This window comes from Arachis ipaensis, chromosome B5, assembly GCF_059453495.1.
Source record: "Arachis ipaensis isolate K30076 ecotype BB chromosome B5, ASM5945349v1, whole genome shotgun sequence".
Taxonomy (NCBI): domain Eukaryota; kingdom Viridiplantae; phylum Streptophyta; class Magnoliopsida; order Fabales; family Fabaceae; genus Arachis; species Arachis ipaensis.
In genome coordinates, this window is record NC_142440.1 from 149309361 (window position 1) to 149381449 (window position 72089).

At 32.7% G+C, this 72089-nt stretch overlaps 7 protein-coding genes across 9 annotated transcripts; 6 read left to right on the forward strand and 1 right to left on the reverse strand.

Annotated features, from left to right (window-relative positions):
• Window positions 1–7542: 7542 nt before the first annotated feature.
• Window positions 7543–8634, forward strand: LOC107641290 (uncharacterized). Its single transcript, XM_016344787.3, has one exon. The coding sequence runs from the start codon at window positions 7570–7572 to the stop codon at window positions 8632–8634; it is 1065 nt and encodes a 354-aa protein (XP_016200273.2). The 5' UTR covers window positions 7543–7569.
• Window positions 8635–15159: 6525 nt separating this feature from the next.
• Window positions 15160–20128, forward strand: LOC107644418 (protein unc-13 homolog). Of its 3 annotated transcripts, XM_088488000.1 has the most exons (6): window positions 15160–15715; window positions 16731–16968; window positions 17101–17582; window positions 17948–18403; window positions 18592–18781; window positions 18873–20128. In XM_088488000.1, exons 1-6 carry the CDS (start codon window positions 15296–15298, stop codon window positions 19799–19801), a joined length of 2715 nt encoding a protein of 904 aa, XP_088344126.1. In that variant the 5' UTR covers window positions 15160–15295; the 3' UTR covers window positions 19802–20128. The 3 variants fall into 3 exon arrangements, with proteins under 3 accessions (XP_088344126.1, XP_016203758.1, XP_016203760.1); XM_016348272.3 differs by having other exon boundaries at window positions 16731–17582; XM_016348274.3 differs by having other exon boundaries at window positions 15170–15715; window positions 16712–17582.
• Window positions 20129–21758: 1630 nt separating this feature from the next.
• Window positions 21759–26443, forward strand: LOC107644419 (SNW/SKI-interacting protein A). The gene is made up of 3 exons (XM_016348275.3): window positions 21759–22072; window positions 23598–23696; window positions 24295–26443. Exon 3 carries the CDS (start codon window positions 24299–24301, stop codon window positions 26123–26125), a length of 1827 nt encoding a protein of 608 aa, XP_016203761.1. The 5' UTR covers window positions 21759–22072; window positions 23598–23696; window positions 24295–24298; the 3' UTR covers window positions 26126–26443.
• Window positions 26444–27622: 1179 nt separating this feature from the next.
• Window positions 27623–28433, reverse strand: LOC107642136 (lachrymatory-factor synthase). Its single transcript, XM_016345445.3, has one exon. The coding sequence runs from the start codon at window positions 28330–28332 to the stop codon at window positions 27817–27819; it is 516 nt and encodes a 171-aa protein (XP_016200931.1). The 5' UTR covers window positions 28333–28433; the 3' UTR covers window positions 27623–27816.
• A 22896-nt stretch (window positions 28434–51329) lies between these two features.
• On the forward strand, window positions 51330–53916 carry LOC148566195 (uncharacterized). The gene is made up of 3 exons (XM_088487428.1): window positions 51330–52201; window positions 52296–52773; window positions 52873–53916. Exons 1-3 carry the CDS (start codon window positions 51330–51332, stop codon window positions 53914–53916), a joined length of 2394 nt encoding a protein of 797 aa, XP_088343554.1.
• A 137-nt stretch (window positions 53917–54053) lies between these two features.
• LOC107641291 (uncharacterized) lies at window positions 54054–54986 on the forward strand. The gene is made up of 3 exons (XM_016344788.1): window positions 54054–54321; window positions 54466–54599; window positions 54897–54986. The coding sequence occupies exons 1-3, from the start codon at window positions 54054–54056 to the stop codon at window positions 54984–54986; spliced, it is 492 nt and encodes a 163-aa protein (XP_016200274.1).
• A 13260-nt stretch (window positions 54987–68246) lies between these two features.
• LOC107642137 (uncharacterized) lies at window positions 68247–69612 on the forward strand. Its single transcript, XM_016345446.3, has one exon. It carries the CDS (start codon window positions 68408–68410, stop codon window positions 69029–69031), a length of 624 nt encoding a protein of 207 aa, XP_016200932.1. The 5' UTR covers window positions 68247–68407; the 3' UTR covers window positions 69032–69612.
• The last annotated feature ends 2477 nt before the right edge of the window (window positions 69613–72089 follow it).

A 72089-nucleotide genomic window follows, 5' to 3' on the forward strand; every position in this document is an offset into this window, starting at 1 on the left:
ATATCTGTCAAGCCGACCTTCTCTGGCCAGCTTTTCTATCACATTTTTAAGGTCGTAACAGTCGTTTGTGGAGTGTCCATATATCTTATGGTACTCACAGTAATCACCGCGGCTCCCCCTCTTTTATTTTTAATGGGCCTGGGAGGAGGCAGCCTTTCGGTATTACAAATTTCTCTGTATACATCCACTACAGGAACTTTCAGTGGAGTATAAGAGTGATATTTTCTTGGCCTATCGAGGCCGAGTTCTTCCTTCTTCTTAGCTTCCCTCTCCCTCTCTTTCGTTGAGGGAGGGTGACCAGGTCGCCAACTCGGGTCTCTTAGCCTAGCATTTTCTTCCATATTGATGTACTTTTCAGCTCTTTCCTGTACATCACTTAAAGAGGCGGGGTGTCTTTTTGATATGGACTGTGAGAAGGGACCTTCTCTAAGACCATTGACTAGCCCCATGATGACTGCCTTGGTAGGCAGGTCTTGAATCTCCAAACATGCTTTGTTGAACCTTTCCATATAGGCCCGTAAGGACTGCCCGACCTCCTGTTTTATTCCCAGGAGACTTGGTGCATGTTTTACTTTGTCTTTCTGGATGGAGAGCCTCATCAAGAACTTTCTTGAGAGGTCTTCAAAACTGGTAATCGACCTCGGAGGGAGGCTGTCGAACCACTTCATCGCTGCTTTTGACAAGGTTGTCGGAAAAGCTTTGCATCGCGTAGCGTCAGAAGCGTCAGCCAGATACATCCGACTTTTAAAGTTGCTCAGATGATGCTTTGGATCAGTGGTTCCGTCGTAGAGGTCCATATCGGGGCTTCTAAAGTTTCTCGGAACTTTTGCCCTCATTATGTCCTTGCTAAAAGGATCTTTCTCCCCTAAGGGCGAATCTTCTCTACCGTCGTGGGAGTTCTGACCTTTGAGGAAAGATTCTAACTTTAAGAGTTTTCTTTCTAACTCTTTTCGTCGCTCCATCTCCTCTTTTAGGTTCTTTTCGGTTTCCTTTTGTCGTTCCTGTTCCTGTTCTAACTGCTCGAGGCGACTGTGGACTAATCCCATGAGCTCAATTGCGTGGGATGGTCCTTCTTTTTCTGATTCGCGCCCCTCCGAGGAATTTACCTTCGGGTTTTTGATTCCGGAGGTGCCTTCCCTGTGTTGATCATTGGCTTCCTGGTGAAGGGTCTGGTCTGCCTCATTGTTTCCAGTGTTCAGATTCTCTTGTTCAGAATCTGTCTCGACATGACCCTCTTCAGGGGATCTATCCGCCATCACTGGTTGATCTCTCGGGTCCCCGGCAACGGCGCCAATGTTACGGTGGGTAACCGGAGATTAATGGGCTGGATGGCGTTGGTTGGCCCAAACGTATGAAGGAGGTGGCTTTCGAGTGGATCTGTTATTCGGTGTTCCTCCGTCCGACTTGTACGTGTGAAAAAATGGGGGGTGGTACCTGCAAAGACACTCCGATGCCTAAGTTAGCAAGGGTGTGAGCAGGTTAGAGAGTATTGGGACTTCGAGATACCTGAATGGTGTCAGTGTATTTATAGTGGTGAACCAATAACCACCGCTGAAGTAGTGCCACCTTTTTAGGTGGATAACTGTTCCCATATCTTAGGGAGGTTAAGATATGGCTCTATGAAGTGGTTAGAGGGTTTCTAGGGGCAGTTACTCATTCGAATGAGTGTTATCTGCCAGCTAACCCTCGTGTCCGACTTCTTTGGAGCAGGTCGTGTTAAGTACCGACTTCTTGGGATGAAGGCTGGTACTGGATGAAGGCCAACCCTTTGGGTTGGGCCTCTTTGCTTGGATCCTGGACCTTTATTATTGGGTCAGGGTATGAACAGTTGTTTTACTTAGGTTGTTATTTTTTTTAATTTCAAATTATTTTATTTAAGTTGTTATTTTTTAAATTTTATTTAGATTTTACTTAGGTTGTTCTTTTTTATATTTTAACACTATTTTTAAAAAATCTGTTAATTTTTTAGCATTATTTTTTAAAATTTTGTTGATTTTTTTTAAATTGCAGCTACATAAATTCTTTTAAAGAAATTTAGAGTTTTAAAAAAATTTACGTTAATTATTCTTCGGTTGTTACATACTAATATTACTATAAATAAAGATTTATGTTAGTTTATAATTTTTAAATAATTATTTGTTTAGGTTGTTATTTTCAAATTTTAAGTTTGGGTTGTTTTATTTTTTAAATTTTAAATTAAAGTCAACCAAATTTAAAAAAATTTAGTTATGATGCAACTATAAAAGGATAAGTTATGAGAGATGTAAAGCACCACAATTTAAAGTACATCAATCCCTTTCTTTACATATATCCAAAATCTCCCTACTTATTCCAATGGCTGGTATTCACAAAATTGCTGACATCAATCCTACAATCGACAATTTGTATGTACGTATATGAGTGATACGGTTATGGACACTATCAAGTTACGAAAATTATCCATTGCCATACTCAATTGAGATGGTTTGGCTCGATGAAGACGCGAGTTTTCTACTAATATCCTTTTATCCATGACTCCAAGGTTATTTATTTATTTTTTTAAATTAAAGTCTATGTACATTGGATTAGATATTGAATAAGTTTATATTTAACTTTTTTTTTATGTTATTTTCTTTTTTAAGTAGGTATCGAATAAAGTTTGGTGTCATTGAGGATTCTGACTGTGCATATTATGTAGTCTTTGACAAGGAGGCAAAACAAGTTTTGGAAAATAGCTGTGTAGAGATACTTGATCCACTCCTATTGGTAAGATCTAACCAATATTTATTTCTAAAAGCATTAGTGAAGATATTTTTATTGGTACTTTTATATTATTTATTATTAATATATTATGTAATACCCTGCAGAAAGGAGATCTATCGGATACACCTACACTTTTATTCAACCTGCAGAAAGGATATATTATGTAATTCATCGTTGAAGTTCAAATATCTGATGATCCACATTTTTCACCTTCTTATAAAGTTAAGAAGATGACTGATAATGTGGATCTCTTTAATTTTTAAATTAAAGTCTATGTATATTGGATTAGATATTGAATAAGTCTATATTTAATTTTTTTATGTTATTTTCTTTTTTAAGCAGGTATCGAATAAAGCTTGGTGTCATTGATGATTCTGACTGTGCATGTTATGTAGTCTTTGACAAGGAGGCAAAACAAGTTTTGGGAAAGAGCTGTGTAGAGATACTTGATCCATTCCTATTGGTAAGATCTAACCAATATTTATTTCTAAAAGCATTAGTGAAGATATTTTTATTGGTATTTTTTATATTTTTTATATTATTTATTAATGTGGATCTCATAAATAAATTCAAAGAGGCTCACTCTATTCAAATTGTGAGTATATATAAGTATACTTTCTATTAAAAATCAATTTATTTTTTACTTCCTTGGTCATTAGTAGTATCTAATTTATAAATAATAATTAATTATAATTTTAGGATGTTGACTACACCGATGGTTTACTTCCAATTTCAAAGACATCCTCAATCATTGAAGGGGAGAAAGTAGAAGGTGCTAAGGTATTTGTTCAAAAAATATTTTTTTTTGTTCTCTCAAAGTTAGATCTTAATTTTATTCAAAAAATATTAGTGAGATAAAATCAAAGGTTATAGAAAGAAGTCTTTAATTTAACGTGGTTTTTTGTACAGAATTTATTGCTTGAATTCCAATGAAGTTGCGGCTAATGATGAATCCGAATTGTTGGAAAATGCTATTACACCAACTAAGCGACTATCCTCGGAGTCGGAAGATTCGAAGGTGGAAGGAGATACCTCAACTTGCAAGAAGATCAAGATTGAGAAAGAAACTTGAAAATTTGGATGCACATGTTTTGGAATCCCTTTTAGAGTCTATCTAATAGAATAATGCCAAGCATATGTTTGTTTTGGTGGAAACATTATCTTTTCTTGAGTTGTTATTTTTCTTTTGGTTTTTTTCGATTTTTATGTTTGGAATTTAGAATTTTTTTAAATATAAATTGAAGTTATTTGGTTATTACTTGTGGTTTTATTTTTAATTTGATTCTCACCGTTGATATTCTGATAATTTTTAATTTGATATTTAATGTCATAAAGTTATAAATTTCTTCTTTAAATTATTGTTGATATAATTAAGTTAGTTATTAATCTTAATGTATACTTATTTAAAAAAAAAATTAATCATAATTTTTAATTAAAGTATTATGTTTAGAATTTTAAATTTAAATTCAAATATACTTTTTTTTTAAATTTTTATGTAAGCAATTGGATTTGAAAATATTTTTTAAAAATTTATATAATTTATAAGCTACTATGCTAATTACAAAGGATTATAATAAAGTAAATAGAATTATCAATCTTATTAAGATGTGAAGTTATTTATACTATTTAAAAAAAATATAATATTGTTTAAATTTTAGAAAAAGTATAATAAAGTTAATACTGTTTATGATGAAACTAAATTTTTTTTTTTAAATTAACAAATTTCTATATTCCTAATAGACAACGGACGTTTGATTAGAAAATTTTATTTAAAAATTTAAAATTTATACTAGCTAATTAGAAAATTCTATTTAAAAATTTTAAATTTGAATTTCTAATACTAATTTCTAATTAAGTTTTTAACCATTTTGATTTTTAAATTTAAATTTTTTTACTTGCCACATTTATAAATTTTTATTATTATCTTTTAGATTGTAGAAGTACTTTCATCTTTTTCTCTCTTTTTAAGTATTTTTTCTAAATTTACGTAATTTATAAGGTTATTAATTTTTATATTGTATTTAATTTTATTTATTTTTATCGATAAATAATAGGATTGATACTATTTATGACGAAACTAATAAAAATTATTTTTAAGTTAACAAATTTCTAGATTCTTAATGAATAACAAATGTTTAATTAAAAAAGTTTATTTAAAAATTTTAAATTTGCACTAGCTAATTAGGAACTCTATTTAAAATTTTGAAATTTAAAATTCTAATATAATTCCTAATTAAGTGGCTTCTTAACCGTTTTGATTTTTAAATTTAAATTTTTTTTTGTCACATTTATAATTTTTTTCTATTTACTTCGTTTACATTGTTATTTTTTAGATTATCTCAACACAACAATAGAGGTACTTTCATCTTTTTCTCTCTTTTTACTTATAAGTTATTCATTTTCAATCTCTTTATTTAAGGAAATTAAAAAAAAATTTAACTATAAGTTGAATTTTTTGATCATGAGATTAAACTTATATTTATTTTAAAAAAGATACGTTTGTAAAAAAATATATATTATTTTTCGTAAAATATGTTTACGTAACTAAATAAATGAGAATAAAAAAGAAATTAAAGTAGCCATTGAAAATAAAACATGTGCGATTTTACGTAGACATAAGAAGACACTAATTTCATATTCTATTTGGTAAGTTAGACATGAGAAAAAATTGTAAAAAAATTAGTGTCTCAAGTTAAAAATTAGTGTTTCAGCATTTTAGAGAGACACAAAATACATGTTTTTAATGGGTGTTTGTGTATGACTATGTCTTTCATCATTTTTGTCTCAGTAAGCAAATACTATACATGTACTCCTGTGTCTATATTTTGATGGACATGTATACCAAAAACAAACGCTGTCATATGTGTACTACTTTATTTTTTAATAATATAAAAAAATTGATAATAAAAATGTATTATGTATAATGTATATATATTTTTAATTGGTTAAAAAATTTATTTATTTAATATTTTTAGGTATATATTAAAAGATGCAAGAAGTCCAAAGAGAAGCAAGATTATATTGAAGAGAAAATTGATATTAAAAGACAAAGAAAATACAAAGCGAAGCACAATTCAAGGTAGATTTCATATAAAAAAATAAATTAATTATTTTATCATTTTTGTTTTTAGGTTAGAATAATATATTTTGGCAGTATGAAAGCCCATAAAATACAATATTTTTTATATATTATTTAGCTATTGACAAGTAATAAATTATTAATTTACATTGTCTTTGTAATATGTTACTAAATTTGTTTATGAAAAAATTACAAAAAATTCGAGTGATAGTTCCAATGGTGTGCATTTTCAATCGGTGTTGTCGAATATTACAAATAGCATTAATACAGATTTATTTTTGGATGAATTTTTTTTGGAACTTGCTTATGTGAATGTACATGCACTTTATGTATTTTGATTTTTCTACTATTTATTCAATTATAAACTTTAACAGAAAATATGTTCAAAACTAATATCTCGAGTTATCTTATTAGGTAATAACCCAACACCATATCGATCAAGGTCTCCAACTACTAATCTACACTCTGTAGATGAAAAAGAACGATATTCTAATATTAGTGATATTAGTAATTCGGGTATCACACGTGAAGTATATGATAGCCCATGTCATTAGAACAAGTCAGCAACATCTTCAACAAACATCAAACAATATCGACCAGTTACAAAACCAGCGTATGTTAATATGCTTTTATTACTTAAAGACCAAACATTTAACTTTTCAATTGGTCTATTAAAAATAATCTTTGGTATATGCTAAATAATTATTATAGATTCATTGGAGTACACAAATCAAATTAGATTGTAAAGTGATGCAAGACTGAATAGAAAGACTATGCTACTTCAAAAGAGACATGGTAAGATAAGCATGATAGATTGTAATTATCACAAAGCTAAAATTTTACTTCTTTTATCTTTAATACTATCTTCATAATATATATTCATAATTCAGCTGATTCAAACATTTAACATATATTCATTTTTCTTTTTTTATAATATAAAGTACTTGATGTATTATCTCTAATGATTACAGGAGCAAGTACATCTAATTCAAATTTAGATACTAAAGAATTAGAAGAAGTGTGCATAGCTGAAAAAGAAAGACACCTGATACAAAGAAAAACATTCTTGAAGGAATTGACTATAAATCTTTTAAAATTTTTTGAAGAAGTTGAGGATATTACTGAAAACACGACTATATTAGATGATTCTGTGCAAATTGAATACCTAGCCATATTCGATGTTGCTGAGAATGCAGGTAATTTAAGAAGTAGCAATATCAGCACTTTATTATTTACTATTGTTATGCTTTTTATAAACAAAAAATTATCGTTTAGTGTTCAAGTTTTAAAATTCGAACTAAAATATGGTTATATATTATAATTTTTGTATTTGAACATTGATTTATTGTAATTCTTATTGTTTGATTAACGTGCATGTAAAACTTAAATCTTGAGGTTGGCATAATGAAATTGTATTATATGATCTCATCTTTTTAATCCATAAATTGTATTCTTCGATAATCTTTTATAAATATTATTTTTATACTTAACATTGTGAAAGAAAGGTATATTTTTATATAAAGTATTTGTTGCAGATATAACTGAAATAATTTATTATCTTAGTAATTATTAGATGTGATAGATATTGGTGACCCAGAATTTTTTTCGGCATTGCGACGCCATGATGTGGTATGAGGAGAGATCAGAGAAGTCCAAAACAGGATCCAATTTTGAGTTCTCAATATGTTGTATGCGAGGAAAGGTACAACTGCCATTTTGAAGCACTTGATCGGACGCTCAGGGATCTTATGTCAGTTACTGATCAACATAAGACACATCAACCATTTGGTGGTAAGGTTGTTGTTCTAGGAGGTGATTTCAGACAGATACTTCCGGTGATTCTGAAAGGAAGTAGACACGATATATTGGCATCCGCTATTAACTCATCCCATCTGTGGTCATTTTGTAAGGTTCTGAAACTGCATACGAATATGAGGCTTCTAATGTCTTCTTCGGATCAAGATGAAGGTGAAATGAAGAGATTTGCTAATTGGATACTTGATGTTGGAAATGGAAATATTGGCTCTGTTGTTGGTGATGAATCAGAAGTTGAAATTCCAGATGATCTATTGATTACAACTACTGATGACCCTCTCTTTCATTTGGTAGACTTTTCATATCCAAATTTGTTGCAAAATATGTTAGATTACAGGTATTTTCAGAGTAGGGTAATTCTTGCACCCACGCTTGAGAGTGTCGAGAAGGTAAACGATTTTGTCTTGACAATCTTTCCAGGGATGGAAAAGGAGTATTTGAGCTCTGATACAACATGTCAAGCTGATGAGAATGAAGATGTACAACAAGAGTGGTTCACACTAGAGTTCCTAAATGACATCAAATGTTCGGGACTACCCAATCACAAGTTGACTTTGAAGCCAGGAGTCGCTGTAATGCTACTGCGAAACATAGACCAGACTTCAGGTTTATGCAACGGGACAAGATTAATAGTTAACGAACTTGGCAGCAACGTAATTGGAGCGACGGTAGTGACCAGTAGAAATATTGGAGATAAAGTGTACATTCCAAGAATGAACTTGATCCCTTCAGATTCAGGATTGCCATTTAAGTTCCAACGGAGACAATTTTCATTAACAGTATGCTTTGCAATAACCATTAACATGAGTCAGGCTCAATCATTATCACATGTACGGCTTTATTTGCCAAAATCAGTGTTCACCCATGGACAACTTTATGTTGCTTTGTCAAGAGTTAAGAGTCACAGTGGCCTCAGGGTTTTAATTCTAGACGAAGACGGCAATCCAAAGTCATCAACAAGAAATATCGTGTTCAAAGAGGTTTTTAATAATATTTAGGTAAGAATAATATTATTTTCATTTTAATAGCATGTTATGATTTACATTTTTGTACAAATATTTACTATAGATATAACTAATTTATCTATAACTCTTTTTTCAAATTTGAAATGAAATGTGTAACAAGGAGCACAACATCCTATGCCAATTGCTTTTCTAATGAAGTTAGTAAGATACTAGGTTATCGATAAATTTTTATTAACTTTTTTATATAAAATTTAGGGTAAAATTAATATGCTATTATTACAGTTATATATGTTCTTATTTTTTTATGTCTCCCTCCTTATGGTTCAAAAATATTATAAACTTCAAACTCTTCTATTTATATTTTACTTTGAATAAAGATAAAACAACATATTTAACACGTTTATTATATAACAACGATGATAGTGTTATACTAAATTTAAAAAAATATATGGTTATAAAATATTATTTTTAATTTAACTTATCAAATTTAAATATAAGCCCGTGCATCGCACGGATTTAACACTAATATATATATATATATATATATATATATATATATATATATATATATAGTTAAAAGATCTTGTGAGTAACTAACTTAACTTCATCAAGTGGTCAACTTACTTGTTCGCTTATACAAGTATTAGGGATGAGAATCTCTTTTTATGTATGTAACAATTTATTATTAGCTAACAACAAATTTTTAAATAAAATTCAGATTTACAACAGATTAATTCTTGACTTATCGAACTATGGTACATTGGGGAAAAAACTTGTGAGTTGTATAAAATTTTTATTTTTTTCGTATTAGAATTTAAAAGTAATATATATTATAAAAAAATATATATACGCAGTAGTGTATCAGCGAGTTGTGCAAATATATATAAAATTGTGCTCAGAGAAGAATCAACAAAATCAATTTTGAAGTCAAGCTTCCGAACCTCAAGCTACGGCTGCATTCGAAAACATAAATAGAGAGATAAAGGAATACAAACTTATTTAAATAGAGAGGTAAATAACTAAATATAGATATACAAAATGGTTTCTCACAGAATTGATTGTCTTCACGTGTCTTTAATTTTTTGGTGTCCAGCAAGAATTATCAAAACGTGGCCGGATGAGCTTTTGGTTAAAATGGGTATTGACATATATATATAGCAATTGCTAAATGCTAAATGAATAGCCCAATAAATGAGTCAGCAAGTTTTATTTAATTGTATAATCAAGAATTGAAGCTCATGACCAAAAGAGAAAAAATAATTGAAGCCCATGAGGAGACGAAAAAAAACAGAACAAAAAAAAAAAACAGCAGCCAAGACTTTAGTTTAGGGGCAAATCTTAGTGTTTTTTTTAGTATGTTTGTTTATAAACATAGAACACTAAAATATAAATATAGAGATATAAAATTATATTTAGCAAATAAGATATAAATAGAAAGATATTGTATTTTGAAATACTGAATTAATGTATTTTGTATTTTTTCTATCAGAAATAATACAGAAACATTAAGCGGAGACACATTTTTTTTATCGTCAATATTAATTTTTTATAATTATATTTTTTATTATTCTATTTTTTTAAATTATGGGAAGAAAAAAATAAAAAATAAGATTAATTGGATTTTTTATTGTTTATTTTATCTTGTATTTAATTTATCACTAAACAAAATACAAAAATACTAATTTTTGTATCTCTGTATTTTGTGTGTTGTTTTTGTTAATATTAAAAGTGTGAGGAATATATGAAATTAGTCTCATATTAAAAAAAAATAAGAAATAGTAAGAATTTATAACATGAAAAATTCCTTAATTTACTAATTTAAAATTTTGAGTTGAATGTAGTATTTTTTTTATTTTATATTCTCTCACTTGATTTTAAATTTGTGATAACTTCTAGCATGTGATAAGTTTTTAGAGTTAGGATTTTTATAGGTTATTATCAATCTTATCCTAAACTAGTTGTTGTTTAGCGTTTAAAAAAAATATCAATATTTAATCTTTTATAAAATACATAATTTTATAACAAAAAATATAATCGAAGGAAATTGAGAAAGAGAAACCACCATTTAAGTAAGATTGTAGTTTTTTATAGTCATTTTATTAATATAATATAATATAATATAAAATAAAATAAAATAAAATAAAATACAATTCCTATTTTAAATAAGGTTCGACCATTTTACTTTATTCTGATAAAATAATGAGTCTAAAATGAGTATAAAAGAAAAAATATTGTAATTAGGGCATCACTCAAACATATAACATTTTTATAATTATTAATTAATAAATGTGTATTAGCATAGGAAATAAATAAACGTTCCTTTATATCTCTAGCTATTCTTTTAGCCCAAAATAATCTAATCTAATAACTTTTAAGATTCTATGCAGCCAGCAACCATCCACCAGCGGATTTTTTATTTTAATATGAAAGAGTGAAGAGAGTTTTACATTAATGTTATAAAAAATAAAATTTTACAATGTTTTGGGAGTGTTGTTCTGTGCAAATACAATACGCAGAATACGTATTGTATTGACAATACGCAGTTTGTGTATTTACAAATTGTAATTTAATATTAAAATAATACAATACGCAGTCTGTGTATTGTCTTTATAAATTAAAAAAAAATAATCTGACAATTCGCACCCTGCGAATTCTATAGCCCCTAGAATTTTGTAAAACACCGTAACTTCTAATATTAAAGGATTACACCAATTTTTATCCAATATCCAAAGAAATTAACCTCCGCTAACTGCCCAAAATAGCAACCAAATTGAGAACAAGCAATTAAATTAAATTGGTGCAAAGAGATTCCATCAATAATCAAAATGATTCAATTGAAACAAAAGAACGAAGACAAACGATGAAATTGAAAGAACAAGAAAAGGGGGAGAAAACAAACCAAAAAGCAAAAAGAGGATGTGTTTGAGCGGCGCACAACAGAGCAAGGGAAGAAGGTTGAAGACGACGATACCGGGACGGTTGAGAAGCCACACGACGACATTGAAACTTGCACGGCAGAGGGACAAACAATGGATGTGCCTCTCCATCTTTCTTTTGCGCGCGGGAGCTATGCGGGAACTTGAGCAGATCCGTGACGAAGAAGGATGTAACGGCTGCAGCTGATGAACAGAAGGTATACGGCAGCAAAGAGTCTTGAAACTGGTGATTGGCACCTTTGTCCCCCTTTAGTTTTACGCAAAAACGAAGATTAATGGCCCTAACTTCACCCAATTTCAATTATGAAATAAATTTGAGCAACATATTATCTGCGTCGGTTGATACACAAAACCGCCCCTATCTTGAGCAGTCTTTGACGAAAACAAATAACATATCAAGAATCGCAACTACTCAATGAATTTGCGGCCATTTGAGAAAACACCGACAATTTTTTGCTGCAATTATCTGTTTCTCTTGTAGTGGAAGCATGCAAAATTTGGCTTTTTTCTACCTTCATGTTCATATCTCTAATTTTCTTTGTTATATATCCATGTTGTAGCTTGTTCTTTCCTTCCATGTGAAAAAGTTAGTGCAAATATTTTTGTTATAACGACAGTATAAAATATTTTATACAATCATGTAATTATATTTATTTTTTTAGATGATTATTTACGTGATTAATATAAAATATAATTATTTTTGCTGATGTAATATTATATAATTAAGTATACGTGTAAAATTATTTTATAATTATAGTATATTAAAATTAAATTTTATTTATTTTTGGATATTGAAGTTAGTGCAGATATATATACTTGGTAATTGGTTTATAATAATTGATAGGTTAGTTGGTTGCAAGGCTGGACATCATTATAATAATGAGAGAGATTAATCAATCAATAGCAACTTTATGATTAGGCACCCCACTCAACTATTTTGAAGTACCAATACTTTTCTTGACACAACCAACCTAGCTACCGCCTACCGGGAATATAATTTCTTGTATTTTTTTCTATTAAAAAATGATATTATATTTATATATTATTTGGAAGTAAGTTATCTTGTATTATTCATCATAATAAACTGTTCTTATCTATTTGCTGAATTTAATGATATCTATTTGTACTTAACTTTTGATTCTTTCTTTCTTCATCTTAGCTTAGCTGCTTGTATTTTATTAGAAGTTCCATTCTCAAATGAAAATTTCCTGTGTACTATAAAAGCAAATGAAAAGTCACCCAAAAAAAAAAAAAGGCAAATGAATGCTTTTATTCTGTATTTTATTTTATTAGTTTAAAGTCAATTTGTATTGTATTTTTAAAATAAAAATAATAATGAATTTATATAATATTGATTTGATACCCAATTAATTAATCAGATTATAGAGGAATTGATTTACTCTCAATATATTTAACAATTTATCAATTATATTAAATATATATTAAAATTAACTATTAAATAATATATATTTATATATAAATATATAATAAATAATTATTTTAGTGACTAATTTTAATATACATATAGTATTTTTGTTAATCATTTCTGTTATCAAATATATTTTAACTACAAAATCTACCAAGTAAACAACAAACTAAACAACACCATAACTGGAAAGAAGAAAACGCGTATATATATTAGTTAAGGGTTGAAGTGTTAAACATATAATAAAATATTTGAATATGTAAATGACAAAATTCTCCACAAAACTACAAGAAGAGAGAAAGTTGAATTATTGATGAGGACCTGGAATAAAAGACAAGGCAAAACCATATATTAAACTACTGTAGTTGAAATAAGCTAAAAATTATGCCATTGCCAATGCATATGCATGTCAGAGGAATTAAACCTCGTATAAGAATTATTATTGGGTTATTATGCTAGTAAGATTCACTGGCATCCAGTAGAGACAATATGGGCATATGGCTTTCTAATTTTTAGGAAGGAAAATTAAAATTTTAATAATATTTTTTTAAAAAAATATTTTTATTTAATTTTTTAAATTTTAAATTTATTTTTTAATTTTTATATTTATTTTAAATTAAATATGATCTGACTATATAATTTATTTTAGTACATTTTTTTTCAATACATTTTATATTAAATATAATATAAAAATTTAATTTAATTTGTATTTTTTAGTTTCTGTCAGTTTTAATCTTTTTTCTAAATGCAGCCTATAAAACATATAACACAAATGAAAAGGAAGACAAAATCATGTGCATACTATAAAAGAAAATTATAAATAAAATACTTAATGTTGAATGCATTAAAAAAGGAATTGTTGATGATACACAAATGTTTTATGCAGTTATGTGATATATATTTGTATCATTAAAAGTTTAATCTAACAACAAAGATGTAAATGTTCAACAAAATAAAGACACATATAAAGAAGTGTAAATCTAAGAACTCTATTATTTAACTCTATTATTTAGATGGTAAATTATATTTTCTTTGTTACATATATATAAGCTTTGTTTTGTATGCTATTAACAGTTTAATACATTAAATAATTACACATTTAATCAATTTAACACAGTTAAAAATTTGGATAAAATAAGTTTTTGGAACATTCATTAAATAAGATTATGCAAAGATTTATCAAGTTTTATAGTCCTGTGAGAATATATAAAAATGATGTAGTAAGTTATTTGTGTAGAGTTTAACTTAAATGTTATCCTAAAATTTTTTTTTTTTAAAGTTTAAATTGATATAAAGAATTATATAAATAGTCTTGTTATAAGAGAATATAATTTTTCAATTTTTTTTAATTATTTAGTAAAGTGTGATCTCTCACTTTACACTCTTTAAATATGATCAAGAGAATACATGTGAGAGAAAATATTAAATAATAAAAAATTACATTTTACCAAGTAATTGAAAAAAAATTAAAAGAATTCACTCTCTAATTTATAATAACATATTTTTTTAAGTAAAAATTTCTTTTGGATAAAATAAAACTCTAAATCTTTTAGTCATAAAAATTCTAATATTATGTTATAATTTTTTTTAGTTTAAATTAATAAAAAAACTGAAAAAGACACTAAATAATTATATTTTTTACAAATATAATACTTTATGTTCAAATAAAATATACAAAAAGTTTTATTTCGCATATTAAATACCAGCACAATTAACATTATTACACGATAATATACAATAATATAATTTATTCTCTAATTTAAAAAAATATCAAAATAATTTCCTCTAAGAATTTATTCTCAATGCTCGTTGTTCATTTTAATAAAATCTAATTATATCTTTATATTATTATTATTATGAGGAAAATATTCACATAATTTTTTTTATATAAAGATAATAAATTAAATATTAATATATTATGTTAAATAATTTAATTAATTAAATATATTAAATTATTTAATAATTATTATTTTTGATAAGAGTAACAATTTACCATCATTATTAGTACTGTCATAAGAAAAATAGTTAGTTAGAAGTTAGTAGCAATTTAGATTCCCTTTGTCCTCGCACCCCATTACACTACTGATTACTGAAGCTCTTGACACTTGAAACCTTGAAACCGAAGCAAGAATAATCCAACAGGGACCCAAAAACAAAAAGAGAAAGTAAATATAAATAAATAATAAATAAAGGTCGCACCTGCAACGACAAAGTCTCGCTCCCTTTATCGGTTTGTTATCCCAATCTTCATTCATTCTTTTCTTTCCATTAAGGAAGGGAGGGACTATTCACCAATTTCCACAACTTTCAGGGACGAAAAACAAAAACCTCCATGCCGGTGCACCCAATGGAGGATCTTCCATCACCGTTCGGAGACCCGCCTTCCAATTGGTCGGAATCAGAGCTCCGAGAAACGGCATACGAGGTACTCGTCTGCGCATGCCGAAGCTCCGGCCCCAAGCCTCTCACTTTCATATCCAGTTCCGACAGAGGAGGGGATCGGGATCGGGATCGGTCTTCTGCTGCGGCGACTCCCTCGCTGCACCGGTCGCTGACGTCGACGGCGGCTAGCAAGGTGAAGAAGGCGTTGGGACTTAAAACGAAGAGGAAAGATGGCGGCGGCGGCGGCGGCGGTGGGAGGAGTGCGAAGCGTGCGGTTACGACAGGGGAGTTGGTGAGAGTGCAGATGAAGATTTCGGAGCAGAGTGATTCAAGGATTAGACGTGCCTTGTTGAGAATTGCTGCAGGCCAGGTATTTCTGTAATTGTGATTTTTGTTATTTTTTTTAGGGATTAAAGAGATTGTTATGTGTGTGGTTTTTGTTTGATGATACTGTGATAGTTGTTCTTGTTTTTGCAGCTGAAAAGTTATGCTTAAACCGTTTAGACTTATTTTGACTAACTTGGGTTAGACTAAATGGTATTAAAATCCACGTCATTCATCACTAATTGTTTATTCTTTTCACTATCTGATGTATGGTGACACTGCTGAGTGATATTCACCAAATGGTGAATAGCACCTTTTGATAATATTGATACTGTTCATGAGAATGGCCCGAAGTAACGACTTGATTCTAACTCATTGGTTGAACTGGTGTGGCTTGCAAGTTGTCACATGTAATAAAAGAAGTTCGTTCATGCCTAACACTGTTAAGAGCAAGGATTACAGTCATAGGAAGCCCTATGTGACACTAAAAAAGATTGCAGGCCACTTGTCTTGAGGAACAATTGGTGTTGGATTATCTAGATTTTATTGCTAGTTTTAACATAAGATGCAAAAATTAACCATGGACAGTTGCTTATGCAAAATATATTTTCATAACTGAATCCTTTAGTCAAAAGTCGTCAACAGGCTAGAATGTAATTTTAACTGTAAACTGTGGTAGTAATTGCAGTGCAACCACAGTGGTAATTTTTCTTTCTCTATTACCACAACCCTAAATAAAGCAATGTGATTGATTACGGCAACAAGAACAGCCAAGCATTTTCCTGATGACGTATGATTAATGATTTCCGAAAAGATAAAAGAAAGAACAAAAACAAGAAGCTAATATACATCATGAGTTGCCTACATTTATGCACATTTCATTGGTTATGTGTATTGTCGATTTGACATGTGAAGATCCATTTCACTCTTTGTATTGCTTGCTTGTTTTTCATCAACTGATTCAGATGTGGACAAAAATTTAAAATATGAATATGTATTATGGATCCTTACAGTTATTTGATCACTAATGATAGCTTACTAGGTCTTTGTTCATGAAATAGCTTGGAAGACGCATGGAATCAGTGGTTCTTCCACTAGAACTAATTCAACAGTTCAAGTGTTCAGATTTTCCGAGTCAACAAGATTATGAGGCTTGGCTGAGGAGAAATTTGAAGGTTCTTGAAGCAGGACTCCTCTTGTATCCTCACTTTCCATTAGATAAGGCAGACACTTCTTCGCAGAGCCTTCGCCGTATAATCCGTGAAGCATTTGAGAAACCCATGGATCTTGGAAAGACAGGTGAATCAATGCAAAACTTCCGAAATGTTGTTCTATCTCTTGCTTTTAGATCATTTGATGGATCTGTTCCAGAGACATGCCATTGGGCTGACGGATTTCCGCTGAACCTCTGGATCTATCAAACTCTTTTAGGATCTTGTTTTGATATACATGAAGAAATTTCTGTGATAGAAGAGGTTGATGAGGTCTTAGAGCTCATTAAGAAGACCTGGGTTATGCTTGGAATTAACGAGATGCTGCATAATATTTGTTTCTCATGGGTCTTATTTCATCGGTATGTTGCCACTGGTCAACTGGAAAATGATCTGCTTTTTGCATCCAGTAACCTGTTAGCGGAAGTTGAAAATGATGCTAAGACTGTGAAAGATCCTTTTTATTCGAAGGTTGTGAGCAATGTAGTGAGTTTGATGTTAAATTGGGCAGAGAAAAGGCTCCTTGCATACCATGATACTTTCCATGATGGTAATATTGAACCAATGGAAAGCATTGTTTCTATTGCTGTATTGTCTGCAAAGATATTGTCAGAGTATAATCGGAAGAAGAGGGATCATGATGTAGCCTATACCAGAGTTGAAAATTATATAAGATCATCTTTGCGGGCTGCTTTCGCTCAGGTAATTTCCATCCTTGAAACTCCCTAAACATGACTACTCCATCGCAGTATTTACATGTGGTCAATTTTGAGTTTTTGACATATTTGTAACGTATTTGGTGTATTTTGAACCCGCTGAATGAAATAGGATAAAGTCATCTGTTATGCTCCATTATAGTGAAAATTTCTGAAAATTCTCTTTACCAAGTTTTCCATTATATTTCGAATGTTGCTATTTAATTATCTTTATACGGTATTGGAGCTCAAGAACCTTAGCAACCACTTCAGGTATCATGTTTTAATATACATACATCATTTGCAAAAAAGCTAATAGGTATTTTTGAGGCCATCAGCATATCCTAACTCTTTTCAATCTCTTTAATGCAGAAATTAGATAAACTGGATCCCAGCAAGCATTCATCGAGAAAACAGAATAGAGCTTTTCCCACTCTTTCTATCCTCGCCCAGCATGTTACTGAACTGGCTTATAATGAGAAAGCAATGTTCAGTCCGAATCTAAAGAGATGGCATCCTCTTGCTGCTGGTGTTGCCGTTGCTACCCTTCATGTATGTTATGGAGATGAACTGAAGAAATATGTAAAGAGTATTACTGAGCTGACACCTGATGCTATAGAAGTGTTAATGGCCGCTGACAAATTGGAGAAAGATCTGGTGCAGATTGCGGTGGCAGATTCTGTTGACAGTGAAGATGGTGGAAAATCCGTTATTAGGGAGATGCAACCTTATGAGGCTGAGGCTGTAATTGCTAATTTGGTTAAGTCATGGATAAAGATTAGAGTAGAAAGACTAGGGGAATGGGTCAACAGAAATCTGCAACATGAGGTATGTGAAATATTGGTTGCTTCTAAATTAATCAAGTTAGCATGGTATTTCTTTTTTTCTGAACAAAGCAATTATGATTTTCTTTTGTGACATCCAAAACTTATTAAGCTTTCATTCCTTTACTACCAAGGAACATGATTGTTGACAATGGCAAGTTTTGATATATTTGTTACACCATCTTTCTGTAGGTATGGAATCCACAGGCAAACAAAGAGGGGTTGGCTCCTTCAGCTGTTGAAGTCCTACGGGTTGTAGATGACACTCTTGAAGCTTTCTTTCTGTTGCCTATATCCATGCATGCAGTTTTGGTTCCTGAATTGATGTCTGGTCTTGACAAATCACTCCAGCAATACATTTTGAAAGCCAAAGCTGGCTGTGGTATATATTTAATGCATAGCATGATATTGGATTTACCAACTCATTTATTAATCCCCATCTTACCATCCTTTCTGTTTTGCATGATCTGCAGGGGACCGTAATACTTTTGCCCCAACTTTGCCTCCTTTGACTAGGTGTTCAACTGGATCAAAGTTTCACGGTGTGTTCCGGAAAAAAGAGAAGTTACAATCAGCTCAGAGGAGAAAAGCTCAAGTTGGAGCCACAAGAGATAACTCATTTGATACACCCCAGTTGTGTGTTCGCATCAATACTATGCAGCGCGTTCGCCTGGAGTTGGTAGTTTTGGAAAAGAGGATACTTGCCAATCTTAGTAGTTCTAAATCTTCTAACAATGATGATATTTATGGGGTGAACTTGAAGTTCAAGCTTTCAGCAGCTGCTGCTGTAGAAGGTATCCATCAAATCTGTGAGTTTATGGCATACAAAATTGTTTTCCATGATCTAGGTCATGTTCTATGGGATGGCCTATATGTCGGAGAAGTTTCATACTCCAGGATTGAACCTTTCCTTCATGAGCTTGAGCAATACTTGGAGATCATATCATCAACAGTGCACGACAAAGTTAGAACGCGCGTAATTGTTGACATAATGCAAGCTTCTTTTGATGGGTTCTTGTTGGTTTTGTTGGCCGGAGGGCCACCACGGGCTTTCTCTCTGCAAGATTCTGCCATAATAGAGGAAGATTTCAAGTATTTGACTGGGTTATTCTGGTCCAATGGTGATGGATTGCCTGTTGAATTGATAGAAAAACATTCTGCTACTGTGCAAGCCATACTTCCCTTGTTCCATGCGGATACTGAACACATAATTCAGCAATTCATTCAGCTCACCATGGAAATGTATGGTTCTTCTGTCAAATCCCGGCTCCCGATGCCTCCAACACCAGATCAATGGAGCCCGGGAGATCCAAACACCCTTTTGCGAGTTCTTTGCCATAGGAATGATGAGGTAGCCGCCAAGTTCCTCAAGAAAAATTACAACTTGTCTAAGAAAGTCTAACAACTGATGAGTAACCCCTCTAGCTAGGAATTTTAGTGGCTTCATTTTGTGTGGTTTTAAAGTCTCACTTGTCGATTGCTGAGTGTATGATCAAGGTATAACTTGGAATTCATAATACTGTTAACCACTATCAGGGAATAACTTTAGGACATAGTGTACTTGCAATAACAACAATATACCTTGTACAGGTTAGTTTCTTCCGGTTCTGTTTGCAGCTTGTGAAAAATGCAATTTGTGATATGGAGGTTGTATACAGAGAAGTATTTGTATTTGTGTCATTATTTATCTTTAATTATTTTTTAAATGAATTGTCTTTTTATTGGCAAATTAAAGCACTTATCTTGTTCTGAAGATTTGAGCTTGACCATGTTAATGATTGAAGTTATAGGTTGGGCTGTGGTCTTCATCTAATGGTCAAAGTAAGCAATTAAAATAGATTATTGTTCTACCAATAAAACCTCATATTTCAAGTACTTGGCTCCCGAAAAAAGTAACGCAATCTAAACCCTTAATAATATAAATGGTTTTGATTCTCTTAGATAAATAAATACATTAAATGTAAACTGTTTAATAGGATTCGTTGAAAATACTGTAGCAACTTCCAAGACCGCGTGATTTCTTTTATTTATTTATCTTTTCTCTTTTATTTAGTTTTTTTTTTTTTTCAACAAAAAAATATGTTCATTCTATCATTTAGTTACTATATTTTCTTTAACCATTCACACATTTAAATTTAAACTATAACATTAGACATGAAACAAATATCATAAACACATAAAAACACATAAAAATATAAATAAATTAATTTAATGTATATCAATATCAATTTATTAGAGATCTATTAAATCAACATCATATCATTAGTTACTCTAAACATTCTTTAATTTGTTCTCAGTTACATTCTTATTTCAAGTATAAACAAAAAAAAATTGAGTACATTTATCTAAAAAAAATTGAGTACATTTATATGAATATTTTTTTATATTAAAATAAAAAATAAAAAAAACATTTCTTGATCCATTTTAAATTAATTTATTTTATACTTTTTATCAGATTTTTCAAAAAATTGTTCAAGATTTTAAAAAGATGAAAAATTATTAGTGATCACTGTTAATCTCTTTTATGATAAAACTTTAAATTTAAGTTACAGAAAACAAAAATAAAAAAGAAAAAGATAACCAAAACAACAACAATATCATAGAAGAACATGATAATAAAACATAAAAAGAAAATTAAATGTTGTGAAATAATAGAATCGAAGATATTTTTGTTGTTGAAGAAAAAGAAAGAAAAAACTAAATAAAAGAGAGAAGATAAATAAAAAGAAGAAATTACGTAGTCTTGGAAGCTGCTGTAGTTGTCGTACGATTTTCAACGAATTCTATTAAAGAGCCTATATTTAATGTATTTATTTATCTAAGAGAATCAGAACCATTTATATTATTAAGGGTTTAAATTGCGTTACTTTTTTCTCTAAAATAAATGAACAATTTCAGAGGAGTCAAATTCCTTATTTCGGTGCTTGTAATCACGTCCATTTTCAAAATAAATTTAAAGTGAAAATCATTGTAAAAATAAGGTTGCTAATCTGGTCTACGCGTATTCGATGAAACTGAATTTTTCAAAAATTTATTTTTGATATACTGATAATGAATTTTATATAATTATTTAATTAAATTTATATATTTAAATATTTTTAAAATAATAAGTTAAAAAAATTAATTATTTTTAATAATATAATAATATATAATTAAATAATTATATAAATCTGTTTTATATTTTTAATAGATGAAGATTAAATTTATTTAAAAAAAATTTATATATAATTATTTTTATATAAAATTAATAATTATAAATTATAAAATAATAATGTAGTAACAAGAGAAGCATGCGTACAAGTCCTACTTCAAATGACATCATTTCTTATTTTTATTTAGAGTTCAGGAATTCAAGTCTCACTCCTCACTTAAAAAAAAAAAAACCGGTTGAACCGCCATCTACAGATCAGCCTTCTGCCCTCAAATAATTAAAAGAAATCCGTCTACTAAATAGGGTTATCAAATATCCAGTATCTTCGTGGTCGTGGATTAGCTTTGTTCTCCATAAACCCACGCATCGGTCTGCTCTACCTCTTCAAACGCCGCAAAGCCACCCCAGCTCCGTCGTTGCCGTCGTCGTCGTCTCTCCTCTCTCCTTCGCCGATTCTGCGTTGGATCTCATCTCCCGTCGTCTATCCTCTCTCCTCCTCAGCTCGCCGCTACCATCCTTGAGGTAGCAAGACTAACTTTGTTGATAACCTGCTAAGTTGATCTAATTAATCAAATGTATGCTATTGACTTTAAAGTTGTAGTTTTTATTTATTTATGATTTTGAGTTGTTGATTCAATTGCATCTCGCCAATCTAGGGTTTTTTTTTTTCGGGTATTTTTATTGTGTTAATGTTAGCTTCAATAGGTGGATGGCTTGTGCCTTTTGCTTATGTGGTAGGGGCTCTTGCCATGATGCTGATTCCACTTGATGCCCCTCATGAAATATTATGTTTTTTTTCCCACAGTAGCGAATCTATGGTAGCTTTGAATGATAAAGAGTTTCATTAAAAATATTTCTTTAGTGTGTCTTTTTGGCTATTATATGTGATTACTGAGTACCCCAGGATTATGAACGTGAACCTCGACATCCAAACTATCCAAGAGAGCCATTGATTAGTTTCTTTTTCTTATGTTGGAATGCCTTTAAATTGGAATTAGCATGGAATATGTGGCAACTAACTATAAGTTTGTTAACATTATCTCAATTTGATGCTACTGATCTCATTTCCCTTTGTCAAGTTTATTTCCTCTTGCAAATATGTTCATGTGTCCTCCTTTGATGATGATAGATGAAGAGGATGTGTGTCAATTAAGTCATACCTAATGATTTGATTAACTAAGGGTTTATTCTATTTAGCCTCCACTTTCTGTGCCAAGTTATAGGGATGGCAATGTAAGGAAACAGGGACGGGGGACAATCCCACTTCCCACCCCATACCATACAAATTCTCAACATCCCCATCCCTGTTCCCATTGCAGCAAAAGTTTCCTCCCCGTCCAGCCATCCCCAATCCTCTTGGCGTCTGGCGATATATAACCCCATGGATCCCATAGGGGTTATCCTATTTAATAAAAACAATATCAAATCTAGTATAATAAGATAAAATAAATTTAATATTTTTTCAATTATCCCATATAATAACACATTATAAATTAAGGGCAATGAGTTATAGCTCAAATGGCATAGTCTCTCCATACTCACCTAAGAGGTTGCGGTTTGAGTTTCCCTATCTTTGGTTGAAAAAAAAAACATTATAAATTAAGTCTAAATGCGAAATGATCAAATTTTAAACAAAGTATAATAGACTTTAAAGATAAAACAAGTGTTGTTGATGTTGTACAATTTCCATTTGAAGCACGTTCCAAACATCAAGTATTAGCATCTTTATAAAAAAAATTTGTTGCTATGAGTTAAATTAATTAATATAAATATAATTATCTTCGGGATATGGATCTCCATGGGGTGGGGGATGTAGTCCCATTCCCACACTAAAATCTCCCTCAGGGAGATCTCCATCACCATCCCCATAGGGAGATTTTTACCCCCTTCTCCATCCATCCTCATTGCCCTCGCTACCAAGTTATATGCGTTTGACTAAGTTGGAGGGAAGCTGCAGTTTTTTTTTCACTCTCATATAGTTACTTATATTTGACAAAAATCTAGATTGCTTATCACTTTATTCATGTTCTATCTCAACTTTGTTTAGAATCTTGGCTTTTGCTGCATTGTTGGAGCAGAGGGATTCAGACTGATCAAGAAGCTGCTGCACTTGCTTTCTCTTGAATTAGTGTTTACACGCCAAGAGGTTGGTGAATTTTCTTTCATTTTTGTTGAGAATAAGAAATAAATGTTTGTAATTAGGATAGAGACTTAAATTTTTAATTAGGAGAAAGTTGTAGGACTGGAGAAGAGTATGAAGCAGGGAGAAGGCATAGCAATCCTTCTCAATTGTTTGCTGTGGACTGTACCTGTGATTGCTCCGTTCTTGTTGCGGGGAATAAGGTGTTGCAAATAAAACAGCTAGGATTATTTGATTTTGGTCCTAATCGCTAAAGCTATCCGTCTTCTTAAAATTTTCTGTTTTGGTGGTTTCTGTGAAATTATTGGTTGCTTATTCTTCATTTTTTTTGTCATTTCTTTTTCCTTGCAACTTTGTCTTCTGCTTAGTGTACTAAGTGATGCTATGTTTTGTTATTGAATTTCAATTGCGAAACCTATTCTCTGTATTGCTGCATTATCTATTGATTTATACCTAATTTTAAGGCTGTTTAAGGGTACTCTTTTGTTTTCTTTTCCTTGAGGCTATGCCATTGTGAATTTGATGAGTTTTAAAAATTTTGTTTTAATTTCTCGTGAATCTGAATTTTAAAGTTGATAATCTTTTGGTAATTTTTCTGTCTCAGAATCATGGTGGCTTTGAAGGAGCTTCTTCCTCCAGCAAAATCATCGTCAACAACTTACTATGATCACAGTAACGATCCATGGTTCAAGCAGAGATTCTCCTCTTCATCCGAGGAGGAAAAAGCCGCAGCCATCAAGCACAAGCCAGTGCCGTCTTATATGAAGCGTGCCGGTTTTGTTCCTCGCAAGGTGGAGGATTTTGGAGATGGTGGTGCCTTTCCTGAGATCCATGTTGCTCAGTACCCACTTGACATGGGAAGGAATAAGTCCTCAAAACCAGGTTCAAAGATCCTTCCGGTGACAGTTGATGCTCATGGGAATGTTGCATATGATGCAATAGTGAAGCAGAATGAGAATGCTAAGAAGATTGTGTACACACAACAGAAGGATCTGATACCAAAGATTTTGAAGAACGATGAGGACAGTGACATGGAAGATGATGAGGATGAGCAAAATGAGATTGAGGAGACAACTCAGGAGACTAAGGCTGCACTTGAGAAGATAGTTAATGTGAGATTGAGTGCAGCACAGCCAAAAAATGTTCCCAAGCAGTCATCTGATACAAAGTATATTAAGTATAAGCCTTCACAGCAGAATGCGGCTTTCAATTCTGGGGCGAAAGAGAGGGTTATTAGGATGGTTGAGATGCCAGTTGATCCACTTGAGCCTCCAAAGTTCAAGCATAAGCGTGTCCCCAAGGCATCCGGCTCCCCTCCAGTGCCTGTGATGCATTCGCCTCCGAGGCCAGTTACTGTGAAAGACCAGCAGGATTGGAAGATACCTCCTTGTATTTCTAATTGGAAGAATCCAAAAGGTTATACTATCCCTCTTGACAAGCGTCTTGCAGCTGATGGGAGAGGTCTTCAGGATGTTCAGATTAATGATAATTTTGCAAAGCTTTCAGAGGCATTATATGTTGCAGAGCAGAAGGCTAGAGAAGCAGTTGCAATGAGGTCCAAGGTTCAGAAGGAGATGCTTCTAAAGGAGAAGGAAAGGAAAGAACAGGAGCTGAGGGCTTTGGCCCAGAAAGCACGTTCAGAGAGAACTGGTGTAGCCCCTCCAGCTGCCATTCCTGTTCCATCTGAGAGGAGCGCCATGGATGATGCTGACATGGCAGATGATTATGAGCAACCACGTGAACGCGAAAGAGGTGAAAGGGAGAAGAACTATCCAAAGGAGTCAAGGGAGGAAAGGGAGGAGCGGCTGCATAGGGAAAAAATCCGTGAGGAACGGCGAAGAGAAAGGGAAAGGGAGAGACGATTAGAGGCTAAGGATGCTGCTATGGGAAAGAAAAGCAAGATCACAAGAGACAGGGATCGTGATATAAGTGAGAAAGTTGCTCTTGGTATGGCTTCTACCAAGGCGGGTACTGAGGTCATGTATGATGAGAGGCTATTCAACCAGGAAAAAGGAATATCATCTGGATTTGCCACTGATGATCAGTACAATGTTTATGACCAAGGCTTGTTCACTGCACAGCCAACACTCTCAACCCTCTATAGGCCAAAGAAGGATGTTGATAATGAGACTTATGGCGGTGCAGATGAGCAGTTAGAGAAGATTAGGAAGACGGATCGATTCAAGCCTGATAGAGGATTTGCGGGGACTTCTGAAAGGTCTGGACCCAGGGACAGGCCTCTTGAATTTGAGAATCAAGATGAAGCTGATCCATTTGGTCTGGATCAGTTCTTGACAGACGTCAAGAGTGGTAAGAAAGCAATGGAAAATGTTGGTAGTGGAGGAACAATGAGAGCAAGTGCCGGATCTTCAATGCGGGATGGTTATGAGGGAGGTTCTGGTAGGACTCGCATTGGATTCGAAAGAGGCCACTAAGTAGATTATTATCAAATGATGTCAATTTCTGATGGCTGGTCAGTTCACTCCTACATATTCCAACTGGTGGTTTAGGTTGTGTTTGAACTTGGAATTTTCTAAAATGTCTCTGTACTCTGGTTCTAAAATGTTTATGGCTTTTGATTGAGTTATATGTCAAATGAAATCATGAATTGGAATGTTTTAAAGTAGATATTTGCCTATTGATGGTAAGTAGTCTCTTAAAAATCTGGACTCCTTGATGTTGAATCGAAATATTTGCTACGGTTTCATAATATATAGATATACCCAGATGAAAGATGTTGATTTCAGTTCTTATATCCTTTCTATTTCAATTTCATACATTTCACTTGAATATTCATTTCAGAATAACAAATTTCTTTGAAGTTCAAATATTTTGTGTGTTCTCCTAGTTTTAGGTATCTTATTGAGTGTCATACACTGATGACAGACACAGCAAGTTTGCTGCAATAGTCTGGTTTTTTGCCAAACAAACAATAATAATGGTAGTAAAATCTTCCTGATTTTTTCTTTTGCTGGATTAATGTTCAATTTTGTTCTCCATCGTCACATGAATTAAGTTTTGAGTGCATCGTTTTATGAATCAGTCAAACTTGATAATGATTAAAATATCATCCATGTAACTATATCGTAACTAAATTGGATCTTAATCTTGATTGATTTTGGATTTCCTTTTTTTTATTTTATTTTTTTATCCCAAAAGTTTAAAACAATACTTCGTCATATATGAAATGGGTTTTCAGACCCATTGATGCCTACTCCATTTCATCTAAAAGACCAAATTGGTGAGACAAATCTTTATTGAAATCCCATATATCTTGATGTCTAACATCACCAAATTGTATCAGTAATTCACGATGAAATTTGTTTATGACATATTCAATTGTCGTTATTATTTTTATGTTCAAGCAGCCAAAAGTGTTCTTATATACCCACTATTTCCGAAGTCTTGCATACGGGGGATAATTTTGGTTTTTGGATAGACAGTTTAAAAGGACGTTTCACATTACTAAGTGTATTCAACATTAATTATTATTATTAGCATTACTCAATATTTTAATTCAATCATGTTGCATGCATATAAAGAATTATTACTCATATAAATTAAATATTAGAAAATAGAATACACATTAAAAATATATAAAGTAATACACACAAATACAAATACAAATACATGGTGGTTGGTTTTAGTATGTATATACTATATAGTATAGTATTTTCCATTACTATTTTTACCAAGGAATTATGTGCTCAATTTTAAGGTTTATGTCAATTTTCTATATTTTTTTTTCTTAAAAATTAGAGAAAATAAAAGACACAAATAATCTGTTTCACTTCCAACTATCAAAGCATCAAACATAGTGGAAGTGTTTATTGGAATCTCAACCTTTGGACTCCTTCAAATTGATGGATAAAAAAGAATGAGAGTTTCCAGTGAAGTAGCACCTTATACCCAGAGATGAGCACCATATGAAATTCAGAACAAATAGCTATTTTATTGTTGCAACTTTTCAAACAAACAGCATAAATTCCAAATCATTCATGTTCAACTAATTACTACTAGTACTTATTCATAACAAAGTTATACACTAGAACACACAAAGGATACATCAACTGAAGAAGTAGTAGTAGCTTTATTGCATTTCTTGGTAGCCACTCACATGATTACTTCAAGTTTTAACTGCTTCTTGCATGGTCTCCAAAGCTCCCTGAATCCTCTGAGCCATCACCTGCAAACCCGAACCAATGAAAAGATCGAGATCTTCCGGCCGCCACCCTTGGACAGGTTCAACTTCATATAGCCACTCAATCTCGCAGCCCTGATCTTCCTTAGGTGTCACCTTCAAGGTCGAAATGTAGGAGCAGAATCCAACATTTCCATCTATGATTGAGTAGCTAAATGTATGCAATGTTGGGTCAATGGACAAAAGCTTCTGCTTAGTCCAATTTATAGTTTGTTTGCCTTGTTCATCCACAGGGGTCTTGAATCCGGCACAGAAGCGCACGCAGCCGGGTCGGCCGGAGATGCCTTCGACAGCAAGGCATGTAGAGAGAGTAGGGAACCACTTGTCAAGGCCAAAGAAATCTTCCAAGAGAGGCCATACTTGCTCTACTTTGAATCCTAGTACTTCTGTTTTGGCCTTGCCCTTCCATTTTTCAACTTGTTGATTTGAAGCTTCCATCATATTACAAATTCCACACAAAACACAAGTATGATAAGCTCTGTATTTATAATCTCATGATAGTGGCCTAATTACATAACATGTATCAGAATCCATCAATTTTTTCTCCTTTTTTTTAAGAGAAACTCTTGAGGATAGCAATTTTTAATATTTTGTGTCATTATTTGGCCAGCACAAGCACAAAATTATTTTTAACAAATAAATTTTATTAGTTTATGTGTATAAATTCTGAAAAGTATATGTATAACTATAAACTATATTGATTCATATATGCAAAATTTTGATAAATATAGATACAAATTATATGTTTTTTGTGTGTAAAACGTGTAAAAATGAGCGCAAATTATTATGGGTCAAACATAATAATATTTGCTGGTCATGTAGATTTTTTTTTAAATAATAAGAAAAAGAGATATATGGATAAACAAAGGTTAGTTTTCGCGCTCATTTTTTTGGATATGCAAATTCTGTATGTGTTGTGCATGGGTATGGAGGTGGGTGGTGCTAGACATGAATGTGGGATAATTTTTTTTGAACCATAAAGTGTTGTCCGATTTCTTCGTTAAAAAAATTATGAACACAAATCGGATGGAAGGGAAAATCGAAGGATCCGATTTGTACTTTTAAATTTTTTTTATTTTAAAAACAAAAATCGGATGGTCCGATTTCAATATTAAATATTTTTTTAATTGTTTAAAATACAAATCGGACGGTCCAATTTGTGTAATGCAATTTTTTTAAATTTTTTAAACACAAATCGGAGGGTCCGATTTGTTCTTGACACCACAACTGCGTAAAGCACCCATACACTCCATAACTATGTCCTACACCATTCCTCTTTCTATATCTAAATTAAAAAGTGTAGTTTTCGAACTAATCCTTAAAAGATCATTAGGAATCAATTTGATCATTAAAAAATTCAACACCTTAATTGGATTCTTAAAAAATATTAACATAAGAGAAATTAATTTTTCTAACTTGTTATGGTTAAGTACCATATGACATATTAAGAAAGTGATACACGACATATTTTTATCTCACATATTAGTGTGACGTATCAACAAGAAGTTAATGAAATGACCTACTTAACTCATATCATATATTTTTCAGGAATCAAATTGAGACATTAAACATTTAAAGTGACCAAATTGACTTATAAAAGATGTTTCAAAAACCATTTCAAAAATTAACCCTTATAAATAATTAATTTTAATTGGCATGTCTAAACTTTATCCTATTTTTTTTTTGGACAGGAACTTCATCCTAATTTAATTATAATGCTTGACATTGTGAGAGTATTTTGAATTACAGAAGATTTTTTATTAGGCCTAATTTTTTTAGTCACTTATTCGGCCTATCATTAATAAACTAAGAAATGTGTGTATCGTGTATACATTTTTTATAAGAAAATATTAACATGCATTTTTCTTTTTGGTTTTTAGAAAGAATGATAAAAATGAATATAATTAGATAAAATGATCTGAATTTTATCTAATATACTGAAGATTATATAAGTTGTCTTTTTTAATTTTGATATGATTATGGAAGATTTGTTTTTACAGAAAATGGTAAAAAAATGTGAGTTACGTGGATATATTCTGTCTGAAATTCGCTTTTAACATATTCCTTTTTTTACAATTCGTCTCTGACAAATTTCATTTATAAATATTTTTTCTAGAAAAAAATTCACTCACAGTGAATTTATTTTCCATTTTTTTTAAATTACAATTCATTTCAGACAAATTCATTTTTTAAAAGTTTTAGAAAAATACAATTCAGCATAACAAATTGTTTTTCTAAATTAAAAAAAATACAATTCGGCCTAACAAATTTACTTTTTAAAAATTAATAAAAAAATTTTATAATTCGCCTCCAACATCTTCTTAATTCCCATATTAGAAAAACACGAAAAACCCTATTTGTTGGATATCTCTCAAATTTCTCCTATATAAATTTTTTTCGGCCTAGTTGATCTGACATTCTGTGGCTAATTAAATCCTCGAAATTTGTGAGGAACAGTCAACTGAGGTAACAAATATTGGGATTCATGCTGTGTGACAATTATGTATCAAAATTCCTCAGCTCAATTTTTTTTCGATCAAGAAAATTCATTATTACTTAAATATGATGTCACTGAAAGTGATGGGCCACTGTCGGTGATTTAGTGAATTTCTGAAGGTGCAAACAAACATATCTAATGTTTATAAAAAAAAGAAACATATCTAATTATGTAATCCGTATGATTATTTAATTTTTTTTTTGGTGACTGAAATAAATTAAACAAAGAAAAACAAAAGAAACAAAACAAGGAACTGCTTAAATAGAGGGACAGTCCCGTTTAAGACTACTCTTAAACTCCTCCCAAGGTGAAAGAAGCTCCACATGCGAAAGTTGTAACTTCATCGCCATCTTTGCCATAGTATCTGCCACCGTGTTTGCATCTCTCATAATCAAACGAAAGTCAACACGCCAATTCCAATGCATGATATCTCTTATTTTGAGCACCAGTGGATCAATAAACTCAAAACCATCTTGAGTAACAAGATTAAATGCTTCCACACAATCCGTCTCACAAATAACATCTCGTTGACCCACATCCCAAGCTAAGAGATATCCTCTCCAAATAGCAAACAATTCTCCTTGAAGAATACTATTACTCTCAATCATTCCCAAACACCCCCTTTGCCAGCTCCCATTACAATCTCTAATAACACAAGCAAAACCAACACTATCACCCGAACCAAAATAACTAGCATCACAATTAATCTTAAAAGTACCAATGGATGGGGGATTCCAAAAACCATTTAGAGTAGAGGGAAGGGACATACGTTGTAATTCAAAAATATTTCTAAGCTCCTTTTCTGAAGTTAATGCCAGACAAATGACTTTTTCCGGAGGCCAAGTTTCATGGGGATTAAAGATGTCGTTATTCCTTGCTCGCCATATCCACCAAAGTCCCGAAAAGAACTTGAATGGGTGCTCTCTGCTATGATACAAGAACCAGTTCTTCAAATCCAAAGGATGACAAGGAATATCCAACCTTTACCAGACAAGCTGAGCTTTTGGACAATCCCGAATACAATGTATAACCGATTCCTGGCTAGAAAGACATCTTGGACACCTATCCGATGACGACATCCCTCTTCTAAAGCGAAAACTTGCAGTAGGAAGAGCCTCCTTAAGACACAACCAAGCCAAAAACTTATGCTTTTCCGGAACAAGCTGACGCCAAAGCCAAAGCCAATTCTCCCTCTCCTCCCAACCAAACAGCTGCTTACACAACCACAAGTAACCATTGCGTGAGTCATAGACTTTGGCAGCAGACCCACTCCAATACCAACCCACTTCCGGACCTGCTTGTTCATCTGGATTGTAAGAGAGAATATTATTTTTCAGATTTTGAGATAAAGGAGAATAAAGAGTATCCAAATGCCACCTACCAACCGACCAAATATCCTGTATCCGGAGATTCGAATCAGAAATGTGGACATAATCCATCTCATTAGATAACCGTCCTTCTCTCCTCCAGCTAGAAAACCAAAAATTCTGGTTCAAATCTCCAATACACCAAGCAAACCCATCCTTCAACACTTTCCAAGCCTTGCAAAGACACCTCCAAATGGGAGAGTCCTTGTTCTTAGGATAACTAAAACAGTCATATAGAGATGATCGGTATTTGGCGTCCAATAATTGGACCCATAGCTTGTTTGGCTGCTGGAAAAAAGTCCAAACTAGCTTCCCAAGAAGAGCAATATTTACACAATAAGGATCTCTAATCCCCAAACCTCCATATTTTTTTGGAGTAACCAGTACCTTCCAACTAACAAGATTCAATCCTCTTCCATCAACTTGTCCTTTCCAAAGAAAATTCCTCATCATAGACTCCAATTTACTAATGATTCCTTTGGGAAAAATAGAGACCTGCATCTGGTACGTGGGAATAGCAGCGGCAACAGAATTAACCAAGCAGAGTCTACCAGCCCGATTGAGTAAACTCCCTTTCCAGCTTGCTAGCCTACTCCGAATCTTATCCAGGACACTATTGAAAGCTGAACGAGTCACTCTAGAATGGCTAAGGGTAACTCCAAGATACTTGCCCAAATCCTGGACAAATCTGATAGAGGATACCCCAGTGAAAACCTCTTTCCTTGTTGTAGAGACATTCTTGGAGCAAAGCGCTTTAGACTTCTCCACATTAATCTTCATCCCAGATGCTTTGCAAAAAGTCTCTAAAACCAACATCACATTTTGCACTTGTCTCTTTGTAGCTTTACAGAATAGAAGCAAGTCATCCGCAAACATTAAATGGGATATTCTTGGTCCCCCTCTAGAAATAGCAACCGGCTCCCACAAGCCCAAATCAACCTGATGACTAATAAAGCATGCCAGTCGCTCCATACACAACACAAAAAGATAGGGTGACATAGGGTCTCCTTGTCTAAGACCTCGGCTAGGAGTAAAGCCATTCAGCCGACTCCCATTCCAAAGAATAGATAAGGAAGAAGCAGTGACACAATTCATAATCAAATTAAGTGTAGGAATAGGAAAACCAAAGCTCTTAAGGGTATGAGCTAAAAACCTCCAGTCAACTCTGTCATAAGCTTTCTCCAGATCAATCTTAAAGGCCAGTGTGCCTTTCTTTGATTTAGTCTTCTTCATAAAGTGGAGGACTTCTTGAGCAATAATGATGTTGTCAGGAGTTCCTCGTCCCGGAATAAATCCTCCTTGAAGCGGGCCAACAATCTCCGCAAGATGAGGACGAAGCCTATTAACAAGGACCTTCGTGATGATCTTGTAAACTACATTGCAGAGACTAATCGGCCTGAAATCTTTCATAGATACCGGTGATTCAACCTTTGGAATGAGAACCAGTAAAGTCTCCAACATTCTCGGATCAAGAGTAACACCGGAGAATGCCTGCTTAACCATCTTCCAAACATCAAGACAAGAGAGTGTTTATTTAATTAATTGTGGGTCAAAATGTCCGTTTATTATGGGCTACAATTTCATGTTCGGACAACTAGGAAATTGAGAAATGTGTTTCACATTGAGAATGTGTTTCACTTTCAAAACAAGAGAGTGTTTATGAAAAAAAAAAAAAAAGGACTTTAAATGTCAAAATGGAGAGTCATAGACTCATAGTAACTTCAAATGATATTAATATTCGACGATAATATAAAATATCATAATTTTAGGAGTTATTTTATTTTTATTTTCAGTATCTTATCATTTTTAAGATTTTGTTTCAAATTGAGAATATATATGTTCATTTATAAAAAAAATTAAATTTCATAGATTAATAGTATAAAGAGGTACACAAAGATATTTAATAATGTATTATAATATCAGTAAAAATAATTAATTTTTAAATTTATTATTTAAAAAATGATTTATAGAACTAATTGGATTATCCTTTGAAATTCTTTATACAGTTCTATATTAAAATTAAATTCTAAAAAATATTATAAAAAAAATAAAAAATTTTAGATGTTAAAATGGAGAATCATAGTAAATTCAATTGATATTAATATTAGATGATAATATAGAATATGATACTTTAAGAGTTTGTTTGGTTTGTGCTTTTGCATTTTGTTTTTATTTTAAGTATCCTATCGTTTTTTAAATTTTGTTTGACATTGAAAATATGAGTTTCACTTATAAAAAAATTGTTTATTAAATCAGATGTTAAAATGGAGAGTCATAGTAAATTCAAATGATATTAATAATAGGAAAAACAATTATTTATATTCATAAATTTTGCGAACGTTGACAAAAGTACTCATCAAATAAGAAAACTAACGCTATATCCATGAAAGATGGATTCTGTACAATAAAAGTATCTAAAATTTTTTATTTTTTTTATAATTTTATTAAAATATCAACAAAAAATTAGAATTTTAGTACTTTTGTCACATAGAACCCATCTTTCATAAATATAATATTAGTTTTTTGTTTGATGAATATTTTTATTTTGTAAAATTCATGAGTACAAATGGTTCTCTTTCTTTAATAAAAATATAGAATATGAGAAATTAAGAGTTTGCTTTATTTGTGTTTTTATATATATTTTATTCTTGCTTTCAGTATTTTATCGTTTGTAATTTTTTTTAAAGAAATTGAAAATAAAAATAAAATCATTTTTATTTTTCTTTCCAAAAATTATAAAATTACAAACACTGAAATAAAAAAAAAATCACAATACGTCTTCACAAATCAAATAAGTCTAAATGTTTGAAAATCATTTCTCTATGCATTAGTATAATGCTGTTGTGGGAACTACCAGAAATAATGCATGAATATTTAATTTCCTCCACGATAATGAAAGAACAAAGAATGAATATTTAACTTCTAGTACGATGATATTGAAAGAACAGTGCTAGTGCTTTAGTGGGAACAAGCAAACAAGTGCACACAGAGAAAATTCAAGAAATAAGAGGCTACAAAATTAGTAACCATTAATCTATCACTTCTTATATATGGATATGAAATAATTCTACAATATCAAAAAATTCCTTATTAAAATACATATTTAAATTTAAAATATAGTAGTAATTGTATAGTGGTGACTGTTTTTTTTTTTTTTTTTCTTGGTATTAGGTGACTGGTTTTATAAAGTTACATATAAAACATTTTTAAAAAATACCACCTGCATGTTATTACACATTAATTTAAAAGCTTGTGGCTAACGTGACAACTATTTTTTATTATCTTTCCATGATTTAAAAGTGTATGTTATTTAAACAATTAAAACAATTTAAAGGAATCTTAGTTGTTGTATTTAGATAATTATTTTATCATTATATTAAATGTGATGGTTTTCTGCTTGGGGATTGCAATATATATCTTACTCACGGATATCTAATCCAGACCAACCCGTTTGGATAAGGTTGTCTATCCTATCCGCTGCGGGTAGAATAGGATAGGGTACAAATTTACCTGCAGGTAGGATATGGTACGAATTTAGGGTATATCCTATCCTACCCTATCTGCATTTTTAATATATTATATAATATATATATATATATATATGTAAAAGTTATGTATGTAGTGAAGAAAGTGAATCTTATACACACAATTTTCTTCTTATAAAAACTTGAAATAATCACTAAGCTAGTTGATGATCATATTATTTGTAATTTTATATTAGATTTCTTTAAGATTTTATTGTTTTTAATTTGCAAAAAGGGGTTGAGGTCTAATCAACTATATCAAACCAAATCAAACTAAGGCAAAGGTCAAAGGTAACCCATTTTTAATTGCATGCATTCTGCCTTCTCTTCTTCCCATCTCTCTAACAGTCCGAAAATGGGATACATGGGAAAGTTGATCTCTATTCTTCACTGCTGTGCATCTACGGTTAAAACTATGTCTTGGGGACCAAGTAGTTTTTTCAATGGCCAAGATCTGCGTGTGTTCACCTTTGAAAGACTTTTTGTGTTTGTTGTCTTGAGGCTTTCGGTCAACAAAGAAAGTCAGAACAAAAGTACCTAAATTGAGGATTAATGGAAGAAAGTGAACGGTTGGGTTGGTGAAGCACACAGCTCAAGGGTTGACCTAGGGAAGAGTGACTCAGCAACATGCAAGGAGATACAAAAGAAGTTAGTTCACCATTCAGAAGCAAGGAGAGATAACCAGTGTTCTTGAGGTGTATGTTTTGAGAAGAGCTCTCTGAAGAAGTTCACCTGCTTGGACAGTACTTCCTAGTCAAAGGAACATTCCGCCAGAATGAAGAACTGAATCAGAGGCTAACAAATCTGGTTTATCACATAGCTAAGAGGCTGTTGAAGAAGTCAATCTCCTTTATGTTTTACTGATTGTAGTTTACTTTTCAATGTTTATCTTTCTGTAATTTCTTGAGGTAAAAGGCTGAATGAGAGAGTCATTGAAAGAGCCTAAGAGTGGAAAAAGGCAGAGAGATACACATGAGTGAAAAGCCTAGAGTTATTTCAGATTTTTTTAGGTTCATTAAGTGTCTTGTATCTTGTACCAGTGAGGTATCCCTTTCTTAGTTGGGTTAGCACTAAGAGTGAAGAGTTAGGTATTAGCATAGCCAAGTCAAGTTAGGCTAGAACTTAAGTGTGAAAGGATTGTGTCAATCCTGTGAATTGGTGTATGTAATACTTTAACTATAGTGGAAATTCCACCACTGTTGTGGTGGAGACTGGATGTAGGTTGTATTGCATAAGGCAACCGAACCAGGATACATGGTGGTGTTAGCTTCTTTCTTCTCTGCTTTGTTCTGTTTTCTGATATTCATGAGACAAAATGAAATTGTCTCATAAATTTTTCGCTGCTAAGTTCAAACAGATTCAGATTAAAAGTCTGTCTTAAAAGGGTTAATTCAGTAACATACAAGAAGGTCATAGATTCAACCCCCCTTCTCTAAACCTTCTACAACCTTCAATTGGTATCAGAAGCTAAGGTCTCAAGAATCAAGCTTCACCGCGCAAAGATCCAATGGCGAACAACTTGGGCACAACCACAGTTGTCTACACCCTCACTGAAAGCCAGTCAAACAACCGGTCTTCTTTCTTCAACGGGAAGAACTATGCCTACTGGAAAGAGAGGATGAGGATCTTCATCCAATCCATTGACTACAACATTTGGAAGATTGTTGTAAGCGGTCCCAAGATTCCAACAAAAATAAGTGCTGATGGAGTGGTGACTCTAAAAGAAGAAGCTGAGTGGAATGAAAACGATAAGAAGAAGATGGAGCTGAATGCTAAAGCCATCAACCTTCTTCACTGTGCTATCAGCTTTGAAGAGTACCGAAAGGTGTCTAGATGCAAGACAGCCAAAGAAATCTGGGAGAAACTCCAGGTTACACACGAAGGCACTAAACAGGTCAAAGAAACGAGGATTGATATGCTGCAAAAAGAGTACAAAATGTTTAATATGAAGGATGGAGAAAGCATTGATGAAATGTTTGAGAGATTCTCAATCATAATCAACAACCTTGATGCTATGGGTACAAACTACTTAGAACAAACCCTAGTGAGAAAATTCCTTAGAAGCCTCATAAAAGAATGGGAAACCATTGTCACTGTCCTAGCCGAGAGCAATAACCTAAGTCCTATAACCTCTGATGAGCTAAGAGGAAAACTCCTCGCCTATGAAACCACACACAAAAATCCGGACTCAAAGAAAAAGGAAATAGCCCTCAAGTCAAAAATAGAATAAAAAAAGAGTGAGTCTAGTGATGGTATTTCAGTTGAGGAGCTTATGTTTTTTGTTAGGAGATTTAGAAGGATGATGAAGAACAAGGGCAAGTACAAGGGTTCAAGCTCAAAGGAACAAAAGATGGACTTGAGCAAAGTGACGTGTCATCATTGCAAGGAGGCTGGACATTTCAAGCTAAACTGTCCGAAGCTCAAGAAGGAGGACAAAGGAAAGAAAGAAAAGAAGAGAGTGCTCATGGCAGCTTGGGAGGATCTTGAGAACGACTCTAATGAGGAAGAAGATTTTGAAGGTGAAGATAAAGCCTGCTTCATGGCTGGAAATAATCATCTTGATGAGGTAAATTACTATGACTTGTCTATAGATGATTTACATGCTATTATTGATGATCTTACTCTAAACACCTCAAAACTGCTAGATAAGTACAATAAGTGCAGATCTAAAAAAGATGTGTTAAAAGCTGAAAATAATTTTTTAAAAGAAAAAGTGAAGGAAACTGAATGTGCTTTTGATATTATTGAAGAAAACAGATTTCTAAAATCTGAACTTGAGAAATTAAAAGGAAAGCACATTGTGGATCCTTCTCAAGAGTTAATTGTTGAAAATAAAAGATTAAATGATATGATTAAAAGGCTGAATGGTGACTTAGCAAAATTTGCTCAAAGTTCTAGTAACTTGGACAAATTACTTGCAAGCCAAAGACCATTGTTTGAAAAATCTGTTTTAGGTTATATAACCAAGGAAAGTGCAGTTTTTAATGATTTCTTTATGAGATTTGTGGCTTCTTCATCAAATACTAAATCCACATCCAATAAATCTGGTATTGGATATGTTCCCACATTTGAGGAGAAATTTGATGAAGTTTACACAAGTGAAACTAAGCCATCACCAAGAACCGAACCTACTTCAAATAGGTTAGGTCTGGGGTACATTTGGAAAAATGAAGTTGCTTTCAATAAACCACCATTTCACAACAAAACCTCATCTTCGAAAAGCCCAAAAGTTTTCAAAAATTCTAGTGAAAATACTTTTGCAAAGAGGAACAATTATAACAAAGCCCAGTTTGTCAAAAGAAATGCAACTCTTCCAAAAATCAGAAAATTTCAGCCCTTTAATCATTTCCAGCATGGTAGCTCATCTCAATTTTAGCAACATACATCAGAAAATCATTGCATTAATTGCAAAAAATTTGGTCATTCATATTCACAATGTTTCATTGAAAAAAGAATTATAGGAAACCAAATTTACAATGTTGTGTGTGATTTCAATGCACTTGGGAAACCAAGATGGATTAACCTCAAAGGATCTAAATTAATTTGGATACCTAAGGTTACTTGAAGTTTTTCATGCAGATTTGCCTAGCATCCAAGAACAAAAAGGATATGTGGTACTTGGATAGTGGATGCTCAAGGCACATGACTGGAAGGTCAACTTACTTCATCAAACTAAATAAGTATGATGGAGGTTTTGTGACTTTTGGAGATGATGGTAAAGGTAAAATAGTTGCTGTTGGAAAAGTAGGTAATGAACACTATACTTTCATTGATGATGTATTTTTGGTATGTGGATTGAAGCACAATCTTTTGAGTATAAGTTAGTTGTGTGATTTAGGATATTTAGTGACTTTCAAAAGACTTGAATGCTGTGTTGTAAATGAAAAGACTAATGAAGTGCTTTTTGTTGCCAAGCGTTGTAATAATGTGTATGGACTTACCCTTGATGAACTAAAGAATCAAAATGTAACTTGCTTTCATTCTAAAGAATCTGAAAAGTGGCTATGGCACAAGAGATTAGGCCATGCGAGTATATTTCAAATAAACAAACTTGTAAAGAAAGGATTAGTAAGAGGTCTTCCTTTGATAAGGTTTGACAAAGACATCACTTGCGATGCTTGCCAAATGGGAAAACAAACAAAAAGTTCATTTAAACCAAAGGAAGACATCTCTACTAAAAGGCCACTTGAATTGCTCCACATTAATTTATTTGGTCCAACAAGAACTCAAAGCCTAGGTGGTAAACATTATGGTTTAGTGATTGTGGATGACTATTTTAGGTTTGGTTGGGTTTTATTTCTTACACACAAAAATGAAACTTTTTCGGCCTTTAAAATCTTTTGCAAGAAAATTCAAAATGAAAAGGATTTAAAGATCTCTTCTATAAGAAGTGATCATGGAACCGAATTTGAAAACAATTTATTTGAATCCTTTTGTGAGGAATTTGGAATATCTCACAACTTCTCTTGTCCAAGGACACCACAACAAAATAGTGTTGTGGAAAGAAGAAATAGAAGCATTCAAGAAATGACAAGAGCTATACTTTGTGAAAGCAATGTTCCAAAATTCCTTTGGGCTGAAGCGGCTAACACAGCTTGCCATATTTTGAATAGAACTATCATAAGGAAATTTTTGAAGAAAACCCCTTATGAACTTTGGAAAGGCTACCCACCAAACTTAGACTACTTGCACATCTTTGGATGAAAACATTTTGTTATCAATAACAAGGATAATTTGGATAAATTTGATCCAAAGGCGTATGAGTGCTTGTTTGTAGGATATTCCACAACTAGTAAAGTATTTAGAATTTATCATCAAGATGCTAGGATTATTGAGGAGTCCATACATGTTACATTTTGTGATACTAACTTGGTGCAAAGTATTTTGGAAGATTGTGATGCAGGGAATTAAGCTCAAAAGGACGATGAGATTGCACAAAATCATGAAAATGGAAATTCTGGACAAGTTGAACCAGAAACTACAGCTCCTGAAAATTCAAGAGACAATTCTATTTTGTCTCATGAATCTGAAAGAGACCCTAAAACTAGCAGCACCTAGAATCCCTTGGTATCTAAATCTGCCTCAAAGTTCACCAGACCTCGTGAATAGAGATTTCTGAAGAATTATCATGAGGAATTTGTTATTGTGGACGTCTCTCATAGGATGAAAACTCGGTCCTCAACTAGAAAGACAAATGAAGGAACAAACATTGCCTTTCTCTCTCAAATAGAGCCTTAGAATGTCAAAGAAGCCCTTAATGACCCTTATTGGGTAAAGGCAATGGAAGATGAGCTTCTTGAATTTGAGAAGAACCAAGTGTGGACATTGGTTCCAAGGCCGAATGGAAAGAAAGTGACTGGCACCAAGTGAATTTTTTGGAACAAGTTAGGAGATGATGGTAGCATTGCAAGAAACAAAGTAAGGCTAGTGGCACAAGGATATGGCCAAGAAGAAGGAATAGACTTTGATGAATCCTTTGCCCCTGTTGCCCGAATGGAAACCATAAGACTTCTCTTAGCTTATGCTGCCTTTTGTGGTTTTAAATTATATCAAATGGATGTGAAATGTGCATTTTTGAACGGTGTGATAGATAGGGAAGTGTATGTGGAGCAGCCACCAGGTTTTGAAAATAAAGAATTTTCCAACCATGTTTTCAAATTATCTAAAGTTCTCTATGGTTTAAGACAAGCTCCTAGAGCTTGGTACAAGAGACTTAGCATTTTTCTTTTGAAAAATGATTTTCAAAGAGGCACCACAGACACAACTCTATTTATCAAGAACTCTAATGATTCTTTCATTCTAGTCCAAATATATGTTGATGATATTTTTTTTGGATCAGCCAATGAATCTCTTTGTACTGAATTTGGAAAACTCATGACAAGTAAATTTGACATGAGTATGATGGGTGAACTTAATTTTTTCCTTGGGCTACAAATTAAACAAATTGAAAAAGGTATTTTCATTCATCAAAAGAAGTATGCCAAGGAACTAGTTAAGAAATTTGGTATGAAAAATGTCAAACCCATGGGAACTCCCATGCACCCTAATTCAAAATTAGACAAAGGAGAAACTGAGAAAGATGTAGATGAGACTAGGTATAGAGGAATGATTGGCTCTCTTATGTACTTAACTTCCTCTAGACCCGATATTGTGCAAAGTGTTAGAATGTGTTCAAGATTCCAATCTAAACCAAAAGAGTTTCATCTTTCTGCAATTAAGAGGATCATTAGATATGTTCATGGCACATCCAATTTTGGTCTTTGATATCCTAAGATTGATGATTTTTCTTCAGTTGGTTATTGTGATGCAGATTTTGCCGGTGATAGAGTTGATAGAAGAAGCACATCAGGCTTATGTTGCTTCCTTCGAAAGTCCTTGAATGTTTGGTCAAGTAAGAAGCAGCCAACAGTGGCTTTATCTATTGCAGAGGCTGAATATATAATTGCTTCTTCTTGTTGTTTTCAGCTTTTATGGTTAAAAACACAGCTTGCCGATTACAAATTAAATACTGAAAATATTTTCTTGTTATGTGATAATACGAGTGCCATTAATATTTCTAAAAATTCAGTTTTGCACTCTAAGACTAAACATATTGAAGTGAGATTTCACTCAATAAGAGAACATGTTCAAAAAGGGGATATTAGCATTCAATTTGTTAAATCAAAGGAGCAATTAGCTGATATTTTCACTAAACCACTAGTTGAGGATAAATTTTGCATGCTTAGGACTAGTCTAGGGATTTTAAGTTATGATTCATTATTTGAAAATTACTGATGTGTTTGTTGGAGTTTTTGTCTCATAAACAGGTATGAGACAATTCTGGACAAGTGAAGAACCCTCCCTCTAATCAGCGTTCTAAGGCCTTGTTGCTTGAACAAAATCATCTGGGCCAACCTAAAAAAAATATCAGATCATGAGTGGTCCAATATGTTTCCTTAAATCCAACCATCTCTGGGCTCAATATGAATGATATATATTTTTTGTTTTGTTTTTGTTGGCCTGTTTGCTTTAGTTTATTTCTTTTATGTCATTTAGTCCAAAAGTTTTCAATTTTAAAATTGATTTTCTTTTTAAATTTTTTTTATTTTTTTAAATAAAATCAAATCTTTCCTTTTTATGATGTCAAGTCCCTTCAAGTCAAATCAGTGGTGATGCAGTTGCATGATTTGAGAAACTTTCTTTTGGGTACGGTTACCAACACTCCTTCTCTTCCCTCCATAACTCCTCCTCAAACCTTTCGGTTTCTCCCCCACTAACTTTACTACTTCTCTTCCCTCAAAAACCTGAAACCAACCAAATGAGGAAGAAAACCATAGCTAAAAGGCCTCTGTGTGAAAAGGTTTACAAGCTTCCTACTAAACCCTCATCTCGCTCCCAAGACTGAACCTTCACTCCTTCTCCTTCTCCTCTAACCCCACCTCCTCATCTGGATCTTATGGCTCGCACAAAGAATCCTTCCAGGGTTCCACCTTCAGCCAAGCAATGCCACCTCCAAGGGAACCTCAATCAAAGCCTGGGTCATCAAAGCCGAGCTCATCGAAAGGGAAACGACCAGCAGCGCCTGAACCTGCCTCTGAGCCTACACAACCTATGACAAGGTCTGTTCCCTTGCGTTCACAGAGAGGTAATCCTCGTATACCCCTTAAATCAGTTAGAGAACCAGACATTGATTCCTTTGCACATAAATCCCACTTCATGACATCTCACTCCAACTATAATCCTTATAGATTTAGGTCTGCCATGAACAATTACTTTTATGATGGAGTTATCAAGTACCGTATCCTGTATCCCTCTTTTCTTGCTGATTTGCCTAACCTGAAAAGAAAAGATTTTTCATATGTTGAAAATTTGGAATTTTTAGATTGGAATCACCTTTTTGATATAAAAAAACCTGTTTATCCTCTGTTAGTCAAAGAGTTTTATGCAAACATGACATATCATGAGGGCACTGTTCACTCTTATGTTAAGGGCAGAGACATGGTTTTAAATAATGAAACAATCAGTGATTCATTGAAATATACTGATGTTGGGTCTTGTGCTTATACTCCTGTTAAGTGGGATGAAGGAGTTGGTGTTTCTTATAATAATGCTTTGGCTCATATTTGTGAACATATTTCCTTGATTGATGGCATTACACCCACTCACAAAGCCCTAGGATATGAACGTGCTCAGTTGTACCGTATTGTCAACTACATCATTCTCCCTCAAAGTGGTTCATATCAAAGGGTTTCTTACACAGACACACTTGTTTGTATGCTCTGCTCACTAAAACGGAAATTTCTTTTACTTATTTGATGGTTAGATACATGTTTGACTCTGTTAGAAGTGAGAAAGAGAAAGCCCTTCCTTATGGCATGTTTCTAACTTGTATTTTTGAGCATTTTGATGTTGACTTGTCCAATGAGGATTATGAAAATAGACATTCATATCTAAAGGGAGGTGGTGCAGTGAAACAGCAAAAAGGACCTACTCGATCTGAGAGAGTGGTTCTAGATGATGAAGATGATGAGTTCATTCCTGAGGAATCTCCTCCTCCTTCTATCGAGGGCACTTCCATCTCTACTGGACAAAAATTTTCTCTGCTTAATGTTTTCAAAGATGTAGTCCAGGAGTTTGTCTCCCAATCTAATCACATGATTGCCATAAGTAAGGAACAAAGGAAGCTAGTAAGCAAGCATGAAAATTTTCTCCGAAAATCAAGAGATAGAGTGGCTGTATTTATGAAGTTCATTGATAATCTTCAACAAGATGAAGATCCTGCCACTAATGCTGATGAGGAAGCTGATTCGGAGGGGAATGGTTTAGATGCCTAGATTTGTCTCATGAAACTGCTGCTGTCTGCTCTCTTTTTGTCTCATGAAAACTGTTTTTTTGTTACTTTTGAACTAGTTTTTGTTGTCTTGGATGACTGTAATACTCTAACTACTGCTGCACTTAATTTTACTTTATTTGATATTTTGGACTGTACTCTAACACTTTCTTGCAGGATTTAAGGTGCTGTTTTTATTGATCTTGCTTATTGTCCGCCCTTGATGACAAAAGGGGGAGTAAATAGCATGATAAATAGCATGAATAGCATTAACATGTGAATTTGTGATTTTAATTGTGCTATTTTGATTGCTGCTACTGGATTTTTTGTGTTATTTAATTGCTGGTGCCACAATGGTTTGGGCATGAAAAATTGATTTGAAATTTTTTGCTACTGCCGTGTTTTCTTTTGGCATGAAAATTGGAACTTGCTATATATGATATGTTGCTGGTTTACCTTTGACTAAACTTGATGTTTTGTTTTGGTTGCGGACATGATATGTTCAGCATTCGGCTGAATTTATGGTACTGATTGTTTAAACTCCCTTAGTCAAGATGAAGCTGTGTAGCTCTTTATTGTGCTCTCTATCAGTACAATGTAAATAAGAACAAAAAGGGAGAGCATAAATCCAGGGAGAGCTACTCTTGAAAAGGAAAAGGGGAGCAACATAAAAGCAAGTAACATCATTCAAAGGGAAGTTTCTTAACTTAAATAATTTTTTTTCTTTGATCATTGTTTTAATTATGTTTGTCATCAAGGGAGAGATTGTTGAGTTAAGAAATTAACTAAATTAATTAATGATGACAAACATTATTTTTAGGCAATTATCTAAATAATGTTAATTATTTATGATTAAATGTTGCAGGCCAAAATTGATATACAAAGCAGCAGCCCAAAGTGAATGGAAAATATAAACAAGGCTGGTAGGCTACAAAAACAACAACAGCCCAAGGAAATCAAAGAAATGAAGTCAGATGGGCCAAACGGGTTGCATGAATCAAAACCAATCCAAGCCCGTATCCATCACTCCAAACTGATCCCTCTCATTTGCTTTTACCAAAAGCAACGTTCACTTTTCATCTTGGTCAGAAACCACAGAAGTAAGAAAGAGCTTCTTCCCTAAGCTATTCACTAAAGAAGCAAGAAAGAGAAGGTTAAGCAAAAAGGGGTTGAGGTCTAATCAACCATATCAAACCAAATCAAGCTAAGGCAAAGGTCAAAGGTAACCCATTTTCAATTGCATGCATTATGCCTTCTTCTCTTCTTTCCATCTCTCTGCCAATCCGAAAATGGGATACATGGGAAAGTTGATATCTGTTCTTCACTGCTGTGCATCTACGGTTAAAACTATGTCTTAGGGACCAAGTAGTTTTTTCAATGGCCAAGATATGTGTTCACCTTTGAAAGACTTTTTGTGTTTGCTGTCTTGAGGCTTTCGGTCAACAAAGGAAGTCAAAACAAAAGTACCAAAATTGAGGATTAATAGAAGAAAGTGAACGGCTGGGTTGGTGAAGCACACAACTCAAGGGTTGACCTAGGGGAGAGTGACTCAGCAACATGCAAGGAGATACAAAAGAAGTTGGTTCACCATTCAGAAGCAAGGAGAGATAACCAGTGTTCTTGAGGTGTATGTTTTGAGAAAAGCTCTTTGAAGAAGTTCATCTGCTTGGACAGTGCTTCCTAGTCAAAGGAGCATTTCGCCAGAATGAAGAACTGAATCAGAGGCTAACAAATCTGGTTTATCACATAGCTAAGAGGCTGTTGAAGAAGTCAATCTCCTTCATGTTTTATTGATTGTAATTTACTTTTCAATGTTTATCTTTCTGTAATTTCTTGAGGTAAAAGGCTGAATGAGAGAGTCATTGAAAGAGCCTAAGAGTGGAAAAAGGCAAAGAGATACACCTGAGTGAAAAGCCTAGAGTTATTTCAGATTTTTTTAGGTTGATTAAGTGTCTTGTATCTTGTACCAGTGAGGTATTCCTTTCTTAGTTGGGTTAGCACTAAGAGTGAAGAGTTAGGTATTAGCATAGCCAAGTCAAGTTAGGTTAGAACTTGAGTATGAAAGGATTGTATCAATCCTATGAATTGGTGTATGTAATACTTTAACTATAGTGGAAATTCCACCACTGTTGTAGTGGAGACTGGATGTAGGTTGTACTGCACAATACAAACGAACCAGAATACATGGTGGTGTTAGCTTCTTTCTTCTCTGTTCTGTTCTATTTTCTGATATTCATGAGACAAAATGAAATTATCTCATAAATTTTTTACTGCTAAATTCAAATAGATTCAGATTGAAAGTCTATCTTAAAAGAGTTAATTCAGTAACATAAAAAAATGTCATAGAGTCAATCCCCTCTCTAAACCTTCTACAATTTTCAGTGAGAAATTGAAAAAAAAAAAGTAATACTTCCAATAATTGAGGAAGGTAATAAAGAAGGATAGGAAATCGGGTTCAGGTTCGAGCCGATGGGGTGGTGTACAGGTTTGGGTAGGGTTTATGGGTTTGGCCCAAGACTTAAACAAAAGGAGGAGACCGTTAAAAATATACTTAGAGCATTAAGATGGCTTAACCCACGACCCTGAGAGTCTCTTGGAGGATGGCGAGGCTAGTGGAAAATTTGTTAGCCTCGTAAACCCCGTCAGTGGAGAACCTTTATTAAAAGAGAGCCCTGGAGTGTATGTAAGTTGTATGATAAAAAAAATAGTTTAGAATTTGACCAAAAAAGAGATTTAGGGTAGCAAACCATAAACGTGTCAATGCCTTAATTTACTTGAGTTGATAAAGTGATTCTCGCGCTCCCTTGTTCAAATAAGTGACAGGAGATTAAAATAATCTTGCTTTGTGTATACATACAACAACATATTAATTAGCAACAAATTTTTATATAGAATTCAAATCTACAACAAATTAATCATTAACCTGACAACTTAAGAAACACCATACCATAAAAATCAATTAGAACATATATATATATATATATATATATATATATATATATATATATATATATATATATATATATATATATATATATATAATCAACCCTTTTTACATTTATCTTTTCTTATATCTAAGCCAACACTAACCTATTTGTTTATTATCTCACTAAAAATATTTTCTTATGACTTTCAAATTGACTTTTGCTAATCTAAATCATTTAAATAAATAGGCTCATCCTTTTCAAGAGTGTACAATATATAGCAACTAATGTTTATTGTTTTTTATTGAGTAAACATTCAATTCCATTTTTGTCCATCACACAAAAGACATAACATGACCCTTAACCAAAAAAAAAGGGATAACACCGCTCTTAATTTTATTATTTTGAGATCACGCAATTTTTATGTTAAAAATTTCGTTAAATATTAACAGAATTTGATTTTATGTCGTTTTATTTATAATATATGAGGTTTATATGGAGTTTATAAATTATTAATCAGTTTATTAAAAAAAAAAAAAAAAACTATATTGGTATTGTTTAGTGGAAAATGATCATCATTGTCACAAATGATGCCGTAAGGCAATACAAAAACTTTCAAAAATAGCGTCGAACAAGAAATTAATGAGATAAGAGAATGATAATGTTGATGCATGGTGGTGGTGGTGGTCATGGTTGCAATGGTGGTAGATAAGATAATTATGGTAATAAAATATGGTAACACAATATATAGAAGTAGTAAAAGTTATAATGATGATGATGATAATTAAACCTCACATATTATAAATAAACTCACTATAAAATTAATTTTTATTAGTATTTGCATATTTTTTAATAGAGAATTTTCATTGTCTCAAATTAATAATATGAAAGGCGATTGAATTGTCTTAATGTTTAAGTTAAGAGTCACCTCATTTTTTGTGAAATGAACAAGAACTCGATCAAGTGTTCATTCTTTTGCATCGATTGATATATCAATCGACATGTATAAAAATATTCTAGATGTTAAATAATTAGAATAAAATTAGAATATACATGTTATGTATAATATGTTGGTGACTTCTCTGGTAACACAGTATAAGGTGGCTTACCATGGCCAAGTTTTGATTTGTAAATGATGTCTTTACACGTAGCATAAAGAAAGTGGTATGTTAATGTGAAACGCGGTAACTTATACTTCTTGACGCAATAGTATTTTAGGAAATTTGCCATTTAATAATTATAGTTTGTAACATGGATTTAGGTTTTGATTTGAGGAAAAAAAAGAATAAAACAAAAATTTTAGATTGTCCAAAAAAAAAATTACACGGGCTTTTTTATATAAAACTAAATAATATCAAAATGGAGCAGACAATAAAAAAGAAAATAAATGGTTAGAAGGTGTAAATTTAATTAACATATAAGGCTTATTTAAGTTTCAAAAAGAAAAAATAAGGTTAAGTTAAAAAAATACAACAAACGTAATTCATAATTTACGTATTAATGAATTAGTGTTATAAAATAAATAAATAAAGAAGAAGTGATAAATATAAAATAAAGAAATATAATTAGATAACTCTAGTAATAAGATTCACTATAATTATTATCTTAATATAATAAAAATAATATATTTATTAATATTATAAAGATTGAGAGAGAGAAATATTTAAAATAGTTGTAACATAAAGAAAGAGAGAAAATTGTTTTATTGTTGTGTATATTCTCTGGGACTTTAACTTCTTATTTATATACGTATAATTAACATGTTTATATTTTTAAATTTTTTTAATACTTTTTTTAATGTACTTCATTTTTTAGAATATGAAGTACACATAATAAATAGGCATCCACATCCTATTTTTATCACAATAATTAGTTAATTATAGTCGTTATTAATTTAAAATTCTTAGAAATTGAGTTATATTTTTCAAATTAAATAGTATTTTGGCCTTTTTTTATATGAGTAATTTTCACAATACTATTATATGAATAATTGCTATTATTTGATTATATTAGAATTTGGAAATTTAAATTTTATTTTTTGATACTAAAATACCATATTAGTTTATTTTAGAATACTAATATACTCTTTTTAAATTTTGACCAAAAATACTTTTATAATGAATTTTAAAAAGAGTGGAACAACCTCTAGATTTAAGGTCGATTAATTATAGGGGTGAAATTGAGAACAAAATTCGTTATGTATTGTTGATTGAGAAAAATTTGGTTATAAAATTACATTGATATATATTTCATTGTTCCGTTGTCAAATTTAGATTAGTATTGCAATTTTAGTGAAATATTTTAATTTTTTTTAATTATAGAAAAAAATTCATAACTGCCCACTCCAAAAAAGAAACATGGAATATTTTAAGTCTATTATCTCAAAATTAAAATATTTAATTACTAATAAAGCCAAACAATATCGGATTTCTGTTACTTATATTACAATTACTATAAATTAAAATTCTTAACAAAATGATAAATTAAAATTTGGTTAAATACATTTGAGTTAATTAAAAAGATAAAATTTATTTAGCTAAAATGATATAGTTCGGTAATATGATGAGTAAAAAATTCACTTAAAATTAAACATACTAATTCTATTAATCTTTTATAAACTTTTGTTCCTTTAATTTATCTATCTTGTATAACTATTGAAAAAAAAATTAATTATTTAAATAAATATTTTTAAAAAAATATACCTAAAATGGTAGAAAAGTCGTTAATAACTATCAACGAGCCGCTAATATTTAAAATTAATGCTTATAATGTGTTCTAATTTTTTTTTGAAATGTAATATGCCAGTATTTTAATATCTGTTAAATTAAATTTTAATTTTAATTTGTAGTCCAACATTTTTTATCACGTCTATTTAATTTGAAAAATATAACTCAAATTCTAAGAGTTTTAAATTAATAAAGACTATAATTAACTAATTCATTAATATGTTAATTATGAATTGCGTTTGTTGTATTTTTTTAACTTAACCTTATCTTAGTCACCAAAAAAAAAAAAAAAACTTAACCTTATCTTTGTTTTTTAATCAAACTTAAATAAGTCCTATACGTTAGTTAAATTTACACCTGCTAACCTTTTTTTTTATTGTCTGCTCCATTTTGATATTATTGAGTTTTATATAAAAAAGTCTGTGTAAATTTTTTTGGACAATCTAAAATTTTTGTTTTATTTTTTTTTTCAAACCAAAACCTAAACCCATGTTACAAACAATAATTATTAAATGACAAATTTTCTAAAATATCATTGCATCAAGAAATGTATGTTATTGCGTTTCACATTAACATACCACTTTTTTTATGCTACGTGTAAAGACACCATTTGCAGATCAAAACTTGGCCATGGTAAGGCACGCTATGCTGTGCCACCAGAGAAGTCACCATGTTGTGTTGTTGGTCATAATCAAAACTTAGCATAAGTGCATGGTATTTATTTGTATAATTGTATAAGGCTCTCATTGATCCTTTTGCTCCATGTGATAGTTCCAAAATGATTGTTATTATTGGCGCTTAAATGATATTATCTAATTTACAAAAAAAATATTTAATTTTAAAATATAAAAATAAATAATTTCTAAATATTTAATATTTATTTTAAAAGACAATTTCAACAAATTCAGTACCAAATTAAAAAGCACTAAAGAATTTGCCTAGTTCCAAACTTCTAATTAAGTAGTGTGGTATGAGGTGTATACTATTGTAAAATGTAAAGATTTGACGCTCAATTAGATATGTCTTACTCTTGAATTGAGGTATTAGTTAGGGTTAGAAAACACACTTGACATATGAGTCTTGTAGTATTATAAGTAGTAGTTATTTATTTAGTGGAAGTTGTTGTTAGAATTCTACTATCTTGTGTTTATTTCAGTATCTAGTTTGCAACCACTTGGATTTGATAAGATTTGATTTTTTCTAAATTCGAATGGTTAAAGCAGAAAAGAAGAAAGAAAAATGTATTTGTATCTATGATGTACAGATACTGACACAGAAGGTCGATCTGGGCTTCTTCCTGTGAATAGTTTCCACACGCAGCGGAGGTGCGATGGAGGATCGGGTTGAGAGTCTGGAGAAACAGTTGAATGAGTTTCGATATGAACAAAACAGAATAATGGAAACGATGACGCAAAGGATGGATGAATTAGTGATGTGAATCCCACAACAGGATTCGAGCAGTGGGAACTCGCGCATCAACAATCCGGGTGGAGGGCGTCACCGAGATCCAACTCCAAACAGGGGTGATCTCAATCGCAGAGTGGACATTCCTTCCTTTGATGGCTCAGATGCGAGTGGGTGGTTAGTTCGAATGGATCGTTATTTTCGCATATCGAGGATTCAGGTGGAAGAGAAACTCGAGTACGTGGTGCTTGCACTTCATGGGGAAGCTTTAACGTGGTTTGAATGGTGGGAGTCTCAATCCACCTTCCCTTCATGGATTCGTTTTAAACAAGATTTGCTCAAACGATTTGAGCCAGGTGCAGATGCGAATCCTCTTGCGCCATTATTGCAGGTGAGACAGCATGGGTCGGTTATGGAGTATCGGAGAGACTTTGAGATAGCGGCTAGGGCACATAGACATTTGGGCGGAGATACTTTGTTGTGCATGTTCCATGAAGGACTCAAACCGTCAATTAAAGCGGAGATGAGAGTTGCTGAGTTTGAAAACCTCAAGGCGCTGATGGATAGGGCCATGATGTTAGAGTCGAGGAATGAAGCGTGGCGTGAAGATGGAAAGCACCCAGGAGGAAGACGAAATGAAAATACCAACCGTCTAGGCTGGAGCGGTGCCAGATCCAATAATTGGGCTCGGCCCACTTCACAATCTCCCTCAATAACTAAACAGCCCACACCCACCCCACATAGTAAAACAGAATCCAATACTTCCTCGGCTCCTTCCACCACTAATATAACAAAGCCTTCATCACGATGGATTTCACATGAGGAATGGAGTGAGAGACAGCGCAAAGGTCTCTATTTCCGATGCGGGGACAAGTGGAATCCTGGCCACGCATGCAAGTTCAGACATCAACAACTCATTCTCTTGGGGGAGGAGGAGGAACAACCCGAGGATTATCGCGAAGATTTGGCCTCGGAGGAACCTGTAGTAACCATTAACAGTCTTTCTCTTCGTCTCTCTTCTCTAAGTTATTGGGGACTTACATCACACCAAACTTTGAAGTACGAGCTACTATAAACGGTGTTGAGGTGGTCGTGTTGGTTGACCCGGGGCTGAGGCGAATTTTATCTCATCTTCTCTCGTCTCCATACTGAGTTTGCCATTGGTACACCTGCCTCCTTTCCGAATTGAGGTTGGAAATAGAGCGATAGAGCAGGGGTTAGGTGGCTGTGAAAAAGTGGAAATATTGGTACAAGGACTTTCTATTGTGAAGGATTTCTTGGTGATGGAATTGGGACGTTCTGAAGTAGTTTTGGGTGCGGGGTGGATTGCTAGTTTTGGAAAATTTGAAGGGGATTATAACGCCTTATCCTTGAGCTGGATGTTGAATGGGAAGAAGGTGACTTTGCATGGTGATCCCTCTTTAGGGAGAAGTCGAGCTAGTGCAAAAGTGACTTTAAATGCTCTGAGAAATAATGAAGAGGGCTTTCTCGTAACCCCTGTGTTCGTTGTCGATTCTACAGAAGCCCAACTATCTGTTTCATCAGCAACTTTGGCAATTTTGCAGCAATTTGAGGATATCTTTCAGTTCCCATATGGTCTTCCTCCACAAAGAACTCACGATCATGCTATAGTATTAAAAGACAGTGCAGAGATTCCAAACATTAGACCTTACAGATATCCACATTATCAGAAGGCACAAATGAAAAAAATAATTGATGAAATGCTGTAGATTGGGATTATTCGGCCCAGCACAAGTCCCTTCTCGAGCCCAGTAATTCTGGTAAAGAAAAAGGATGGTGGGTGGAGGTTTTGCTTCGACTATAGGGCCCTCAATAAGATCACGGTGCCGGACAGATTTCCTATTCCTGTTATAGAGGAGCTATTGGATGAGCTCGATGGTGCAACAGTGTTTTCGAAATTGGATCTCAAATCCGAATATCATCAAATTCGAATGAAGGAAGAGGATATTCATAAGACAGCTTTTCGCACCCACGACGGCCATTACGAATTCCTTGTAATGCCTTTTGGCCTCACAAACGCTCCATCCACTTTTCAAGCTCTCATGAACACTGTACTTCATCCGTTTCTCAGAAAATTTGCTCTAGTTTTCTTCGATGACATCCTTATTTATAGCAAGGATATCATTAGCCACAGAGGTCATTTGCAAAATATTTTTAAGGTACTGAGACAGCACAGTTTATTGGTAAATAAAAAGAAGTGTTGTTTTGAAGCAACGAGTATTAAGTACCTTGGCCACGTTATTTCTGCCGAAGGGGTGGCGGCGGATCCTAAGAAACTCAGAGATATGCTTGACTGGCCTCCACCAAAAGATATTCGCAGCTTGAGGGGTTTCTTGGGCTTAACCGAATATTATCGGCGTTTTGTAAAGGGTTATAGTGCTATTGCTGCTCCTCTCACCCAACTTCTCAAAAAGGACTCTTTTAATTGGGGTAAGGATGCTGAATCTGCTTTTCAAATGCTCAAAACAGCTATGGTTTCAGTTCCAATTTTAGCCGTTCCATGCTTTTCTAAACCTTTCCAGCTGGAAACCGATGCATCCGGAAAGGGAGTGGGTGCTGTCTTGATGCAGGAGGGCCGGCCAATTGCTTTTATGAGCCAAAAACTCTTGGAAACAGCCCAGCAGAAATCTGTCTACGAAAGAGAGTTGATGGCAATTGTTCTAGTTGTTCAAAAGTGGAAACACTATCTCATGGGACAGCAGTTCACGATTTTTACTGATCAAAAGTCCCTGAAGTTTTTATTAGATCAGTAAGTAGCAGAAAAAGGCCAGCAGAAATGGTTATCCAAGTTATTGGGATACAATTTTGACATTAAATATAAGGTAGGGACAGAAAACAGGGTGGCTGATACCCTTTCTAGGAAATTTTATTTCTCCTCCTGTCTTTTTTCATGGCAGTAGAGTGGGATGATATGGAGGCTGAAGTATTGGCTGATGAGAAATTAAATGGGATTATGCAGAAGTTGTTGGTGGGAGAAAAAACTATACCCGATTTTGCATTAATGAATGGAAAACTCAAATATAAAGGGAGGTTAGTGCTTGCAAAAACCTCTAAATGGATTCCAAAAATTCTGATGGAATTTCATAGCTCCAAGCTGGGAGGCCATTCGGGCTTCTTTAGAACTTACAAGAGGATGTCTGCTATCCTTTACTGGGAAGGTATGAAGGCAGCACTAATGAACTTTATTAAAGGCTGTGAAATTTGTCAGCAAAACAAGCATTTTATCTTGCAACCTGCTGGTCTCCTATAACCGCTGCCGATTCCTTCCAATGTATGGGATGACATCTCAATGGATTTCATAGGGGGATTACCCAAAGTCAAACGGATGGATACGAAATTTGTGGTGGTGGATCACATGACTAAATATGCTCATTTCTTCCCACTTTCACATCCCTTTACGGCAAAGGATGTTGCTGTTTTGTTCATTAAGGAAGTGGTACGCCTCCATGGTTTTTCATCTTCAATTGTCTCCGATCGAGACAAAATATTCATGAGTGCTTTCTGGACTGAAGTTTTTAAATAGGCCGGTACTACCTTGAAGATGTCCTCGGCCTATCACCCACAGACCGATGGCCAAACTAAGGCGGTGATAAATGCCTAGAAATCTACCTACGATGCTTAACTGGTGCTAAACCTAAACAATGGCCAGCTTGGCTTTCTTGGGCAGAATTTTGGTATAATACCTCATACCATGGCTCTATTCGGATGACGCCTTTTCGAGTTTATATGGCAGGAAACCTCCAGCTTTATTACGAGGAGGGATGGAATCTTCAGTGGAGGACGTAATGGTCTTATTAGAGGAACGAAATCAGATGCTGGATGAAATTCAATTTCAGCTTAATAGGGTTCAGAACAGAATGAGACAAAGTGCAGACAAAAAAGACGTGATGTGTCTTTTGAAATAGGAGACTTTGTGTATCTCAAACTTCAGCCCTATAGGATGAAGTCTTTAGCAGCCAGATCAAATCAAAAGTTGGGTGCAAGGTTTTATGGTCCTTTTGAGGTGCTAAAAATGATTGGGGCAGTGGCCTACAGGCTGAAATTACCTGACACAGCAAGAATACACCCTATTTTTCATATTTCCCAGTTGAAGAAAAGTGTTGGACTTTCCTTACATCCTCAACCATTATCCGAAGCACTCATTGAAGAAGGGAATTGTTGGTCGAACCTGAACAAGCCATTGACAGCCGCTACAACAATCAGAGAGATCTTGAGGTCCTTATCAAATGGAAAGAACTGCCAGATTTCGAGAACACTTGGGAGTCAGCAGCGACATTACAGACAACATTTCCCTCTTTCTACCTTGAGGACAAGGTGGCTCTTCATGGGGGGTATTGCAACAAACCAGAGAGATAATAGGGATTTAACTCCTTTTAAATATACTTATAAAAGGAGAGAAGAAAAAGTAACAAACTGAATTTTAAATTATGAAACTCCACATCTATAGGACAGTAGTTATAGGATTAGATATTATAAATAGGAAGGCTGAAAAAGCTAATAGGCAGGAAATAAGTGGAGTGAAAATCTAGAAGGAGAGAATTGACCTCTCAAAAGTCAATTATTCTTGTTTTTTTCTTTCATTTAAATCTATAATATTATTTTGTCAGTGGGGTAATTATCACATCGATAATTCCTTCCTCTGTTCGGTTATTCTGTTCTTTCCTTCTACCCTTATCTTCTACACTCAATTCTGCCCTAACACAGAACACGACACGATACGACACAGGACACACCGATACGCGAATTTTAAAATTTTATAAGATATGGGGACATGCATACATATAAAATATAAAATATTTTATTGATATTAAATATAAATTAATTTTTTAAATTATTTTTAATGTCTTGTTTTAATCATATCAAGTATTTAAAATATTTTTTTATTTTAATAAATAATAATATATATTATATCTAAATTTATTTCAAGAATATATGTTAAGAATAAGACTGGACACAGCCGACACACTGACACGTGATGATATTTAGGTGTGTCCAAATGTGTTTGAATAAGAATTTTTTATTTTTTATTAAAACACAGTTGGACACAACAGATATGTGTCGGACGAATAGCGATAAATATCGTATCTAAAATGTGTCCGACAGGTAAATACGAGAATTTAACAAAGTGTCCGTGCTCCATAAATTTGTATGAGCGTAGTTGAGTAAATACAATATATATGCACATTTTTATTAATGTTCACATTCCAAATAACTATTTTTATGTTAAAAAGAGTGTATTATTAGTACGTTATCAATAATAAAATCATTATAAAATTTATAAATATGAGATAACTTTTATGTTTTAAATTAATTTTTAAAATTGAATTAATCTTATTCAATAATTATAATATTACGTGAGAGTTCATTTGTATTACACTAATTTTTAGGTTAAATTAACCTCTCTCAATTTGTATATCAAAAATATTATTTATATATTAAATTAATTATAAAAATTAATTATTATATATTTTTATATAAATATATATTTTTTTAATTTTTTAAATGTATATTTTATAATAATAATTAATTTTAGTAATTAATTTTAATAATATTCAAATGATTGTCTTGTGTATATATATATATATTTTTCTATGTATCGGAGGCAAGATCGTTGATGTGGCATTACCGATAAGCACCTGCTAAGTGATGAACTGAGCCCACAGTGAACAAGAACTTAAGTGCAAAGGATTTTAATTGGAAAAAGTTTTAAAAAAGCAGAAGCACTAAAAAATAAAAGTTGTTCATTAAACCGATCATTTAATTTTTAAAAGAATGAGTTGAAGTTGAAACTTGCAACTACATATATCATCAGTGCCATGCATAATGTATGTGCGGTGCCACCAATAATTCTGGACTAAAATATCTTATTTATTTTATGGAGCCATGACGGATATTTATTTGAAATTGACAAGATAATAATTTGATTTGAGAACTGTGCTTTAATTTATATGTTTATAACTTTAATATATATAGTTTTTTACCTTGTTGGTGGTTAGTTATGGCCAAATGTCCCTTTTCTTCTTTCTTTAACCTCGTTAGTTCTCATCCACATAGTCTATGTGGATAAAGAAAGTTAATTGAACCTCTAACCAGGGGTTATTATGGTCACAATATATATAGTAGTGCATAAAGAATTTTTACTAATAGATATCTTACACATACTAATTAAAATTTTAAAAGAGGTAAGTCTATCTTTTCAATTTTTCTAAGTTTACCGATTATTTACCAAGCTCAACAAATATATTAATGTGGGCATAAAGAATTCAAAGGGAGAGCCATTTGAAGTTCTAGTGAGACTTTTCTTTCTATTTTCAAGGCTCAAGTTATTTAAGATACTTGGTTCAAAGAATATTTACTATATATTTTAATCAATCTCAAGTTCATTGCTGGAAGTTTGTCTTAAAATTAAATCAAGGTACACTATTGTCATCTATTTATCATCGCTTGATGATATTTTTTTTTATGATATTTTTTAATGTAGCTGATTAAAAACTAATTCATTATAGATCTAAGTTTTATTTAAAAATTTGTTGTTAGTCAATAAATTATTATATATACAAGATGAAATTTAAACTTTTAATATTTATTTATTTATTTAACAGACGAATGAATTAAGCAATCAACTATTTTATGTTAGTTATTGATATTCATTTTAAATGATAGCAAAAATCTAAACCAATTTATCTTTTTTATTTTGAGGCTCCAAGGAAGCAACAAAAAAGTAGTCAACACTCACTAGTAAATACTAGCTTTGATCATACCAAAAAAAAAAAAAATGAACCGATAATAAAAACTTTTCCATTTTTAACGTTTTTATGATTAGTTCCGTTATTAATGATTAACTTAGTCCTCAAGGCAAATGCTAGCCATTTGAGGTTACTATATATAATGAAATGATATAAAGTTTTATTGGTTACCATCATGGAGACCTTCTAGTAAATTCCAAGTCTTCAAAACGTAAAGCACAAATATGAAAACAAACAATTTAATACTAACCCCACCATGCAAACGCTCTTTTGGCTCGTGCACTTCAATCTCCAATCACTTGGCACTGTTTAAGAAAAATTTCCCCCTCTTCCTACTGGATTGGGGTGCATTAATTATATTGACTGGTTTATTAATTAATTGTTTTATTTATTTTAAATATATAAAACTAATTAAAATAGTACCTATCTTATATTTTAACATTTTTGAGTAGAGAGATATATAATTGTTTGTATCTTTGAGAGGGGATATGAGCGTGTGAGATTAAAAAATCGGATATCTTAATTTAATTAATTGCAAAATCAGGCAAAGAGAATAATTTGTAAAGTAGTCTAATATTTAAATTAGTAATATTTTTAAGTGTTAGAAAGTATTAGATTTTATTTTGAGTTCTCTCTCTTTTTATTCTCTTGCTCTAGGATAATCGTTTCTTAGGTATTTATTGTTTTTATTATATGCTTTTAATATCATGATTTGACAGTTTTATGAGTTAGCAATTTTATTAGTTGTTATGCTGTGTTTGTTATTTAGTAACGTTTCTCATTTAATTGTAATTATGAGTATCATACTTATTTAGAACAGTGTCCCAACTCAAGTCTCTTAATTTAAGGGCTTTGTCACGAATGTCCGAGTTTACGAGATCGAGCCTAAACGAGTTTTACATTTTTAAAGCGCCAAATACCTTTAAAAAAATTTCAATTTTCTTTGTGCAATTGTAACTTCCTTTGATATGTGAACTGTCAAGCTACAATTACAACTTTTCTCTCTATCAATTAATGCCACATTAATTTTTAATTTAATAACTCCTTACTTTAACTTTTCCTTTTTCATTTTCCCAAAATCTTCTTTCCTTCTAGAGGATTTCTTCTAAAACTTCCTTCTTCTTCTTCTTCTCCGCTTTTGTCCCAATGACATAAAACTTGCTTTCTACGACCATTCTCAAACATACTTTTCAACAGCTTTCAACAAATTGAGAAAGTTTTATACATTCGTCACTCTTTTTTTGTAATTCATGTATGCTTTATCTGGGTACTTTTTATTCCTTGAATTTTTTTCCCCTTTTTCTCATTTTGCTCCCTCTTCTTTTTTTTTTTTTTAAACGTCACACACATTTTTTCATTATTTTGGTCTTTGTTTCTGCATTCATAGCTGTAATTAGGTTGATATAATATGGGGTACCACTGTTTTAGTTTTCCCAATTTCGGCATCGTTGAGTTAGTTTTTGTTTACCCTGCTTTTGAGTTTTCTTCGCACCTTTATGGATTTTTCAGATTTTGGTGGATTTTTCTTTGAGTTTCTTGGATGAATTTCGAATTTTTCTCTGTATAACATAATGGTGGTGCCTCTATAGGTTTTTCGAGACGCTGAGAAAGAAAGTTATTACAACTCGTGAGTGAGCTAGCGCCTCCAAACGCCCAAGACCCTGACCTGCCCGGCCCCATTCCTCCAGTCAACCCAGATGGTGGAATCGAGGTGGATATTTATTCTTAGTTTTCCGAGGAGGTGAAGTCACCCCCCTTCCACCATCACCCATGAAGAGTTGGAAAGCTTGCGAGAAGCCAGGATTATATTTACCGATTTGTGTAATTTTTACGTATTTTTGATTCCAAGGCCTAACGATCGCTTGTGCCACATTAATGAGGATGCTGGTAATGTTCTGGACTGGTTGTGGATGTACAAGACTCTATTTTTCTAACTTGGAGTTCGGCTTTCTTTTAGCGACTTTTAAATGGATATTTTAAAGTACACTGGATGTGTCCATTCGCATCTCCACCCCCAATAATTGGGCTATTATTCGCAGATTTAAACTTTTATGTTTATTTTTAGGTCTTGAACTTTCTATTATAGTCTTCTTTTATTTCTTTATTTTAACTATGCCGTTTAGTTTAGAAGGACGTGGGTAGCGGGTAGCAAGTAACCCGAATAGATGGGGTTCTTTACTTTTTTTGAGGTAACCCAAATAGAAGAATCTTTACTCTCTTTGAGGAATCCTATCACAGATTCAAAGAAAAAATTTTTTATGATTGAAAGGGCAGAAGGTACAACACATTTTTTTATGATCTTAGAAGATAAAAAATGTTCAACCTTTATTGAAACTTTAATGTTTCGTCTCCCAAAATCTGAGTTCAGGGTGTCAATACTTGTAACATCCCGAGTCTTTGGAATTTAAATAATAAATTATTTATAATTTAGTATATTTGTTTAAAATTTCATGTTTAGAAATTCTTTTAATGAATATTTTATATGGTTTAATATGAATATTGAGATTTTGAATTTTATTTTATGAATAAAAAAATTAATTTAATTATCTCTAATTTTTATTGAATTATAATTTATTTAAAAATAATTTACAAGTTGATAATTAAATAGTATTTTATAGATAATTATTGTTGGGTTCATTTTGATATTCAATTACTATATTATCCCTAATTTTATTACCAAACAAATCATAATTTGACACTACCAAAACCCTAATTTAACCCAAATAAAACCCTAATTCCCACTCCCTCACACACACCAGCCGCCACCCACCCCCACCCGACACTCACCCACAGTTAAGAGGAAGGAGACAACGCCAGCGGGACTGGGTGCCGCCGTCATGCTGCGTCGTCACTACTGCTGAGCCTCCATCAGCACTGCTGCACGCGTGCTGGAGGAGAGGAAGAGGAGCATCGCTGGCAGGGCTTGGTGCTGTCACCGTCACCGTTGTCGGCACGGCTTCCAGAACAGCAACGATGAGATACAGCAGCTCGACAGCGGCAAGGCAGCCCTCCTTCCTCCCTTCGAGCTTCTCAGCAGCGGCGTAGCAGTCCGACAAAGGTAGAACGGCGACAAGTCAATAGGATTCAAACGAATCTATCTTTGATAAATTATATATGAAGTATATATACATATGAATTCTTGTTGCCAAATGCCTATAGACTATAGTTGTGGAGATTTGGTTTGGTGCTTTTCTTATGCACACATTTTCTATATTTCTGCAGCCAGATTAGGATTTCAAAAGCCTGAGAGTACTAGTTCATCAAAAAAATCATATTTAGATCCCATTCCTCTAACTGAAAAGAGTTTACTTCCTCCAAATTTTATTTTGAAAGATCCAGATTCTCACTATATATATATTTGTAGAAAAAACAACACAGATATTTATCATCTTCACAAAATTTGAAGGTGGATCATAGTCACTTAAATATGGTTGTTCTTGTCATTTGTATCACATTACCACCATCATTGATGGATGTTGTAATAGTATTTTATTCTCAATTAAAGTAGCAGTGTTTAGCTTTGGAGTGATAAATTATGTTTTCATGAATATATTTTATCGGTTATTGCTATTTGAGTCTTTGAACCCTAATGAAATTATGTTTGTAATAACAATTAAAGATTATCTTGATTTTTTCAATTTTTTTTCTGTTTTTCTATTTTTTTCATTTTTAATATTTTTTTTAAATCCGCAGATATCCGATTCCCCGGCGAATACGGGATCCCCGTTAACCGTTGCGGGACGGGGAATATTATCGGAGGCGCCCCGCCCCCATGGGGACCCGTTGCCATCCCTAGTCTTCCTTCCTAGGATCACATTGTAAGCTGTTGAATCCTTTAGGACGATGAACATTAGCACCTTCACTCACAGTAAATAGGAGATCAAGGCCCCATCAGGCTTAATGTAATAATCTTATAATCCCACTACTATAGGAAGATATGGTTTCAAATGCTGAACTTTTAACCCTAATGCATCAAAAGCATTCTTGAAAAGCATATTTGAATCTGCTCTAGTGTCAACTAAAATTCCCTTCACAATTCTATTTTCCAACTTGGCAGTAATCACCAAAGGCTCATCATCATTTAACGTGGTATATTGGAAGTCATCTTTCGTAAACTGGACAGTTGAAATACTAGTTACCTTTAAAACTTCTGAATTTGTAATCTTAATATCTTTCTTAATGGCATTCCTAGACCTTGATAGTCCTTTCTTGCCTAATCATGTTCACCATGACCTGAGCAGTATCCTCCGGGACTTCTACAGTCGTTATATTTCTTGGGTTTCTGATTTTCCGATCTTTGTCATTGTTGTGCCGTCAAGGCGGCCTAACGTGCTGAACGAACTCAGAAAGCTTCCTATCCTGTATCGCCTGCTCCAATGCATCCTTCCAATCAATACAATCTTCTGTCCTGTAACCATGAAATTTGTGATAGTCACAATATTGTGACTTATTCAAAGAAGCCCTTGGTTGAATTTGCATTGCCTTTAGAAGAATGTCCCTGTTGAGACACTTGTTGATACACCTCCGTTAATGATGCCACCAGGGGTGTATGCGTGGAGAATTTCCTAACTCGGGGAGTAGATGCCTTTTGTGCTGAGGACTGCCCTGATCCTTCGACTTTATTAGGTGATGGAGCCAGGTTTTTCCTTTTTTGTTGAAACTACCTTTGAGACGTTCTTATTTCGCATGTATTCCAAAGCAATTTGGTGAATCTCTTCCATGGACTTCACATCCTTGGAAATTACTTGCCTTCTGAAGTCTCATTCTAACAACCCGGCGATCTAGTATAAGCACACAACTTGGGAAGTTCGTGTGTTTACCTTCAATAGAATTTTATTGAAGCGATCCAAGTAATATCAGATGCTTTCTCGCACCCTTTGCTCGACACCAAGTAATAAAATCGGGTGCATTGCTTAAGTTCTTCTTGTAGTAAAGTGCGCCAAAAATTTAGTTTTGATGTCACCAAATGAGGAGATGGACCAGGAAGGAAGTGTACAGAACCATGCCATTGCTGGACCTGATAACGTCACTAAAAAGTCTTACACCGGATCGCATCCCCTGCACCTTCAAGGTTCGTCCTATCCTCAAAAGCATCAATGTGCTCCCGAGGATCTGACTTCCCATCATACTTCAAATTGTTTGGCTTATCAACGTGCTTTAGTAAGCAAACCTGAAGGACATAGGGAGCGAATGGAGTCTGACCCATCTAGATCACGTGCTCTATCTCGGGTATCTATGTGCCTTTTAGGACTCGCACTCCTTTACGGAGTTCGTCTCCTTTTAGAATGAGCTGATCAGGACTCATCCCTTGCTCGCATCTCAGACTCATGACGTCCATCCTCATGTTGTGGCGATCTCCTGCATCTCTAAGGTGAGCGTAAACGGCGCCGATTATTGTCTTGTAACTGTTCAGGGACCCTTTTCTGGGTTTCTCCTTTCACAACTATGATCATCATGGCCCCTGGTCGTACGACTTCGAGACCGAAATTGTCTCGATTGTGATCATTCCACCAACCGATGCTCTAACTCAACCTGATGGCATTCCATCTCTTGCATTCTGTGACACATTTTCTGCACGGCATGATGATAGTCATCCCTTAACCCCTCAAAGTTTCGAACCCTAAAGTTATGAGCTCTAGCATTGCATGCCTCCAAATTGGGTACTTCACGATTCTCGTAACCTGGGGGAACTTGATGTTCCTCATGAGTAGGCGGGGTGACATCCGTTTCGTGCCCATCTTCTTGATAAAAGGAGTGGTTGAGTTGATCACCAAATGGATTTTTTGATTAGCCATGGTTCCAATAGAATAGGATCCCTACAGACAGTGCCAAATGTTCATACCTTTGATAGTGGATACGAGCTTGTGAGATCAGGGAATCGGAGATCCTAATTTAATTGACTACAGAACCAGGTGTAACACCCTACCACGCAGAGTCTTATGCTTAAGTCATAAAATAGAGGTGGTATGGTATTACGACCTCTAAAAATAAAAAATATATATGTATAATAATTGAAAGAATGTAATATTCGAGGAGTCTTGAAAGATAGTTAAAGCAAAATCGCAAAATTAAAAGCGCACCGCTTAGAAATAACGTTGCTTGCGTATGAAGAAAGCTTAAGCGCAAATAAATACTTATATACAAAAGGAATAGAGGATCAAGGATACATAGTAATCAAGCTCCAAGCTCAGCCTGCGAAGTTAAGGCTGGCCGGAGAGTATTTACATACATACATATTAAGTCCAAATCCCAAAATACACAAAAGAGTTTCTAATGCTCCATAAACCTCTATGAGGTACAAAATAAAGCAAGTCTAAAGGAGAGTTATATACAGGAGCATATATCTAAATAGAAGCAAAAGATAATATCCCAAAAGACCCACTTCGCTGCAAGAGCTCCAGACGCCTAACGAGGTGCCTCGCGACCTGCATCTGAAAAACATAAATATCCGTATAGAATGAGAACCAGAGGTTCTCAGCATGGTAATGGTGCCTTATACATAAGATATAAGGTCTTGGAAAAGCTAGAGGCAATCCTGAAACTCCGACACTTAGATTATAAGACTTAAAGAATTAGAACAGAAACCATAAACAGGGGTGGTTTTCTAAGGTTCTTAAAACTTAACCAAATTCTCACTAAAACCCTCAACTATTCCCTTCCTCCACCATCCTACAAGACACCAGTAGAACCACACAAACAGACAAGGTAGACAAATCAGACACAAGGAGATTACAGATATAGCAGGTAGCAAATATAGCAAGTAAGCATAATAATCACATAGGCAAGCCCAATTAATGCACAAGCAAACAAAATATACATATGCATATGATGAATGTCTATTCTACTGGCCGTGAGCTTACATGTTAGTTACTTTGCCAGAACCCGACACATCTGGTAGCTAACCCAGACATTTGTCCCTAGGTTGCGCATCCCAGGAGGAACTTTAACGAAGGAGGGTGTCTTTCCACCTTTTTCTGGAGGTTTCATGAAGGAGAGTGCCTTTCCACATCGAAGGAATGTGCCTTTCTACCTTGCAACCAGAGAAGAATGTGGAGGAAACAATACGAAGAAGAGTACCTTTCCACCTTCCCTACATCCCCATCACGACAAGAGAGGGAATCCTCCGTCCTCAACTTGCCATCTATCTGAATACATTTTCAAGTTAACACGCAAGCGGGTTCGCACCCAAACCTTGCCATCTCAACTACTCCGACCATACCCAGTCATTGCCAGTCTCAACATTCACCCCTCAATTCAGTCACATCTTCGCACTTTTCATTCTTAATTCATCATTTTCCAAGCTTACTTCCCCCAAGCTATCATCCCTTCCTAGCTTCACCTTATCACTAGGCATACCACTAAGGTCTTGGGGCTAAAGGAGTAAAAATAGAGGTTTAGAGATTCAAAATTAGTTTTAAAACACAAAAAAATTCATTTACTGAAAACAGGGGGGTCGCGTACGCAGCACCTTACTTGCGTACGCAAGGGCTCGTTTTACCCTGCTCGCATACGAATCCCCTTGCTCGCGTACGCGAGATACCAAACTCGGAAGGGTTGGTCGCGTCGCGTGCAAGTGGCCGTGTACCCAACCCCTTAAAGATCCCTGCTCGCATACGCGAGATACCAAACCTGAAAGGGTTCGTCGCGTCGCGTGTAGATGGTCGCGTATGCAAGTTCTGCAGAATAGGTAAAAATGCTAAGTGCTACAGAATTTCAATTTTGCACACCGAACTTCTAATGCGCATAACTTTATCATTTAAAATATTTTTCATCTGTTCTTTGAACGTTATAAACTTCACGGACCTAATTTTCATATGAAATAAGTTTGAAAGAATTTGGGGGTCTGAAAGCCAAGTTATGGCTCGCCGAAATTCTGCCAAAAATTAGATTTTCACAAAAATGCTCTAACCTCTATTTTCATCAATTCACCATTCAAAACCAACTTTCTATGCTCATAATCAACACCAAAATATATCATATCACAGAAACAATCATACCTCAATTGCAAACAATCTCATACATGAACTTCTCAATTAAACCAACAAGATCATCAATAATTCATCACATGTATATATTCATTACCATCATCCTCATCATTCATCATTAAAATCATCATGCATTAATATATTCTCACCACAACATCAATTGCCGAAATTTATACTCAACCCAAATCAACAATCATCATCAAGGATACTAAACATTTAACACAATCATGCATTCCAACCTATCATATGGTTATCTAGCCTAAGTTTTTACAAGACATTATATATTAAATACAAGAAACCAAAACCATACCTTGGCCGATTTCTCTCCTAAGCCAAAAACACCCAAATTGATGAGGTCACAAGCCTCCAACACCGAAATCTTAACACTCAAGGCTTAAACAAGCTTCCAATCTCTTCAATTGAGTTCTAATCTCACATATACACTAACTAACATATATTATCACATTCTCATGTACCAACTTAATGCTCATTCTCAATTAATCAAGGGATTCACTAGGGTTTGAGGATCCTTACCCTGTATGTGCCTTAATCAAACAAAAGTCCGCTAATTCCCCAAATTAACTTGACCCTCAACATCAAATTAACCAAAGATCTCAACACCCACAACACAAATTCTCGAAATTGGAGAAGAGAGAATTGAAACTGAGAATGTAACTTCCTTACCAAATTTCTTACCGGGCTTTGTAGAGCTCGACGCTGCGGTCGTGTGGCCATAAACAGTGCGGCGATCGGAGCTCGGAGTACGAAGATATCTTGGTTTGAAATTGGTGTTAGGGTTTAAGCTTTATATTCAGTCCCTCCCTTCTTGATTCAACGTTCCTCATGTAATGAGGATAAAAGATGGCTGAGTCCTTTTATTTAACGAGATTTGGGTTGGGTCTTGGGCCTAATGCAAGCCTAATTTTTTCAGTTTGTCCCATTCGGCCCAATTTTGAATAAAACTCTTTAAAATTAGTATCAAGATTCTATTTTAATTAGCTCTATCTCATTAAATTATAATATTTTATTTTCTAATTGCTTGATTAATAATTAATTTTCTTGATTAAAAATTATTTATAAATTTTGTGGATTTTACACCAGGTCTAGAGGACAACCTGCAAAATACTCTGATGCTTAAATTACTAATATTCTTAAGTGTTAGAGATGATTAAATTTTACGTGTTGAATTCTTTCTTTTTATTCCTTTGTTATAAGGTAATCGTTTCTTAGGCATTTACTGTCTTTATTATACATTTTTAATGCCATGATTGATAATTTTATGAATTGGTAATTTTGTTAGCCGCTGTACGATATCCGTTATTTAGTAACATTGAATTCTCTTTTAGTTGTAATTATGAGTATCATTTTTGTCTAAAACAATAACAAATATTAGTCACACATACAGCCCTATTTTTATGTTTTATAACACTTCTGTTTTTAATTTTATTATCATATACATCTTTCAATCATGTTATTTTTTTATCTATATTATCTTAAATTGTAGTATGCTATATTATTGAAATAATTGATTATTTTGTGTTATGTTTAAATGCAATTAAAATATTCTTGTTGTTTTTAGATTACTTATTTTAGACCAAAACTAAATGGATAATTGTAAGTAGTTGTAATTCTATTTTTCACACTATATATCTTTTTACATTACAATTATTTTTAGCTAAAAGAATAAAAGATAACAATTTCTCAATATGTACTACTACTTGTTGTATATATTCCAAATTTGATTTGTCTTACTAGCTATAGGATAAACTTCTACTAAAGCAAACTTTTTTTCAATTATCATTTACAAAGGTGTAATTGTAAAACTTATAATAATTATTTAACAAAAAGTCTCCGAAAAAGTATTTAGCCAAAAACTACTAAAATTTATTATTTTTGATTTTATTTAATGCACTCTATAATAAATAAAGAGGAGTGTTAGGGCCAGCAAATTTTGTGTTTTGTAACCATTAACTAGCCATTAATAATATTTTTAATGGTGTGAGATTACATCTAATGATAAAAGATCACTCACTTTTCTTTTTATGGTTAAGTGCTGGCCAGATTGTTAAAAAAGTGCTAGTCCCTAGATTTTTCCATAAATAAATATTAATAAACTAGGACAAATTTGAATTATTTGTGTTTTTTTTTGTTTTTTTAGTATTATCTATTATTTAATATGAAAAATCTTGTTAAAAAATATGTAACCCTACATAAAACGTTTCCTCACGCGCTATTATACGAGGTGGGACTTTATTAGTCTTGCCCTTAATTAATTAATTTAAGGAATTTAATTACTATAACACATACACTATTCTAATTAAGATCTCTTGGATCCCTTTAAATACCATATCATCCCCCATTCCCTCATTTCACAAACCAAAACACAACAATTCCAATTTACTCATCACACCCTCACTGGATCACACAAAAAACACACATATACATACATATACTTTTTCTCTTTCTCTCTTTAAACAAACCAAGAAAACAACACATCCATCATCATCATCACCATGGAAATTGAAGCAAGGGCAGCACCAATGGTGGCAAAGAAGCTTTTGAACATTCTAAGAATAGTTATGGTCATGTTAAGAAAAGGTATATCAAAGAGCAAACTCATTTCCGAGTTCAATCTCTTGCTCAAGCGCGGAAAGATAGCAGCCAGCAACGCAATCTCCACCACTCTCACTCTCCACCACCACTACGCCGCCGCCTTCACGCGCCGCCGTTCCTCCTTCCGCAACAACAAAAACCTCTCCTTCTACCCTCGCGAATACCAATTCAGCTGCACTAGTAGCCCTGCCTTTAATTACCACAGTCGTCGCCACCATCGCTGCCACCACCACGAAGACGTTTCAACCCTATGTAAGGTTCTTGAGATGCTAAAAGACAACAACAACAATAACAACTATGAGATGGTGATGGATTCGCCATTGATGCCATTGCCAGAGTTTGGAAAAAGCCCTAAGCAGTTGAGGATCACTGATTCCCCTTTTCCTCTCAAAGACGAAGAAGATTTTGATGATGACGATGGTGGCAAAATTGATATTAAAGCTGAAGAGTTTATTAAAAGGTTTTATAAGAATCTTCACTCACAACACACAAATTCTCCTTATTATTACTCTTGGGACCGATAATAGATACATATATTAATTTTAATATACTGATAGTATAAAACGTTTTACACAATCGTGCAATCACAATCGTTTTTTTGAATGATTATTCATGTGATTGAATGAATGTGTAAAATAGTTTTATAGCAACAGTATATTAAAATTAAATTATATATATTATTTGTACGTTATTTGGACATTAAGAAACACAATATATTGACTTTATTTATTGAGTAATGTCAAATATTGTGTGTTTCTATTCTGTATAATATATGTTCTTGTGTCCGATAATAATATTAGCGTACAAATAATATTCCTATTTTCACGTATGGAAAAAAAAATCTTCCTATATTCTTATTTACATATACACCCGCCTCCTCTACGTGTTTTCACTGCTATGTCAAAAGAAAGTATCACGTGACTGGGGATATCAGTGCAACCACAGCATCACGTGACTTAATTATTAAGTAATTTTGATGTAGTAGGGTTTTTTTTTCCAAGGGGGAAGAGGTGATGCCTTGTATATATGTGTGCTTATGTTGTATATAGTGTTTGATTTCAGCTCAAACTCAATATATGATTTTGGTGTTTCCTTTTTATTTTTATTTGACTGCCCTTTTGTAAAATATATGGTGGTGGTTTATTTTATACATCTTTAATTTTCCATGTGTTGATAATAAGAGTTCAAATTACATGCATTCTATAATGTAAACATTTTGTGTATAATACTTAATTAATCAGAATATGTGAAATGAGGGAAATAAATTATAAGACAAAAATATTTCACATGTAAATAAGAACTTTTATATACATATAATAAATTATACAATTATACTAAAATATACACTAAAATTAATTATTAAAATTAGTCATCAATTTAAAATATAAAATATAAATTAAAAATAAATTTAACTACACATACATATATTTATACATAAATCAATTTTAATATACAAATAATATTTTTATAAATTATATTTAGAATAATTACGCTACAAAATATCTACGAAATTGCAAACTATTTGAGGACCGAAAATGATGGGTGTCATTTGGTTGCTAATTCGAATTAACCACTAAATCATTGCTAAAATATAGAGACTAATTTACAAATAAAAATGACCAAGTCAAAAATTAATACAAAAGAGGAGTTCTAAGAGGTGAATAAATTTTGTAATTTATAGTCATCAATTGGTTATTATTAGTATTTTTAATAGTGTAAAATTATATTTAATGGTATAGAATTATTTATTACATTTTTTTTTGCTAATTAAATACTGGCCAAATTTTAATAAAATTGCTGACCCAAAAACTTTCTCAATACAAAAAACTATTTTAAGCCCTAAATCAGTTACTAATAATGAATCAATAGCTAATTTGTTATCAATGTATCAATCGCTAATTAGCAACCACAATTCCAATTGCTTTTTTGGTCACTATATAATATATATAGTAACTGGAGAATTCTTTGTTGCTATATGGTCCCCAATCCCATCTTTTCAAAAATTTCCTCTATATGCGAGTATTAGCTACCAGCAGTGCAAATCAGTTGTTAAAGCAATCTCTAATCCCAATTCATCAGTGACAAAATCAGTCATTAATATATAACTAATACATGTTTATCAACCTTAATAATTTTACAAATACCACTTTTAATTAAGTTGGACAAACTAACCAACATACTCCTAGAAATATATATCATCACTTTAATTGTCATTATCTTTGAATGATTATTGTTCACCCATTATGATGAATGTATGAATAGGAGGTTCTTCTTGCTCGCTCGGAAACAATTTAATTATTTAAGAGAATTGATGGTTCCCTTGTAGAAATGGATTTATTGGCTCCCATCAAAGCAAGGCACCTTTTCTACTACTACTTTAATTTCCATGATAAAAGTGAGATATATATAAAAGCAAGGAACTTTAAGTACTATTATTATGTGTGTCAATAATGTTAGTGAGTAATTAAATATAGAAGTTTAAGGTTCTACTTTAAAGTTGGTGAGTTGGAGGTTGGCTTTATTATCCCTTTCAAGTCTATATCGATATCTTGTCTCTTCTACTCAATTATTGGCTTCTCACCCTCTCCAGCATTATATATGGTGCTGATGGTAGTTTATGCATGTCCATTATTTCCACACAAATCTTTTTACGAGCATATATATATTTTTTTATACAATAAAATAATTTTTTAATATAATTTTTTTATATTTAGCATTTTTATTAGCAAATATTTTTAAAATTAAAGTCATTTATTAACTAATTTGGATTAATCGAATGATTAATTCACTTGGCTGTTTAAGTAAGTGTCGAGAACTCAAATCTCGTCATATGCATAAAACAATTTATTAATCAATGATAAACTTTTAAATTGAGTTTAAATTCGCGACAGATTAATTTTTAACCTATTAAATTGAGAGATACTAAAAAAAAAATCATTCATTAATTAAATCTATAAATTCAATATGAGAAGGGATAGAGTTAGTTAAATACTCGAATGTAAGGAGACACTATTTATATTATTAGGGATATATATATACTAAAATTAGTCATTAAAATAAATTATTAGTATAAAATATATATTGTAATATAAAATATATATTAAAAATAAATTAAATAATATATATATTTATACATAAATATATAATAATTAATTTTAAAAATTAATTTTAATATATAAATAATATTTTTTAATTAAAAAACACTAAATATATGAGTAATTATTTTTTTACATTAAGCAGATATTTTAACATAAAAGTAACAATTAAAATATAAATAAATATTATATTAATTAATCTAATCAAACATCTTAACTTATATAACAGATATAATTTATTATCTTTACATAAAAATATCATTTCATACTAATAGTTATCAAAAAATATATAATATACTATGCTTTCACAAAATTTAATTTGAATTTTCTAAATTTTAAATTTTTATTTTAAAAAATAAAATATAATTTTTTATTTTAAATAATTTTTTTTATATTTTTTTTTAATTTTATCTATAAAATAAATAATAAAAAATTATATTTTATTCTCTAAAATAAAATTCAAAATTTGAATTCCAAATTAAACCAA

What these genes read in the sequence shown, in the direction of transcription:
- LOC107641290 (XM_016344787.3), top strand. Translation starts at nt 7,570, where the DNA reads ATGTCAGTTACTGATCAACATAAGACACATCAACCATTTGGTGGTAAG.
- LOC107644418 (XM_016348272.3), top strand. Translation starts at nt 15,296, where the DNA reads ATGCCGGTGCACCCAATGGAGGATCTTCCATCACCGTTCGGAGACCCG. An exon ending in ACAGAAATCTGCAACATGAG is followed by an intron (nt 18,404 to 18,591) that starts GTATGTGAAATA and finishes ATCTTTCTGTAG; the next exon opens with GTATGGAATCCACAGGCAAA. An exon ending in GAAAGCCAAAGCTGGCTGTG is followed by an intron (nt 18,782 to 18,872) that starts GTATATATTTAA and finishes CATGATCTGCAG; the next exon opens with GGGACCGTAATACTTTTGCC.
- LOC107644419 (XM_016348275.3), top strand. Translation starts at nt 24,299, where the DNA reads ATGGTGGCTTTGAAGGAGCTTCTTCCTCCAGCAAAATCATCGTCAACA.
- LOC107642136 (XM_016345445.3), bottom strand. Translation starts at nt 28,332, where the DNA reads ATGATGGAAGCTTCAAATCAACAAGTTGAAAAATGGAAGGGCAAGGCC.
- LOC148566195 (XM_088487428.1), top strand. Translation starts at nt 51,330, where the DNA reads ATGGATCGTTATTTTCGCATATCGAGGATTCAGGTGGAAGAGAAACTC. An exon ending in ACATCACACCAAACTTTGAA is followed by an intron (nt 52,202 to 52,295) that starts GTACGAGCTACT and finishes CTCCATACTGAG; the next exon opens with TTTGCCATTGGTACACCTGC. An exon ending in GAACTCACGATCATGCTATA is followed by an intron (nt 52,774 to 52,872) that starts GTATTAAAAGAC and finishes GAAATGCTGTAG; the next exon opens with ATTGGGATTATTCGGCCCAG.
- LOC107641291 (XM_016344788.1), top strand. Translation starts at nt 54,054, where the DNA reads ATGGCAGTAGAGTGGGATGATATGGAGGCTGAAGTATTGGCTGATGAG. An exon ending in TGCTATCCTTTACTGGGAAG is followed by an intron (nt 54,322 to 54,465) that starts GTATGAAGGCAG and finishes TGGATTTCATAG; the next exon opens with GGGGATTACCCAAAGTCAAA. An exon ending in TTTTGTTCATTAAGGAAGTG is followed by an intron (nt 54,600 to 54,896) that starts GTACGCCTCCAT and finishes TTTATATGGCAG; the next exon opens with GAAACCTCCAGCTTTATTAC.
- LOC107642137 (XM_016345446.3), top strand. Translation starts at nt 68,408, where the DNA reads ATGGAAATTGAAGCAAGGGCAGCACCAATGGTGGCAAAGAAGCTTTTG.